This window comes from Physella acuta, unplaced genomic scaffold (genome assembly GCF_028476545.2).
Source record: "Physella acuta isolate Inbredline_101_S28 unplaced genomic scaffold, ASM2847654v3 ptg001075l, whole genome shotgun sequence".
In the NCBI taxonomy this organism is placed as follows: domain Eukaryota; kingdom Metazoa; phylum Mollusca; class Gastropoda; family Physidae; genus Physella; species Physella acuta.
In genome coordinates this window covers 211,443-283,531 of record NW_026732592.1, presented here as the reverse complement: position 1 = coordinate 283,531, position 72,089 = coordinate 211,443, and the positions used below count along the sequence as shown (strand labels likewise).

The following is a 72,089-nucleotide window of genomic DNA, read 5'->3' as shown; positions in this document are numbered from 1 at the left end:
GGATAAGGACATTGTAGGACAATGGAATAAGGATATTGTAAGGCAATTTCATGGTTAAATTCATCAAGGAATGGACTTGCAGTAATTGCGGGATTACTAAATGCAAAAAAAGATGGCTAAGAAGAAAGTAAAAATTTAGTGCCTTAACGACCACTCGAAGTTATAAGATTGATGATGTATTTGTTGGCATATACTAATTCAACGATTTGCACTAACATGACTCTATATTTACCAGTTATAAAAGACAGTACTAAGACAAGTTACCCTGTCGTCAATGTGTACTACATGACCCTATATTTACTAAATATAAAAGACGATACCAAAACAAGTTAACCTGTCGTCAATGTGTACTAACATGACCCAATATTTACCAGCTATAAAAGACAGTACTAAGACAAGTTACCCTCTCGTCAATGTGTACCAGGATGTCTATTATAAAAAAAGTACTAAGACTATGACAAGTTACCCGGTCGTCAATGTGTACTACATGACCCAAGATATACCAACTATAAAAGACAGTACTAAGACAAGTTACCCTGTCTTCAAAGTGCTCTAACATGAACCAAGATTTACCAGCTATAAAAGACGGTACTAAGACAAGTTACCCTGTCGTCAAAGTGCACTAACATGACCCAAGAATTACCAGGTTTAAAAGACAGTACTAAGACAAGTTACCCTGTCGTCAAACTGCGCTAACATGACCCTATGTTTATCGGATATAAAAAAACAGTACTAGGACTATGACAAGTTACCCTGTCGTCAATGTGTACCAGAATGTCTATTATAAAAAACAGTACTAGGACTATGACAAGTTACGCTGTCGTCAATGTGTACCAGAATGTCTAATATAAAAAACAGTACAAGGACTATGACAAGTTACCCTGTCGTCAATGTGTACCAGAATGTCGATCAACTTTCTGGCCGTGTATAATGCGAACATCTTCTCCCCGTTCATGGCGTAGTGGTGGATGCGCTCCATGGGGAAGTTGGTGTACTGGCGGATGATGCTGCTGGCTGTGGTGGGGCTAAGGAACTTCAGGGGCGGACCCGTGGGGAACTGCGAGAAAAACCGGAGAAGGGGTAACAAAGCGACGTTAAGATTTTTAATAATATAATTTTATTCTAATTGTAAATAGAATATAATCAAACGAGATTTTGATTGTCTAATTATTTGATATATACATAGATAAATGTATGTATGTACATAGATAAATGTATATATGTACATAGATAAATGCATATATGTACATAGATAAATGTATATATGTACATAGATACATGTATATATGTACATAGATAAATGTATATATGTACATAGATACATGTATATATGTACATAGATAAATGCATATATGTACATAGATAAATGTATATATGTACATAGATAAATGTATATATGTACATAGATAAATGTATATATGTACATAGATACATGTATATATGTACATAGATACATGTATATATGTACATAGATAAATGTATATATGTACATAGATAAATGTATATATGTACATAGATAAATGTATATATGTACATAGATAAATGTATATATGTACATAGATAAATGTATATATGTACATAGATAAATGTATATATGTACGAGACGACTTGGTCGAATGGTAGTGCAATCGGGTATTAGCTCGATGGTCTCAATGTCCAATATCAGTCCGGACGTTCCTGTGTCCATCCAGCCCTGAAAAGTCAAAGGCTGCTGGGCATAATGCTGACCCAACCATCCCATCATACGCCGAGGTCAAGAAACACATCAACTCTACTTCATCTGTCCTATGGATCTTTTTGTCTGAAATGGGAGCTTTACGTTTTTTTATATATGTATTTGTGGGTTTCTTTTAAAAATGGTTAGATGGTTCATATAAATTTGGCGTGAAACAGAATCTCAGACAAAAATAGAGTCCACTCACCCAATGAGGATCGCCCTTCTCGTCCAGCAGGTAGACGTGACCTCTGGTCTTGGGCGTGGACCACTCGGGCTCCCCCGTGAAGTCTGGGAAACCCTCGGCCTGGTTGAGTGCAATCTTGGCGTTCTCGAACAGTGCCTTCAACACAGGCGGGACCACTGGGGGAGTAGGTGGAGTAGAGTGTAAGATTTACTGGTCAGTGCCCTTGTCTAAGTAGTGTACAGTGTGGTACAATATAGATAAAGATTTCATTGGTCAGTGCGCTTGTCTAAGTACTGTACAGTGTGGTCCAATATAGGTGGAAGATTTCATTGGTCAGTGCGCTTGTCTATGTACTGTACAGTGTGGTCCAATATAGATGGAAGATTTCATTGGTTAGTGCGCTTGTCTATGTACTGTACAGTGTAGTCCAATATAGATGGAAGATTTCATTGGTTAGTGCGCTTTTCTATGTACTGTACAGTGTGGTCTAATATAGATGGGATATTTCATTGGTCAATGCGCTTGCCTGAGTACTGTTCAAGGGGGTGGGGCCAGGGTAAATTGTAGGTTTTTAAGCGTCAGTAGCTTTGAGGCATGGGAGTGTAGATGTTTAATTATAACCTGTACATTTAAATAAGCATCGATAAAGTGACATTGATGTAGATGATACTTACAATTACGTAGCCACACTGTGTCTGAAAGAAAATAATGTAGAGAATAAGGAAGAAGAAAATAAATAGGACTAAACATAAATAGACTGAAAAACATGGTTTTGATTTGGCTCTAAAAGGTATTAAAAAATAACTATTTTATTGACAGTAAGATCTTACCAAATATTCTAAATATTCACCTCATCCTTTGCCTATATTATCACAATATACAACACAATAGTCGATTATATCCGACTAAATACACATCATATATTGTGAGTTTGATTTTACCTTCCCAACCAATCAAACTCCAACCGTCCAAATCACCAATTATTAACTACTAACTCACCAACCTACGATCTTGCAACAAAACAACTCTCCAACCAACAAACCCCAAAACCACTAAACCACCAACCCACCAAACTACCAACCACCCCCCTACCCACTAACTTACCAACTTATCAACCTACCAATTCACCAACCTACCAACCCACCAACCTACCAACCCATCAGCCCACCAACCCACCAACCCATCACTCACCAACCAACCAAACACCCAAGTAACAAATCATTAACCTCTAACCCACCAACCCAACCAACCCACCGACCCCCAACCCTATCAAACTATCAACAAAACAAACTCCCAACCCACCAACCCACCAACTCACCAACCCACCAACCCACCAACCCACCAACCCACCAACCCACCAACCCCCCAACCCACCAAACAACCATCTTACCTTTCTTCTGACTCTCGCTGCTGCTTGAGCTAAAAGGTTTCAAAAATTTGTTGGTAAACCAGGACTTCATGCCTCCACCTTTTCCTTTTCCTTTCTTTGATTTCTTACCTGAGAAAAAACAAACACCCATCTGATCAATTTTCCTTTCTTTCATTTCTTACCTGAGAAAAAGTAACAAACCCCATTCAGTTTATCTCCAGGTATCTCTGGAATAGCCAGTCCAGGCTCAAGCACGACCTCGTAGGGTGTCGGCTCGTAATTATTAAAATAGTTTTGTAAAATTATATATTTAAAGAAAATAATTTATTTTCTACTTTTTATTGCATCCAAATATATAAAATACCAATTGCGCACTTCTCTCTCTCTGTCCACAAAATATTTTCACAGGCTATCATATCAGTATCTTCAGCGATATATGGATAACTTTGTTGAAAATAATATAGTAGATGTTTTAAATGTATAAACAAAATTTTATTTGAAAGAAGAAAAATAAAAAATAAAGTCATATTCAAATGTAGAAAAACGGTTTTAATTATGCTACCGGAAAAGTGTTTTATAGTTGTGACAAGAACGCCGAAATTGATGACGTCACATGTCATATGTTTGAAGTACGGTAAGTACACAAAACCAATGACGTCATCTTCCAATTTTAGAATACTAAAAAAATGAACTAAATTTTGATTTATTCTAAAAAATGCATAACATTAAAAATATATAGACCTATAATTCACGTGTAACGGGTACGGACGGCTTGTTATGACATAAAAGCTTGTTATTAAAACGTTTTTTTATGCAATTTTTGTATTCTAGTGTCATGTGCCTTGGCATAGATAATTTTCTTCTTCTTATTAATTTCAGTGTTGGAAGGATTCCCTCTAACACATTTAAGTATACGTGTTAATTGGTTAAGCGCCATATAGACCATTGACTCAGATTTCAGCCTGCTTTTCTTTTTGGATTTGCTTCCATAGCCTTTGTGCAACCAAGAACAAACTACAAGGCAGCGGTAGTTTGATTTTGGAGTTGTCTCTCCTAGAAGAGTGGCTGTCCCCACCTAACGAGCCTCATCTGCCCGAGGGTTCAAACTCGTGACTTTTTGGTTTAGCAACCATGAGCTTTAACGACTCGAACCCGCCCAACACGCGTAGACATTGTTTATGAAATAAATTGTCTTACTCAACCGCTGTAACAAATGTTTAAAAAAAAGTAAAAAACTCATGTCAACTATTGTCAAAAACTCACGTCCACTATTTTCCCAAATTTAAGTCAACTATTTTCCCAAATTCAAGTCAACCATTTTCCCATTTTCATGTCAACTATTATATGAAATAATGTCAACTGTTGTTAGAAACTAAAGCAACAATTGTCAAAAACCCCTGTCAACTATTGTACTAACAAATGTCAACTGAAGAAACTCATGCAACGATTACCAGACACTCACGTTTTTTCTTTGAACCGCCTATCTCATCACTGCTGTAGGAAGTATCGTAGGTTGAGGTACTTGAAATGTCCGATTCCGTTACGGAATCAATCATACCCTTTTCTGCCTTGCTCGGCGTGTGTTTCGACGGCAATTCCGGCACCTCTTCCGAATCTTCTCCTCCCGTCTCCGTATCTGCATCTCCGGTAGTTTCCGTCGCCTCCGGCGCTGTTGTCTCAGACACAACCGTCTCATCCGTCGTCGTCGTGGGCGTTTCTTTAGAAGACTTCTTCTTCTTTGTCTTCGACTTATTTTTTTCTTTCGATTTCGACGAGTCCTTTTCTTTCTTTTTATGTTTGACTTTTTCTTTAGGTTTGGATCCGCTTTTTTCTTTTTTCTTTTTGGACGCTCCTGCCTCGAATACGCTGGACGTCGCCTGGTCTGTTGAGTTTTCGATTTCCCTAAAGTCTATAAGCATTTGAGAGTCAGGCGGCGAATCCTCATTCGAGCTGGAACTTTCGTCATCAGAACTTTCATCTTCCGTGTCTGACGCTGGCGCATCGTCGTCGTCTTCAATCCCTTTCTTGACGTCATCGCCGTAATGTACTTTCAGGTGTTTGTGAACTTTTTTTTTCTTTGGAGGTACTGCATAGTCATCATTTATTTTCTGCCTTTCTTCAAGTTTTTCATCTGATTTACCTTGTTTTAGTTTAAATAAAAACTGGTTTGGATAAGACTCGTAGCCGTCTACCTTTATATTCTCCGACTCAATTTGTTCTATGCTTTGCCTTTTCACTTTGATTGAAATTTTTTCAAAACTAGATTTAACCCTACCAACATATTCTATTGGTTTCTTTTCCTCATCAATTCTTTCTTCATTGCCTTGTTTTTCTTTTGAAAGAATTGATTTGATTACAACGTCATCTAATTTACGTTCTTCACCTTCATTTTTATATTCTATGCCTTGTGTGCTTAGCCTCCTTGATGGGTATTTTTCTTTAGAAGAACTAGACCTAACCACACCATCGTCTAATTTTCGTTCTTCCCCTTCATTGTTTTTATATTCTATGCCTTGTGTGCTAAGCCTCCTCGATGGGTATTTTTCTTTAGAAGAACTAGACCTAACCACACCATCGTCTAATTTTCGTTCTTCATCTTCATTTTTATATTCTATGCCTTGTTTGCTTAAGCTACTCGATGGGTATTTTTCTTTAGAAGAACTAGACCTAACCACACCATCGTCTAATTTCCGTTCTTCCCCTTCATTATTTTTATGTTCTATGCCTTGTTTGCTTAAGCTACTCGATAGGTATTTTTCTTTAGAAGAACTAGACCTAACCACACCATCGTCTAATTTTCGTTCTTCATCTTCATTTTTATATTCTATGCCTTGTGTGCTTAGCCTCCTCGATGGGTATTTTTCTTTAGAAGAACTAGACCTAACCACACCATCATCTAATTTCCGTTCTTCCCCTTCATTATTTTTATATTCTATGCCTTGTGTGCTTAGCCTCCTCGATAGGTATTTTTCTTTAGAAGAACTAGACCTAACCACACCATCGTCTAATTTTCGTTCTTCATCTTCATTTTTATATTCTATGCCTTGTGTGCTTAGCCTCCTCGATGGGTATTTTTCTTTAGAAGAACTAGGCCTAACCACACCATCATCTGATTTCCGTTCTTCCCCTTCATTATTTTTATGTTCTATGCCTTGTGTGCTAGGCCTTCTCGATGGGTATTTTTCTTTAGAAGAACTAGATCTTACCACACCATCATCTGATTTCCGTTCTTCCCCTTCATTATTTTTATGTTCTATGCCTTGTGTGCTAGGCCTTCTCGATGGGTATTTTTCTTTAGAAGAACTAGATCTTACCACACCATCATCTAATTTCGGTTCCTCCCCTTCATTATTTTTATATTCTATGCCTTGTTTGCTTAAGCTACTCGATGGGTATTTTTCTTTAGAAGAAGTAGACCTAACCACACCATCGTCTAATGTTCGTTCTTCCGATTCATTATTTTTATATTCTATGCCTTGTGTGCTTAAGCTACTTGATGGGTATTTTTCTTTAGAAGAAGTAGACGTAACCATACCATCATCTAATTTCCGTTCTTCCCCTTCAATATTTTTATATTCTATGCCTTGTGTGCTAGGCCTTCTAGATGGGAATTTTTCTTTAGAAGAAGTAGACTTTACCACACCATCGTCTACTTTTCGTTCTTCATCCTCATTTTTATATTCTATGCCTTGTGTGCTAGGCCTTTTAGACGGAAATTTTTCTTTAGCTTCACTAGACATAACCACACCATCATCTAATTTCTGTTCTTTAATGCCATCTACCTTTTGCTCCTTTCCCAAAACATTTTCCTCTTCTTTTCCTGTTGAACTACTCCCATATATGTCGTTTAGATTTATAAGATTAGAACCACCCTCAACCTCATCTACCTTTCTTTTCACTCCTTCATCAATTTCATTTTCTATGACTTCTTTGCTAGTTTTCCTCGATATTTTTCCTGAAGAATCACCCTCAACATCATCTACCTTTCTTTTCTCTCTTTCATCAATTTTCTTCTCGATGATTTCTTTGCTACTTTTCCTTGATGATTTACCTGTTGAATCACCTTCGACTTCATCTACCTTTTTTTTCTCTCTTATTTTTTCACTTTCATCACTTTTCTTTTCTTTGACTTCGTTGCTACTCTTTCTCGATATTTTACCTGTAGATTCGACCCCAATATCATCTACCTTTCTTTTTTCTGTTTCATCATTTTCTTTTTCTATGACTTCTTTGCTAGTCTTCTTCGATGTTTTACCTGTAGATTCAACCTCAAGATCATCTAATTGCTTTTTCTCTTTTTCATCTATTTCATTTTCTTTGACTTCTTTGCTAGTCTTCCTTGATGTTTTACCTTTAGAATCACCATCAATATCGTCTACCTTTCTTTCATCTATTTCATCTTTTTCAACGTCTTTTCTATGTTTCTTCTTGTGTTTTTTCTTTTTATGTGTAGAGGCGACCTCACCATCGTCTACTTTTATCGCCTCACTTTCATCAGTATCACTCTTTTCACCTTTTTTCTTGTGTTTCTTCTTGTGTTTTTTCTTTTTATCTGTAGAGGTGAACTCACCATCATCTACCTTTATTTCATTACTTTCATCAATTTCCTTTTCTTTTACTTCTTTGCTACTCTTTCTCGAAATTGTACTTGTAGATTCGACCTCAATATCATCTACCTTTCTTTTTTCTGTTTCATCATTTTCTTTTTCGATGATCTCTTTGCTAGTCTTCCTTGATGTTTTACCTGTAGATTGACCCTCAAGATCATCTAATTGCTTTTTCTCTTTTTCATCTATTTCATTTTCTATGATTTCTTTGCTAGTCTTCCTTGATGTTGTATCTTTGGCATCCACATCAAAATCATCTACCTTTTTTTTCTCTCTCTCATCTATTTCATCTTTTTCAACGTCTTTTCTATGTTTCTTCTTGTGTTTTTTTTTCTTTTTATCTGTAGAGGCAACCTCAGCATCATCTGTTTGTATCTCCTCACTTTCACCAGTATCACTCTTTTCAGCAGATTTCTTGTGCTTCTTCTTGTGTTTTTTCTTTTTATCTTTAGAACCTGGTTCAACTTCTTCTGACTTTCGTTTCTTACCCGCATTAATTTCCTCTTCTTTTCCTGTTGAACTACTCCCATATATCTCGTTTGTACGACTCGAATCGGTTTCAATATTATCTACCTTACTTTCTTCTTTTTCTTCGACCTCTTTGCTACTCTTCCTCGGTGTTTTATCTGTAGAGTCTACCTCAACATCATCTACCTTTATTTCCTCCCCTTCACTCGTATCAGTTTGTTCAACGTCCTTTTTTTGCTTCTTCGATTTGTGTTTATGCTTTTTCTTCTTACGACTAGACTTTGCCTCACTGTCATCCGTAGCTTCCGCCTCCTCCGTTCCGCTTTCCGCAACACTTTTCTTTTTTTTCTTGTGGTGTTTTTTCTTCTTATGTTTCGACTTAGCCTCATCTTCACTGACCTTTGTTTCCACCTCGTTCCCTATGTCCGCCACTGAGCTTCCGTCTGTAGTGTCCGACATTTTGGAATGCGCTCTCAAAATCTGTGTAGTCTATCGGCCTTATCTGTGAGCGTTTCAGGTTGGCACATTAAAACATGTTCTAATACACTTATAATAGTCGTATTTTGTGTAAAAACCTGTATATATATATATATATATATATATATATATATATATATATATATATATATATATATATATATATATATATATATATATATATATATATATATATATATATACATATAAATATATACATACATACATATATATATACATACATACATATAATATATATATATATATATATATATAATATTTATAATTATATTTATATTTATATATTGATTCTAGGGTTCCCGTCCAGCTTCGCATAGGCTTTTAATGAAGGTGACTGACCTCTAACCTAGTCCTATTCATATCTCGCGCAAACGTTGATGTCAGTTCAATCTAAAAAATTCTATTCTTAATCAGACGACAACATTACATAATGTAGTTACAATTCCAATTAAGGATACATACAAAATAGTATTCTAGGTTTAACAATCACGAAAAATCGACACTATAAAGCTATGAAGTTTGTTTATCTGTGGCAAAATGGTTTGTTTGTTGCAGAATGGTTTGTGAAAAAACATTCAGAAAATAAAATAAAGACTTCACGTTATCACCCATTATGTCATATTTTAAAAATTTTAATTTTTTACTAAAATCTAAACTGATGTCTAGAAATCTATGCATTTACCATTTTCAAAATAAATTTTCATTTTACAACTTAACGTTTTAACTGACTTGAAGAGCAAAGAACAAAAAATTAAACTAAATTAATTATCCCGCATACAATTTTTTAAATTTCTTATCAGAAACATTATACAAATTACATCACTTTACACCAATTACCTTATTTGATCGGGACCTTAAAAAAACTGTACTCATCAGAAAAAAACAACAACTGTTTTTTGTTTTTGCTTTTTACTTTGTATAAGTTTGCGTTTATGTGTATGTTTATGTTTATGTTTGTGTTTATATGTTTGAATTTGCATTATATTTATGTTCTTGCTTGCGTTTATGTTTGCGTTTATTTCTGCGTTTTATTTTGTTTTCATATTTTCGTAATTTTTTCCGTTAACACAAAGTTTTAGTTATATCAAAACTTTTAACGATAGTAGGCATATATGAGATATTGCTATCAACTACTATTCTTTATTTTAAAAACTTAAACATATAGTAGTGTTTGATCAGCCACTTTCAATAAAGATTATTAACCTCTAACCTAGTCCTAACCATAACCATACCTTTGATTAAGTTTTATTTTAAAAACAAAAATTTACCTAGTAAGAAAAGCTCTTCTTCCTGCCAGCAAATATTACAGTGATTGGCAGTGTTTAAAATTTAAAGCGTAATCTCCCTTTGTATGTGTTTCTTCTATTCCGCGTAAACTTCGTTCAATGAATGGTGCTCATCTGTTTTCTAACTTTGGTGTGAAAACTTGTGAAATCTAAGTTATGAATTTTTGAAAAAAATTAATATCTCGACGATTATGTTAGTTTATAACGAAAATTGTAATGATTGCAATGGTATTAACGATAAAATAATAATAGTAAAAGAAAGAAAGAATAACTTAAAAATTAGATAGAATTTAATTGAAGGCGAAACAATTTGGGTGTAGGATAAAAAAGCGACAGGGCAAAAGATGACCAACATTGATAAAGAGCTGACATCGAAAAAACAGCGATACCAAAATCGACTAGACAAAGGGCCAACATACCATAGGCTGACGGTTAAAGAGCAGACACCCAAAAAAACCTTATTTCCTGTCGACATTTTGTCCAAACCTGACTTCTGTCCATTTCTATCTTTTGTCCATGTTGGCCTTTTATCCAGATTCCAAACTATTTTATGATTTGAAGTATACTTCGAATTTTACAGTTAAAATAGTGTCTCAATTAAATTATGTCATAACAGGCAATGACTAAGGTCAAGGCGACACAGTTGAGACTGAAACATCTACTTCAACCCCCCCCCCCATTCAGTGAGCTTTGTAAAGTTGCCATGAGCGGTTTTTCTATAGTAGCACTCCATTATATTGCATATCTTACGTTGTAGGGGAAAAAAATTATGTTTTCAAAATAACTGTGGAAATTTGGAAAATTTTAATTAAATGTTATTGATACAACAGGGCATGTGGTTTTCCCACGCGCTGTTTGAAAATATAAGCATAATGTATTCAGCAGTTTAACCACAATACACTAGTAGTTTTTTTTTAAGTAAACAAAAAAATTAGAGAATCAATAAGAGACAACTTTGTTTATTAATTCAGTTATTTAATTTAATATTGTCGTTACAATTTTCAATGAGTTAAAAATAAATATTATGAAAATACCGAAAGAAAAAATGTGAATTCATTGACATTGGAAAGTAACGGATAAATAATACATCACAACTAATAAAAGAATAACAAAAGTACAATCTGAGTGATCACATTCTTCTGCGCAAAATAACAATGGAAGTCTATATTTCAATGTATTACGTGTGATACAAATACCGAAAATAGGTTGATTGGAATTAGAAGTTTTGGATCTTGTATATGTAAAACATCTTCAATTAATGAAATTAAATGTCAGACAGTAGTATTACTATTGTCAATTGGAATCGGTCCTCACAAGCCGATGATGAAAACTGCAATACCAAATTGAACATGGCAAGGTATACTAACTCTGTGAATTACATGTCTGAGGCAAAAAAAAAATTTAAAATAAGAAAAATAAGTTCAGTTACAATCTCATTTTCAAAACTCAGTATATTGTAGTACAAAAATAACACTAAAATACGATGCTTGTAGCAAATTGAAAGATTACGTGAGATCAAACCAACAGACACGCATTTTTTTTTCTCTCAAGCAATTTAAATCAGTTATCCCCCAAGTGTATGTCCAAGTGCATGACTTGATATTCATGCTGCAAGTAGATCCCACTAACACCAAGTATAATCTTTACACAACATATACCCAGACAGACATCACATATATACACATGTGTGCTTGAAGTCGTACCGTTTTGTCCGATCACGTGACCACTTAGCTGGACACTGTAGCTTAAATTAATGTAATGTAACATAATTAATTAATTAATTAATGTTACATTAGATTAAAAATAAAGAGAAACATTGTTTCTCACTTTAAAACTCACTTTAAAACTAATCCTCAAACACATGTGTACCTCGATAGATATGATACATACCCAGCAATTCACAATTGCAATTTAACTTAATACAAAAAACTCACACACGCATATATATATATATATATATATATATATATATATATATATATATATATATATATATATATATATATATATATATATAGAGAGAGAGAGAGAGAGAGAGAGAGAGAGAGAGAGTTGGTTGGTGAGTGTGTGTTTTTCGTAAACACAATATCTGCCAAGTTTTTCCTTTAGTCTACTAGATATTGAGCCACAGAATCCCTATGGTAAAGGTCTTGCCTCCCCTTAGTATAACTCTAGCTTTCTATCGGAGATAACTCCTCAAGTCTTGAGTGCAAGGATCAACATGTTTCTGTAATTAGCACAGGCTCTCCTGTCAAACAGGTACTCACCTTCTCACGTGCGTGCTGTAACGACCTAAACCGCGGAGTCTTCCGCTCCCTACTATGCTACCTCACACAAAACGTGGTTTATCCATTTAAAAAAAGTTGTCTCCCTTGACTATAAGTTACAACTTTAAATCCTTCACAGTAAACACTTCAGGGAAATTAACTAAAAAATATTACGGTCAAGTATTTAAAAGTTAAATTTATCCAGTAGTATTTTGACAGCGAGAACTATGTAAGAAAGCTTGAAACGACGTAGTTGTTGACCATATAAAGTTTTCAAGAAAGTAATTTTGCTAACAATAGAAAGCATTGACTCAAAAAAAATAATTAATATCTGTTAAGAACAATTGGATTACACTCTGGTATTTCTAAGAGAAAGAAAACTACCATTTTGGTTTTTAAAGCTAACGAAAAATAATGCTCTCAAATTTCTTTTTATGTTGTACGAGTTAAAGTATTGATGATATTGTTCTGCTATGATTATTTTACTTAAGTTTTAAAAATTTTTTGTTGGTGACAAATTCCATTTCTTTAGCCTTGAAATGGTTGTAAAAACACATATTAATATAGTTAAAATTCTGGCACGACTTCGTAAATCACACAGGCCAATTACTAGATATGAAAACTATGCTGGAACCTTATAACATAGCCAACCAATCATAGCTCGTATCCAAGAGCGATTTTGATTTACACCTTGTAGGACACTAAATCTTGCGGGGTGGGAGGGGAGGGGAAAGGAAGGTTGATGATTAGCTCATCATGTAAAAAAATGAGGTAAACTTTTTGGAATGGCCAGCTACACTGGATTTTCTAGAATGTTCATTTTAATTCTGCATGCGCTATCAAAAGTACTACCACTGTGTCCGTCAGAGATTGTTTTGATATTTGATATTTGATATATAGTTTGTGAATTGACAATAAAAGCTGCTGTTGTATCGTAAACAACACAAGTCTTAAAATATGGTTCTTATTTAGCTACTTACAAATGTTTATTAACATTAAAATAATTTAAACTAGACAATTTTTTTTAATATCAATATTTTTTATTAAACGCAAACATATTAAATGATGGAAAATAATATCAAATTGTAATTTTTTTAATTAAAAAAAAAACAATAATGATGTACGAAAATGTATTTTTACTCACACTAGGTTTGGTATTTTTATAGGTGATTGTCTGTAATAGCATTGCTCCTTTTTCGTCGCTAAATTTATTGTATTCCCAATTATTCTTTGCCCATTCGTCCGTTACTCAATTAATTTCATCTCCCAATTATTCTTTTCCCATTCGTCCTTTACTCAATTAATTACATCTCCCAATTTTCCTCTACCATTCGTCCGTCGCTCAATTAATTACATCCCCCAATTATTCTTAGTCTATTTTAAAGTCGCTCAATTAATTACATCTCCCAATTATTCCTCGTCCATTCGTCCGTCGCTCATTGAACACTTGAAGTATTTGGCATTTCACAGTTTTTGGACATAGATTTTGTAATCACGCCCACACCAAAGGTTGAAGCGTGCACTGAATAGTTGACAAAAACAATCTCAAAATTCCAACTCAACAGAAAATGGTAATCAAATATAGATCATAAACTCATTAGCATCGATTCTCAGGTAAACTCTTGAAAGTTCTGATTTCTTACACCGCAACACACCTGGATTATTACCTTAACTACCCAATGATAAGCACCTGTATGCAGGTGTAGCACGTTCCACGATCTAGTGCAACTAACAACATGCACGTGCAGCGATCGCGCATTGCACCTGATATTCACCTGATATTCACCTGATATTCACCTGATATTCACCTGATATTCACCTGATATTCACCTGATATTCACCTGATATTCACCTGATATTCACCTGATATTCACCTGATATTCACCTGATATTCACCTGATATTCACCTGATATTCACCTGATATTCACCTGATATTCACCTGATATTCACCTGATATTCACCTGATATTCACCTGATATTCACCTGATATTCACCTGATATTCACCTGATATTCACCTGATATTCACCTGATATTCACCTGATATTCACCTGATATTCACCTGATATTCACCTGATATTTACCTGATATTCACCTGATATTCACCTGATATTTACCTGATATTCACCTGATATTCACCTGATATTTACCTGATATTCACCTGATATTCACACGATATTCACCCGATATTCACCTGATATTCACCTGATATTCACCTGATATTCACCTGATATTCACCTGATATTCACCTGATATTCACCTGATATTCACCTTATATTCCCCTGATATTCACACGATATTCACCCGATATTCACCTGATATTCACCTGATATTCACCTGATATTCACCTGATATTCACCTGATATTCACCTGATATTCACCTGATATTCACCTTATATTCCCCTGATATTCACACGATATTCACCTGATATTCACCTGATATTCACCTGATATTCACCTGATATTCACCCGATATTCACCTGATATTCACCTGATATTCACCTGATATTCACCTGATATTCACCTTATATTCCCCTGATATTCACCCGATATTCACCCGATATTCACCTGATATTCACCTGATATTCACCTGATATTCACCTGATATTCACCTGATATTCACCTTATATTCCCCTGATATTCACACGATATTCACCTGATATTCACCTGATATTCACCTGATATTCACCTGATATTCACCTGATATTCACCTGATATTCACCTGATATTCACCTGATATTCACCTGATATTTACCTGATATTCACCTGATATTCACACGATATTCACCCGATATTCACCTGATATTCACCTGATATTCACCTGATATTCACCTGATATTCACCTGATATTCACCTGATATTCACCTGATATTCACCTTATATTCCCCTGATATTCACACGATATTCACCCGATATTCACCTGATATTCACCTGATATTCACCTGATATTCACCTGATATTCACCTGATATTCACCTGATATTCACCTGATATTCACCTGATATTCACCTGATATTCACCTGATATTCACCTGATATTCACCTGATATTCACCTGATATTCACCTGATATTCACCTGATATTCACCTGATATTCACCTGATATTCACCTGATATTCACCTGATATTCACCTGATATTCACCTGATATTCACCTGATATTCACCTATAACATCGCTACCAAAGTACGCGTATTCCACATTGAGCAGCTCCTATAAACAACGACCACAGTAAATACAATCAACAGCTACGGGCTGAACAAATTACTTTTAAACCCTGAACAAACACAGAATTATCGTGATGGCTTTGCAGAACGTATTTGGTCAAGCCGGATCTTGCTGTAATACTGACCATACGAAATACAATCAACAGCTACGGGCTGAACAAATAACTTTTTGATCCCGAACAAACACAGAATAATCCTAGAGGCTTTGTAAAACCCCTTAGTCAAGCCGCAACTAGTTATAATACTGACCATAAGAAACACAATCAATAACTACGGGCTGAGAAGTGTAGGCCTACTGTTAGACCAGACCAATCACACTATTAATAAATTAGCGTAGTGGAGTTGTGAGCCCACGTAATTAGGCACACCTAGCTATCATACTGATCACAAGAAAGACATCTAACAGCTAGGAACCAAGAAATTCAATTAAAAACCAACTTAAAATAACCTAGTCAGATTCACCGACTGTACAGGGCATCAACTAGTCAAAATACTGACCAAAAGAAAAACATACACCAGATTCAGGTGTAGTGACACACGGCACTTTTTTTTTTTTAAAAGTTTGCACCCTGTCTTCAAGTAGTTGTTTACGCTATTCATCCAATCCTCCATAAAAAAACTAAAAAAAAAATAATAAATAAGAAAATTCCAATTAAATTCAATCGACTTGTGGTAAAGTAAGCCGGTTCCTAATTAAACATCGGGACCGGTACTTTTGATTAGTCTACCCCACATTTCAAACCCCCCCCCCCCCCCCACGTATCGGTATTAACAGTGAAGAAAATCTATGCCGATCTGATCAGAGTGTTAGATCCTCGTCTTGACTTAACTATATGGCATCTGAGTTCTGCTGCTTTCTGTAACTTGGGAATAACATACAACACCTTTTGACGCTTCCAATATTCAATGATTTATTTTATTTTTTAACAACAGATACATCCACTCTTGAGCAAAAGTCAATCACAAACCAAACATCAACAGAACAATGATGATGTAAAATAAATGTATTTGAATTAAAAAAGCGTGAATGACATTGAATACATTACTTCATCATCGATATAACTTATATTGTCAATGAACCCATAAAAAAACTTAAGAAAGTTTTAGTCGGAGTAAAAATCCATGGCAGTAAAGATTTCTCACTCAATTGTGAGTTTTAAGTCCAAAGAAATGCAATTATTTTCATTTGGATCTATCCCGCCAAGAACGATAAATGCAGTAACACAATGCGAGTTGTCTTGTTTTATCCCGTTAAGGATAGCTGATCATAATATATCTGGACCTCTTTCTGTATGGTGTGACCATCATATCTCTTCGTTTTGTATGTTAATCCCACTTGCGTTTTGTTGTAACGTTTTGTATGTTAATCCCGTTTTGTTGTAACGTTTTGTATGCTAATCCCACATTCGTTTCTGTCCTACTACACTTATTCCGGATCACCTTTTGAATCCATCTCCAAATTATTTACAAAAGGAGAGTCAAAATGAAAACCAAACAAGTATAATGTAAACATGTCGAAAATGAAAACATCAGTAGGGATCGCAATCCCATACAGAAAATAGAGTCAAATTGTGTGACCAAAGTATCATTAAAATCTGCTTTTGATTGATATAATCGATATATTTAATTGATTTTATCAGACCGTACCCAGAACAATGAATCACCTTGTAAGCATCACGACGTTCAAAACGGCAGCTGAATGGCGTAGCGTAGCAGTAGAGCGCTAGACAGATAACCCGAAAGTCTAGAGTTCGAATCCCGGTTTATGTTAATAGAACGTCCCTTCGTCATCCGAGCGGCTAGGCGTACTGATGATTAAATTTTCTCTTCTCAGATACAAGCGAACTCTGGGCTCGGAAAAGAGAAGGAACCATCGCTGTTGAAGTTGTATGAAAGCCAGAACCTTTCTTGTAGGGATGATTTTGCGCTTGCTAAGTTCTTTCAGTCAAAATCTGACAATGTATTAATCTGAATGCTCTTTACACCGCTTTAGTTACATCCTTACAACTTTACTCAACCTTAATCAGATTTAAACAGCTCAAAACATCTTCAAACAGCCGTGTATTCAAACAGATTTTTGACTGATTCAGACGGCTTTAAAACAGTTGTTGAAAACTCCAAACAGCTTTTTTTTTTTAAAAAAAAAAATACATGTCCATGAATTCAAACAGCATCGCCCGTGTCGGAACCATCGTTCATGTCCTGCTTGACCGTGCTGTAGTGCGACATGGTGGTCATGCGCGTGTCATGTGAGTACGTCCCGTTCATGGCGCCGCGACTGAGCAGAATCCGCTTCTTGCAACAGCAGCAGTACAGCCTCAGCACCTTATGGAAGGCGCGCCGGAACTTGGTCGAGACGATGTTGTAGATGATCGGGTTCCCGGCGCTGTTGATGTAGACGAGGAGCCGGCAGAAGTTGATGACGTTGAGGTAGCACTCGGGGGTGAGAACGCTGAGGGCGAAGACCTGGTACAGCCCGAGGATGCGGAAGGGCAGCAGGCAGACGAAGAAGAGGACGATGATGCCCACCAGCATGATGACCAGTTGACGGCGGTTCTGCTGGGACTGGGATTTGGCTGACTCGGTCATCTGTTTGCACTCCATCGTCTCGGAGATGACCTGGGTGGAGGAGAGGGGGTGGTGTTAGGTTGGAGGAGTCACGGTAGAGGAGTCAGGCTAGAGGAGTAAAGCTAGAGGAGTCAAGTTAGAGGAGTCAGGCTAGAGGAGTCAGGCTAGAGGAGTCAGGCTTGAGGAGTCAGGCTAGAGGAGTCAAGTTAGAGGAGTCAGGCTAGAGGAGTCAGACTAGAGGATTAAAGCTAGAGGAGTCAGGCTAGAGGATTGAGGCTAAAAGAGTCGGACTAGAGATAGAGAGGTCACAGTAAAGGAAACGACCTGGAGAAGGGGATAGATAAAAATGGTGTTAGGTTGGAGGAGTCACACTAGAGGATTCAGGCTAGAGGAGTCAGACTAGAAGAATGAAATTATGGAAGCCAGGCAAGGGGAGTCATACTAGAGGAGTCACACAAGATGAGTCATGCTCGATGAGTCGTACTAGATTAGTCAGACTAGAGGTGTCACGCTAGACGAGTCAGGCTAGCGGAGTCACACTAGAGGAGTCAATGTATAGAAGTCATACCACAGGAGTTTGACTAGAGGTCATACTAGAGGAATTACATCATATGAGTCATGCTAGAAGAGTCAGAATAGCGAGGTCATAATGTTAGAGTCAAGCTAGAGGTGTCAGGCTAGAGGAGTCAGGTTAGAGTAGTCAGGCTTACGGGCTTCCATACAGAAGTTTCCAATATGAATGCCTTATAAAACCGAAAATCTTTGTATGCAAACATTGATTATTCCATTAACTTCCTGCCTGCTTAACGTGAACTTAGCCCCAATAGAAGCTACTCACCTTATGAATGATCATGTTGTACAGGAACACGAGCAGCAACATGGGGATGACAAATATTAAGACGAATGAGCACACCAGGTAGATCCGTTCCCAGAGATGGACCATGGGCATGACGCACACTTCCACCAGGTCCGTCTTGTGGACGTGTGGGGTGGTCTCTGTGTGGGCCATAACCTAGTGGGTGGGGTGGGGGATTAGTTGGTGTGATTGGTGTTGGAGATGACATGAGTTATCTAGGCTATTTACTTTTAAATATTTGACATGAGTTATCTAGGCTATTTACTTATACATATTAGCCATGAGTTATCTAGGCTATTTACTTTTAAATATTTGACATGAGTTATCTAGGCTATTTACTTATACACATTAGCCATGAGTTATCTAGGCTATTTACTTTTAAATATTTGACATGAGTTATCTAGGCTATTTACTTATACATATTAGCCATGAGTTATCTAGGCTATTTACTTATACACATTAGCCATGAGTTATCTAGGCTATTTACTTATACATATTAGACATGAGTTATCTAGGCTATTTACTTATACACATTAGCCATGAGTTATCTAGGCTATTTACTTATACATATTAGACATGAGTTATCTAGGCTATTTACTTTTAAATATTTGACATGAGTTATCTAGGCTATTTACTTATACATATTAGCCATGAGTTATCTAGGCTATTTACTTATACACATTAGCCATGAGTTATCTAGGCTATTTACTTATACACATTAGCCATGAGTTATCTAGGCTATTTACTTATACATATTAGACATGAGTTATCTAGGCTATTTACTTATACATATTAGACATGAGTTATCTAGGCTATTTACTTATGAATATTTTAAACAATCATGTAGCCTACTTGAATAGTGTGTATTCAAACAATTCCACGCTATAATATACTAACTTTGAATATCAACTTTGAATATCATTTAGTAAATGTAGCCTACTACAGCAGTAAGTTATGAAAATCGAAATAAACTTGCATTCAAGTTTGAGTAAACAAACTTTAAAATATTTAATTTAACCAATATAATTATTTCCATAACTATATACATACTATTATCATAAACTATGCGCAGCTAAAAAATGGTATCGAATTTTTTGGACTATCATGGGACAGGCCGAAAGAGGAATTACGATACATGAGCAACCTATGATCTCTTCATCTGTCCTTGTACACGACTCTAAGCTTCACTTCCATGGGTGCATCTATTATTTCCCGGGATAAAACGGAGCTATAGGTTGTCCATAAATTATGTCGCCCGAGTTTTAACCGTCATCACTGCATTATTATCTTAGCCTTAACCGGGAATCATGTATTTATTTCAACCCACCCCCCCACCCTCACCATCGCTTCCCACCTCACTATCCTATAATAAAAAAAATTTGTTCAATGAAACTTCCAAGTACGTTTTACATCATTAATTAATTTTGTTTTGAGAGACGTCACATTCTCATAACATCTCACATGAACCCTAAACGTGGTTCTTTACCACCCCTCCCGTTTTGGTGGTGGGTGATATCGAGATTCCAGAAATTTTTATGTTCCTGATCTAAATTTTATTTTGTCTATACATAGACTGAAATTGTACAGACTTTAACATAAGTATCAAAATATTGTCAGCAAAACTATGTCTGACATTTTGAAAGCTTTATAGCCTATCTCATAACCAGAGTTTCTTCCAGGCATCTCTTCGTGGGTGGTAGGGGGGTCTACCGCCTCCCCACGGCCCCGGGCGAGATGTAATTTATATAGAAAACATATACCTTTAACAGTGTCTGCCACCCCCGGAAAATGTAGTCCACCCCCTCCCCCCTCCCGAAAATATCAAGAGCCCTTTCGGAGAAAAAAGTCTGGAAGAAACTCTGCACATAACTGTATAGTCAATAAACGTATGAAACATTTTCCATAACAGGAACTCTTTTTGATACAATAGTTTTATTTCTCCATTTTTACAATCGTTCAGCCTAAGGTCACGACCAACTCATGAATATGGAAAACGTCATCTTAAACTCATGTCTACAAACCGGACGTTTTCCTGGACCTAGGCCAGTAGAACAAAAAAACAGCTAAATACATGTATGTAGAAGACACGCACACAGAGGCGTAGCGACCCTTCCCGGCGCCCGGAGACAAACTTTCAATTTGGCGCCCCCCTCTGGAGAAAATTTTCAATTTGCACCCCCTCAAACTTTCGATTTGCACCCCCCTTCTCAAACCTTCGATTTGCACTCCACACTCAAACTTTCGATTTGCACCCCCTCCTCAAACCTTCGATTTGCACACCCCCCATCAAACTTTCGATTTGCACCCCCACCCCCTCAAACTATTTATAATGCAAAATGCAGCTAAAATGACATTTTAATTTGTTTTTCCAACCCATTTTGGCGCCCACTAAGGTCGGCGCCCGGGGACATATGTACCCCCCGCCCCCCTCGCTACGCCTCTGCACGTACATCAGACAGCAATGAAAATTGAACCAGTTCCAGAGGGCGAGACTTACCAGAAACGGCGAGGCAGCCACCGCGGCGATGACCCAGACGACAGCGATCGTGATCATGGCCTTTGACCTTGACCCGGATGTGTGTGTCTTGAGAGGGTAGTAGACGGCCCAGAACCTCTCGAGGCTGATCATCAGGATGATGAGGATGGACGCCACGGTAACAAAGGACTCGAGGAAATTGACCAGTTTGCCTGTAAGGAGATAAGAGATATCGATTCGTTGAAATATGTTTGTGGATGTAAAGGGTGGTGCTTTTAAAAGCACTTAAAGTGCTCTCTGCACATTAAAAAAATTCCCTCGACTGGTTCTCAAATTGTGGCTGTAGGTATAAACCAGATGAAGCGTTTGAAATTATGTTTGAAACGTTATTTGTTTTAAATACTAACTTAAACCATGTGGTTGCTTAAATAAATAACGTAATTTTAGTAATATATATCAATTGTGTCTTTATGGGAAATTATTTTAAAGATTAGAATGTGAAAAAAAAATGCAAATATTTGTTTTTAAAACAAGACGTTAGTAACAAGAGTATTGTTAATACATATTTGAAACGGCAACCGACCCACAATTCATCTCAGTAGGTAAAGTTATATTGCATATATGTGCGCTATATATGACACTCTTAATAACGATTAGAGTTGCCGCAGTTACTAATTTTGAGTATTATATTTTATTGCTTAAACTAATGTATGGAAAAGGTTTAGGTATTGGATTAATAATCACTACGTTGTTACTGTTTTTCCTATTTCCTATATTTATAATGATTCTGAGAAATTAAAAATAAAATAAAGATTATGCTATCTTTATACAGAACAATTTAGTTCGATTTAGTTACATTTTAACCACGATTAGATTTTTAAACAATACAATAAACTATTAGCCACGGTTTGGGTGTGTATTAATGATTAAAGTAAAGTTACACTATCAAAGCTGACGGACCATGAGGAAGATAAATTAGTTCAACAAATGAAACTAAAGGATAAGTTGGTGAGCAATATACTCTATCGTCTTTACCTCACGTAAGTCAGGTACCCATCAGAGCTGAGTACACTCAGAAACGGATTAAAGCTTAAGATCAGAACTCGAGATTTTCGGGTTAGCATTCATACGCTCAAACGTCCGACCACACGATTCTTTAATCAATCAATTATTATTATTATTACTGAATAAATAATCAGAACAAAAAACGTTTCAAGAATCCGATTTAAAAAAAAATGTAAAAAATTATTATACGCGTTAGATTAAATCACCTTCTTGCTGACAATGTTTACCGTGTCTCATCCCACAAGTTTCCTAATCAAATCCTATTAACAAATTCACTAGCATTAACCCACTCTACATGTAAACTCACTTATTTAGCCTCCTCCCCCCCCCCTCTCCTCTAGCCTGAATGTAATAGTACTACAGTAGCTAAGGAAATCAAGCACTCTTGCTTGCTGAAGTTGACCTCCTACTGTCAGCAAGGAACGGTAACTACAGCTGAAGGCGGATGGGGGTGGGGGTGGAAGGGGGACGGGGGTAGGGCTGGAAGTAGTGCGAGTGATGGACAGGTGTGGGGGGGGGGGGGAATTGGGACACGCGTGAAAAGACCTTAAGTCGATATTAGGTCATGGTGTTGATCTACGATACACACAGGGTGTCTGGTAGTCAGGGGATAGGTCAGTCCAATGACCTTAGATTCTTAGTTAAACATGATAGGTCGTAGCGTGGTGGTAGGTCTGTCTAATGACATAAGATAAACATGGTATGTAGCAGTATAGTGATGGCCCTGTCCAATGACCTAAGATAAACATGGTACGTCGTAGCGTGGTTGTAGGTCAGTCTAATGATCTAAGATAAATATGCCATGTAGTAGTGTGGTGGTAGGTTTGCCTAATGATTTTATGTGTGTGTGTGTGTGTGTTGTGTGTGTGTGTTGAGTGTGTGTGTATCACAGCTTTTCTTAAGGAGTGAGATTTTTCACCTGTATGAACCTGATAACAACAATACACATCGACTGAAAATGAAATTGGTAACGGCTTAAAAAACACGAAAATCAAATCTATTTATTACGATTCCAACCAGGCAAGACCCGCCTGGTTTTATTAAAGAGCCCTCCGAGAGATGGAAGAGTCTCGCGAGACGGCACGAGAGCGGGGGGAAAAATGGAGTGCCGTGTAGACCCCCGCTGCCAGAGACTTAATGCCCGGACCCGGGGATTGTAAAATAATGGAGCCGGTCGATGGGATTGATTTCTGTTCTATTGCCTGGAACTTTTTCATTCGATTTTTTTTTATAGTGAGGAAATCCCGGAGGTAATCCGTCCACTGTCCCCCCCCCCCCCCCCCCTTCCCTCCTTTTTTACTATGACCTAAATGCTTCAGACCTGTTTCCTGCCCAATCGCCGTCCCCTTCCCCCTAAATCTATTACATGTCTTCAAGCTGGACAGCGCTATGCTATAAGCCATGTTTTCCAACAACCTATGGTTCTTCTCTTTAAAAAATAAAAAAATAATTTCAATCTCCCGCAGAATAGCTTTTCCATTGGAATACAAATTAATATGACGGATTGTTTGACAAAATTATATTGACATAAACAAAATAAAACAGCATTAATTGTTTGTGGATTAATTATTTTTCGAGATTGGCATTGATGAAGCATGGTGAGCCTTGGCTTAAAAAATGCACGGGCGTTGTTTTCTCTTGGGATCTGAGAGACATGTTTGGGTTTCTTAATGAGAGGCGATTAAGGTAGGGTCAGTTGTTAAAGGGTTAATGATAACTGGTTGGTGGGTTTTTTAGTTGAGGGTTGGAAGGGATAGGGTTGGCTGGGAAAGTTTTGAGGTTGGTTGGCTTATGATAAAGTTCGCTGGTTGAATTTTGGGTTGGCTTGCTTAAAATTGTGGTTGGCAGTTTTATCTGTTTGAATTTGGTAGGTTTGTGGTTGGCTGGCTCGAATGTGTGGTTGGCAGACTCAGATTTAGGGTTGACAGACACGGGTTAGGGGTTGGCAGACTTAGCTCTAAGGTTGACAGACTGGGGTTTAGGGTTGGCAAGATCATTTTTAGGGTTGGTAGACTCAGCTTTTAGGTTGGCAGACCAAGGTTTGAGATTGCCAGACCCAGGGTTGGGTTGTATTTAAATTCTCCTGATAAGCTCGTCCTGTTGTTCCCATTCCCAACTATAGGTCTCACATTGAGCTCTCTAGGTAGATCAAACGCTGAAACGTCAAATGAGCTGCTAAATTAATTCATGCTTTTAATCGTTTCTGAAAAAAATAAAAACAGTGAAACTGCAGCGTAAAAAATCAGCTGAAATCGGTTAAAAGGGAATTGCCATGCAATGCTCTCTAGGTAGGGCTAGTTACTTGTGAAAACATTTCCTACCAACCAACCACATGAAAGCTAAATACTTTTAAAAGCATGACAATTTTAAAAGTGTATCTTCAAACGGGGCATCGTATACACTTTACCGCCGTGAAAGTCACAGTTTGGCACTTTTTAAATTGCATCAAAGTCGAAATAATTAATTGATTAATTGATTGCAAAATTAACGTGGCGTTAAACAGTGCTTTTAACATCGTTACTTACAAAATAACAGGAAAACACAAGGGGAGGGTGGAGGTGGGCGTGGCAGAGGCGCGGAAGTTTGGAATTTAAAAATGAAACTAATGTCCGTCTTGAAAAATAAAATGCTATCTTTTTGTTTTACTTTGAATTCATTACATCCCGATCTAATATGAACGTTTTTGTTAACAAGTTTAAAAAATACATCAATTCAAATCTGCTACCTTGCTCATTTGTATGTAAACAGTGTAACGATTGTACTATAGGTGGGAAGGGGGTTACATTAGTTTCAAATACATTTTAGCTATTCAACCGTTAACAGCCATTAATCATCACTTAAAATTGAGCAATAACGAATGGTTATTAACCGTCGTGTAAAATATAACAATAACTAAAAGAAAAAAAGTTTTATTAAAACAAAACATACAAAAGTGTTAGGTTTGTAAGCCCTATTTGATAAACTTGGCTAACCAGCGCAGGGCATGTCTTTCAAGAGTTCATAGCTAAGCTCTTTGTGGGAAGTGACACATTCCACATAAGTAATGTATATTTACTTTGATAAAATTACATCTATGTGTGTGTGGTTCCTTTGAGCACTAAGTTTAAATATATATTAAGTTCGAATGTGCATCAATGCTTCAGCAGTAGCTGTAAACTTTTTTTTTTCAAATTTTAATAAACACAAATTCTGAGATATTTTGAGCAATTATCTTAGTAGTTACATAATTCAGCTTGCAGTTGTGTATTCATCAAGACGCCATCACCACCACCACCACCACCATCATCAGAAATGGTATTGTACGCCAACTCAAGATGTCCAACATCCACTGTACCGTGCAACAGTCCATCTCTACCAGTCAACCACCCTAGTGGTGTCCGTCTGAAGTTGTTACCCCCAGGTGCCCCCCCCCCTACAACCTTAATGCTCTCTAACCAATTCCTCCCAACTATTTGAATGGTATGCGATACGACCGTTTATCTCTTCTAGTCTAACGAAAACAAATCGCCGCCGTCGGTGTGACGTCACAACGGCCGGAAAACAATCCGTATCGGTGTGTTAAAATAGCACTAGAAATTGGTCCAAATTGTTGCTTGTAAAGATAGGCTTGTTTGTTGGTTTTTTTTTTTGGGGATTTCGAAACCACAGACTAAACTCAGCATCATTGATTTCGTTGAACATTTATCAGGGAGATTATTCTGTTTTCAAAAGTGAATAGAAAAAAATATTGCTGTCACAAAGATGAAAAAGAAAATCGGTAACACTATTGAAGTTTGAAGTAAACAGATTAAGTGCCTTCGAAATTGCAAACGATTTTTAAAACAATGTTTATGGGCATTCATACACCAGTTCAATTTCAGCCGTTTTTATGCTTGTTATTTTTTTTTAAATTCTCTAAAAAAAAAAGTCATTATCGACTTTTTTTATATACAACAATAGCGATCGCACATTTTTTAAAAGGATAAATTAATTTTAATTTCTATATATCTCTTTTGTGCGCCTAAAGTACTTTAATCATGAAATATCAAAAGCTTAAAAATGTTTCCTCACACAATTTCTTATTTTATTTTTATGTGAGCCTGCCTGAATAATATTCCAATTTGTTAGACTGGGTTCCAGAATTTGAAAAGCTCCGCCCTCCCCTCTCACAAAAGAAAACAAACTGCAGATCTTATAGGAACTATATTTGAGCCGCTATTTCTCTCATTATAGACTCACAACCTTTGACCAGACGCAATTCGTCATCTTCTAATATCTCTGACTTCTAGCGTTAATCTTCTCCTTATTACAGATGGAACCAGAAACTTCTCTTAAGTTTTTCACAAGTTTGTTTACAACAAGGTATACATAAGCTCTGATCTATGATTTACATAGAAATCAGGTTCATCAAAACAATCGCCAAGACAATATGCATTGACTTGATAAGACAATAATCATAATATTTACATACCTGAATCTAGAGAAATAAAACTAGTTTTTTTTAAAATGAAGGATTTTTTCTTAAGCGAATATGAAAAGTAGAAAAAAAGTGAAACAAGCCTACCAAGGTCTGGTATAGATAAGCCCCGCTACTAATGCGAAAATTCCACTTACAAAAAGTTAAGCCCCGCCACTTACGACCTATATCTCCTCTCATGACTAGACATTTGAATATATAAACGTGCGCCTTAAAAAAAACAACTCCTTGTCTGTCTCTATGTTTAAGGTTAGGGTTGAAAGCACGAAAATACAGACCCTTTTCATGCAAATTATAAATGCCGTTCCAATTTCACAAGTCTTGTATCCTCTTTTAATATTCTGTTGTGGATGGCGGGGTTTAATTTTTAGAGTTTCGACACATGTTACTTGCACACAAGAATTCAGATCAATTATCTAGGTCTATATTCTGTATGTTGTGTTACATTTACTGCTAGAGTTGACTGGCTTAGTACATCTATTACAGTACATTGTAATGGGGCGAAGTGGCCTAGCGATAGAGAGCTGGACAGCTAAGCTGTAAGTCTCGAGTTCCTGGTTCAAGTCGGTAGACCGTCCCTGAGTCTACCCAGCTATGATGGGTACCTAACTCACGTTATGGTAAGTAAAGGCGGCTGGGCATAGTGCTGACCACACTATCCCTTCATATGCCGAGTTCACAGAAATAAGTGAACTCTAATTCACTTGCCCTATAGACCGTCAGGTTTGAAAGGGAACTTTACTACTTTGTGTGAACGGCATGTTTATGGCGAAACTGTAACTAAATAATTTCACCTTGACTTTAATTAAAAAGAAACAGTAGACCGTTGTTCATTTTATCCTCTATTTTTAGTAGTTTGAATTAAATTCCCTAGTCCGTGCCGATGGTCAGGGTATGTGTGTGTGAGAGTGTGGATGTGAGTGTGGGAGTGTGTGTATGTGTGTGTGGAATGTGGATGTGTGTGTGTGTGGATGTGATAGTGTGGGGAGGGTTGGGCCACAATGTGCGTGAGAAGAAAATGAGCCGACGACAGCCCCGGCTAAAGGAACCCGTATATTTCCTACGGTACCTAATTAAATGACGACAACTGCTCTCCCGGGCGATGGATGGGCCGCTCCCCCCGGGGACGTTTAACGAAACCTCCATCATTTTTATATGAATACTCTCATCAGCGCCGACGTAGCCACGCCGCTTACAAAATAACCTATTTACAGCGGGGTGAAATAAAAATTGCGGCACTGTTCGAATCATTGGACCCCCCCCCCACCTTCCCCTCTCCCCTACTCCCCATCCCCTGATACCAATGTGTAATGTGCCTGGTACTGAGTTAAGCTGCAGTCTATCTAAAAGTGCATCCGATGTTTTGCTCAGCTAGTAATTGCTGGGCAGGGGTGTTGAAACATGGGCTGCGGCGTGTTGCATCGTGGGGTGGGATGGGTGGAGGCTTGGTGCGGGACAGTGGGCAGGGGTGTTGAAATATGGGCTGTGGCGTGTTGTTTAATGGGGTGGGATGGGTGGAGGCTTGGTGCGGGACAGTGGGCTGGGGTGTAGAAACATGGGCTGGGGTGTAGAAACATGGGCTGGGGTGTGGAAATATGGGCTGGGGTGTAGAAATATGGGCTGGGGTGTAGAAATATGGGCTGGGTGTAGAAACACGGGCTGGGGGTAGAAACATGGGCTGTGGCGGGTTGCACCCTGTGATTGGATGGGTGCTGGACAGTGGGCTGGGTCGGTTTCAGCTATTTCTTGTGCTGGTGATTGTGGTGAACTTACAACCTTCTCGGGGGGGGGGGGGGGGTGGGAAGAAAGGGCTTTTAAAGTTTTCTGGGAAAGAGGCCGACACTAGTATATTTTTTTCTATACAAACTATCTATTGTTGTGTTTTGTTCGAAGGATGGGACGGTTAAGGTGCTTCAATGAGATGCATGAAAGTTTGCTGTGACTCAGATTTATCCAGTCTTTCTTTCTGATATTCTTTTTTCGTATGTGTGGGGGGGGGGGGGGGGGGGTGTCTCATGATATTTTCGGGGGAGGGGCAGACTTAATTTTCCGCGGTTCGGAAACTGGGTGAAGTGTATTTTGTATATATACATTTTATTTTATCAGGGGGTGTGGTGGGAGTGGACCGAAAATATGACTGAAAGAAACTCTGAATTTATCAGGAACAGGGTATTGGAGTAATCTGCATGATTCAATGCATGGAGACTTTAGTTTGGCGCCAAGTCATACATTCTAGTGATTCAATACTGCAAGACTGGACCCTGACTCGGCGTCACGTTTGTAACGCTATTACTCTAAGCAGAACTACTTGAAGAGGGGTATTGCCGTTCTTGCTGTTTAGAGATAAATCTGAAGAAGTGTATAGATTGAGTGTTTGCTTCGATCTTAAGGGTATTTAGATATGAACATTTATAATTCAATTTCTGTACTTATCCGTTTTAAAAGTATTAAAGATGTCGGTCTAATAACATAGGCCATCCATTTCAAATGATATTTTAACCGTAGTGTTTCAATATACACACACACATATTTTATATATATATATATATATATATATATATATATATATATATATATATATATATATATATATATCTTATATCTTGTCTGAACTATATGTATAGATTTGTCACATGTCTTTCGATTGACAAGTCTATTCAAGCGAAAGTGCAAGAAAATTAAGATATTTCTTTTTATTGACGGGTTTAGGATTTTTTATAGATGCATGAGTATTTTTATGTCGGTCAATAGGAATGATACATTTCAGCCTCTTTTCGTAAAAAAATGAAGAAACAATTCCTAGCTGAAGATCTACACTCGCATTCATGTTTTTAGGTTGACAAAAGTTAACTTTGGTTTGTTTGGGGGAGAGATATTCACATAATTCTAGGAACTTTGATTTATTAAACCAAACCTAATTGAATGATACTAGGCATGCTGCCCAGCTTCGCTTAGGCTTTCGAAAACATTGAGAATTTGAATGCTTAATTAATTCGACCGAAGGTCGGTCTACGACCTCAAGAGTTATGAAGAGGTTCCTCCGTGGACATTTTTTTTCGATTTATAGCTCATATAAGGTACCGGTCAGTCGAGGTCAGTTTTGACCCCCACATCGTAGACTTTTCGGCCAACCGGCCCCCGTGTTCTGTCGCACCAAGGCAAGATCATGCCAAATTTGAAGCGCCTGCGGCGCCGGGAAGTGCCCTATCGGACACCCGACAATCTAGATCTAGATCTAGATTCCTAATAGAATTTTTTTTTTTAAGTTTAGCCCGAGCATAATAATCCCAAATTAGCCAGTTCCAAACAAAGATTTTGTATAAAATAAATAAGTCTTGAAATAGTTTAGTCCTAATATAGAAATTTATTTTTGGAATTGATTTTAGAGAAGTTAGAGTCTAAATCTAGATCTTAGCGTCTACGTCTAGATCTAGTTATTGCCTAGATTTAGATTTAGATTTAGTCTAGATCTAGAATCCAAATACATAAAATAAATTTTATGAGTTTAGGCCGGAAAAATTGTATTGTATACATTTCATAGTGTACGTAGATCTAAATCAAATTTGAATGAAATAGTTCATTTCTTTTCATTCTAAACACGGCAGATGACGTCATTAGTTAATGTATAAGCAATAGTGACGTCACAGTTTTATGCGTTCTTTTTCACATATATTAATGCTTTTCCGGTTGCATAAATAATACTGTTTCTCTACATTCGAATACGCCTTTAATTTTTATTTTTCTTCTTTAACTAAAATTGTGGTTATACATTTAAAACATCTAACATATTATTTTCAACAAAAGTCCGTATAAAGTTCTGCATATATCGCTGCCGTTTCTGACGTGATGTCCGGCGAAAATATTTTGCGGACAGACAGAGAGAGAGAGAGAGAGAGAGAAGAGCGCACATGGCCTTTTATAAATTAGGATGTTTGACACACGTATAAAATACAAATAAAATAACTTCAAATTGAAATAAAAAAAAACAATTCAATTTAAGAAAAAAAAATTGATTCCTTTTTAAACTGAAAATGGAGCCATTGTTTAGAGAACTTTGCTGTACATTTTTTACCTTTAAATCCCCAACAAGCGGGACTAAAAGCTTTAGGTTGTCTGTGTCTGAAATGTTAAACCCCTTCGATTAACTGACCCACGGGTTTTTTGTTGGTCTATAAATAGAAAGACGGTTTCAACATCGGCATGAAATCCATCCTCTGCTGGCGGTGGCGTACTAAGAACTCACGTGTACTCTAGAATTATTTTTAAAAAGTGAGCCAGGCATTTGCCGGAATGAATGTTTGGCCAAATGCGACAAATGACCATAGACACATTTATATGCGACAAATTCCAGAATTGACGTTTGTCTCAATGGAGAAAATCTCCGTTCTGGCGAATTGAATTTGGGCAAGTGACTTACTTTCGGTCATCGTCATACGCTCCTTTTAAAAGCCTCATTTAAAAAAAAGGCCATTGTGTATAATTAAGACGTAGCGTAGTATTTTAAGTTTTTCATTGAACATAATTTAAAAAAAAAAACCTGTGTTTTATAAACCATATACAATTCATTTAAATATTGCTGAACCAAACAGGTAAATTTAACTTGAGCTACCGAAATATCAGAACAAAATATCAACAGGAATGTTTTTAACAAAGCCATAACGTAGCACTGACTAAGTTCTAAAATGTATCAAAGATCTCTTGTTTTGTTTTTCTCTTGAAATTTAAAACACCAGATACTACGTGAATTATACTCTCTATAAGGTAAAGTTAGAGAACGACTTGAGGCTTGTGAATTTACATTTTTATATTTTACGTCTTAGTCTACCGCTAGTCAAAAACCAAGCGACTAGAATTAAACATTTTTCACCGCGGACGTCTTGTGCCGGTCAACGACCCCAGATCAGCCAGAATAAGCGACAACTTCCGGCACTAAGCACGAGCCTGGTGCAGCATTGATTTCGCAGACGTGGGTGAGTCGCTGGTCTCTTGCATGGAAGTGACCAGTGGTCAAGTAATGGTGTATTTGAGCCACCAGATCGCCTCGGCTAAGAGCGAGGGATTCAATTATTTCCTCTCGCACAAGTGGCTGTTTTAGTCGAGCTCAGCTTGATCGAATTTCGGGCATTCTTAAAGTCACTGTAAAACATCAAATTTCGGGGATTCTTAGTCACTGTAAAACATCAAATGTCGGTGACTCATAAAAGTCACCGAAAAAAACATCTACTTTCGTTGTCTCTTTCAGTCAATGAAAACATTAAATTTCAGTGACTTCAAACGTCAAATTCGGTACCCATTAAGTCTGTGTCAAAACCTCACATTTCGGTTACCCTTTTGAGTTACTGGTGTGAAGTTCTGAATAAATCAATTCGTACAAAAAAATTCGAAAAAATAATTAAAAAACATTTTGCTGGTATATTAAAAAAAAAGTTTCTTCAAACACGTTTATGTGTTTGGTTTGCGTATTTTTAAAAAAATTGAACTTCCATATTTGTATTGATCTCCGCCAATCAATACGAAAGAGGAAGGTAAAGGTTACTCGTGGAAAAACCAGGACCGACCAGATGTCAACGGCCGCAGGCGAGTGTCCGTTAGTTCATCTGTGTGAGAACATCATGTTTCCAGAGTCAGACCAGACTAATTTCTGTCCTTCAAATTCGTCAGTAGTTAACTCACACTATTATCTGTCCGGCAGTTCATTAGTTTCATTAATTTCTCTCTGAGATTTTATTTGAAGTTAAACCACACTAATTTCTCTCTGAGATTTTATTTGAAGTTAAACCACACTAATTTCTCTCTGAGATTTTATTTGAAGTTAAACCACACTAATTTCTCTCTGAGATTTTATCTGTAGTGAAACCACTAATTTCTCTCTGAGATTTTTTTGAAGTTAAACCACACTAATTTCTCTCTGAGATTTTATTTGAAGTTAAACCACACTAATTTCTCTCTGAGATTTTGTCTGTAGTGAAACCAGGCTAATTTCTCTCTGAGATTTTATTTGAAGCTAAACCACACTAATTTCTCTCTGAGATTTTATCTGTAGTGAAACCAGGCTAATTTCTGTCGGACAGTGTGGCTGGCATGTTGATATCAACAACAACTAAACAATTCTACGCAGCATGACGTGACGTACACATGACGTCATCTACACTATCCGTGTCATCGATAGACGGAATTCGGGAATACCGGAAGTGACGACAGCTGTGACGTAAACAACGTCAACTTCATTACTGACGCATGTTAAGAAAATATAATTAACGTGTACAATCTTAGTCAATTCCTACAAGCCGCTTAAATAAACGATTGCATCTGATTCACCCCTCCTCCCCCACCCCTCACGTCTGACTTTATCAACTAGAATACGAAAAAAAAACCCGTTGACATTTCTTAAAGCAGGTTGTCGAGACAATTTTTTTTCTAATGTGACATTTTAGTGCCTGATCTTTGTCGCGGGCGAGATAAAGGGGAAGTAAATCTAGAAGCAGGGGAAGACGCGAGTGGTTCGCCCTTGATTGGAATGGTGGAAAAGGATGGATTAGTTGTCTGCGACATTTTAACACAACACTTTCTGTTTCGTCAATAGCTTCTGTTTTCCTAGTAGACTTAATTAAATTGGAGCATTTAATTAGTTATTACTAAGCGTTCTTGCACTATTAACTATTACAGTTTAGGTAATAAAAGTTAGCAATTTTTAAGTTTAAATTTAAAAAAAAAATACTGTTCGTATTTATATTATTATTATTCGCTGTAGGAAATAAAATTAAGGCAATAGAAAATTATTTTAATACTTTAATTTTTGTCGAAGAGAACTTTTAATGATCATATAAAATGTCTTTCATTTCTTGTTTAAACATATGGAATCAGGTTAGCAGAGAAGACGTCCCTATATAAATCTGCCCCATTGCCCTTTTATATTCTGCTGTATACGTCTATAATAGAATGCCATTATTACAGATTTGGCTTTAAATCTAAGTGATTCACATTTAAGCTTAAAAAAAATAGAAAAAATTAACAGTTCTAAAAACATCCCTGAATAAAATCTTACAATGTATGTAGGCCTACACGTTTATAAAAAGTTTGATTTGGGTTCGTCTAAATAAGTTTACAATTATTAAAGGCTACAGGTGCGGGTGTGGCGCTTTTTTTTTTTTAATTTTATTTTTTTTTTCAAACAATTGTTTGTATTTTCTTCTATGTTTATTTAATTCTCTTGCGTCAAGTTTGAATGTTTTACCGTCTGAAAATAGCATCCTATCTGGGTTTTTTTTTTTTTTGCAGGGTACGGTAAAAGGTTATTTTTTTTAAATAAGGAGAGCTATTTTTAACAATTTTTAAAAATAATTTTCTGATTTGATGCATCTCCTTGCCCACGCAATATGTGATTTAAATTAAAAAATTTTTTCTTCTTTTTTTTTTTGCAGTAGTTTCCCTTTGTTTCTTACGCGGCCACTGTAATATTTTCAACAGACTGACGTCAATCGTGTTATTAAAAGAGAATCTGGTAGACAAATGGTAACCTCATTTCTAGAGTTGGTGTTGTTTGTTTCATAGTAATAAGCGGATGACAAAATAATAGGCATAGACGGCACATGAAAGTAGCGGAGAAACTGATTACTATAAAAGACATTAATGTACAAAAATATCAAACAACAAAAGTAGACTAGCACCGAGTTTACACTTGCGACATGTAAAGTATACATGTCTAGAAAAAAAACAACTCACAACAGATTCTGTGGGGCATATGTTCTCATATAAAATTTAAAAAAACAAACATATAGTATATATAATAATATGTAGACATGTACAAGATACCTGTAAACGTATATAGTATACCTGTAGACATGTATAGTATACATGTCGCCAGTATAAACATTATGTTACCTGAAAGAAAAATTAGCATGTCATAGCATTTGTTGACATGAGTAATGAGCTTTATCTATTTAAAAATATATTATAGCAACTTAAAATGTACCAGCATTCATCTATTCTTAGACGATTCTCATCCAAACAATTATCCATATGTATACCCTCTAACCAACAGGGTTAAAATATATTTACTTTAGAGTTTAGATATACACATTTACTAGCATCACTGAGTGCGTTTTTAAATAAAAGCAGCAACGAAACAATAATGCAACGAAATCGAAGGGAGATAAAGTTACAAAATATTAAGTCATCAACATAAAATCACCAGGAAGAAAAAAAATAAGGGCAAGTATTCAAATATAGAATGTGTGTGAGAGTGTGAGGGGTGAGTGAAGTGGGGTGGGGGAGATATGACAAGGTGGATGATGGGGGGAAATGTGAAATACATCGCCCCGTTAAACTGCAGGAGCCCCGAGGAGATTCAATTTTCACACCGAGGGGGTGAAGGGGTAGGGGAGGTAACAAGTACAACAGCAAAAGTAGGGGAGGTAATAACGATGGTGAGTCGATCAAGCTCGCGTGCACTTTTTTTTACATGATCGAAACTGTGTACTGGTAGACACATTCATGCTGATAATAACACATATGTATGTGGATTTTCAAACATTATGTGTACACGCACATTTACAAGTATTTTGTAATAGCACATTATCAAGTATATTGTACATGAACATTCTCATACATATGTGTACATGAGTTCTCGATTCGGAACTTAAACTATATATTTATTAAAATTCTTCAGTAAAAAAACATTGCAAGAGTTACACAAGTTTTAATATGCTTATGATACAGAATGGAATGAAATTCATGTAAACCAGCTTTGTTTTCGACTTTTCTTCCATAAGTTATACTCTTCCATCACTTTTGTTGGCAAACATGTTACAAACCAGCCTCTTTTCAATTTTTGAACCAACAAGCTTTAAATTCATTTTTATCTTTTGTATTCATTTACATATTCCGCTATTTATTTACTATACTCTGTACACCAATGTAACTTTCTTGTAAATATCCACCCAAACGGCGTGGAATGTTACTGTATTTGTTTTAAATTAGAAAAAAAAAGTATTACAAAAAAAAAATGACATAAGTATTTTGTACATGTAGGCCTACATTCAAACATATATGTTTTAACTCGCTACATAACCTCACAGTCGCAATCTATCTCAACATTTATGTATAGACCTACACAAATCACACAAAATTGTTTTTTTTTTAGTGTAAAACCGATCTAGCATTATCTGGGCATGGGTGTTTGCTTTTTTTCTTTGTTTTAAATTAACAACCATAAATCAAACCAAACCGCCAATTAAGTCCCTTCCGAAATATAACAGACTAATAAATCAGTGGTGGAAGTTAATAATTCTTGGCCTCTGGTATCTCCCCCTTCCCCCCACCCCTGCCTACCCTCACATACCCAGCTGCGACCTTTTGAAATCTGTATCTGTTGAAAATCATGGTTTGTTGTTTACAAAAAAAAAAAAAAAAAAAAAAAAAAAAAAAAAAAAAAAAATTTAAATTTAAAAAGCATTAAAAAAAAAAAAAGAAATAAAAAAAACGAGCCGACCCGCGGCATATCATACGCCGCTATTTAGTTGTTGTTTTTTCTACTTTTCAGTTATTCATAATTTGTGAATTCGACACTACCAACGCTGCCACTGAAAGTATTTCTTTAAAACAATATAAGTAGCTCGTTAAGGACTATAACCCCCCACTCCTCCCCCCCTCCGTTAAAGTAGACTCCACTTAGTTACCCCCCCCCCCCCTTACGTTTAAAATTGTTTCAAACTAAATTATCTGCCCCTAATAGCCGTCACTAAACCCGGCTCTGTTTGTAAACATTTAGAGTGAACCACAGCTCACCAGACATTGTAGGGGTGGGGGTGGTAGGGAGCGCGTTTAAAGCTTGTTTTCTAGCGTCTCCCATAAGAGAATTATATATATAGATAGATGTTTAGGAATAAGATTTCTAACAAAATATAGGCCTAGATCTAGATCTACCATTTTTCTAAAAAAAAAATAATTAAAAGCAAGTTTTCAAGAATTCATACTTAACCTAATTTTTTAATGCGTTAAAATCTTATCCCCAGCGGTGAGTGATATATCAAGTAATCTATGTATTAAAACATATATTTAAAAAAAAAATTAAAAATTATTTTTACTGCGGTCAACGTTTTATCAATCCGTCTGGGTCGCCATATTTAATTGAACCCAGATTTTCCCCAACACTTTCCTTGGACGTGTCTTCACGATTTAAAGCCGTAAAACTGTCCTGATATAGTCAAGACGATCAGATCAAGACACATCATCGCGTCTATAATTTTGATTTTATGGGCGTAAGAAATCTATCAAATCTTTTAGATTAATTTCGTATTGATTTTTTTAAAATTCATGTTATTAAAGTTTTAAATATCAACGTGTTTAACATCGTTTCATGTTGACATGAACTGGATTAAGTGTTTAAATAAATAAATAGATTTGGGTGAGGGTTGTTAATGATGGACACGGGTGCTACATTAGAGGCGTGTTGTTTAGTGGTAGGGTCATGTTGTCGATGCTGGGTTGAGCGGTACTTGTAGACTTGTGGCAATCAGGGCCGACTTATCCATTAGACACCGCAGTGGCATAGCGACCCCTCCGGGCGCCCGGGGACACACTTTCAATTTGGCGCCCCTCCCACATATATTTTTTATATTTATAATTCAAAATAGCAGCTAAAATGAGCTTATTTTGGCACTCGTAGTGTAGGCGCCTGGGGGACATATGTACCCCCCCCCCCCCCGCCCACCTGTCGCTACGCTTCTAAGACACAGAAGGCAATGCGATAAGGTCCTACGGAAGTTAGACAAGGAATTTGTGAAAAAAAGCCATGGTGTTTTCTGCTAAATATATTTTTTTCTTCTGTTTAAATGGAACTGTTACCATGGTTATTGAGGTATAAACATTACGTGATCTGGAATACGAGGAGGGGCGCTGTTTCTTGTTGGGTCTAAGAATACAAAAAAAAAAGTGCCTAGGGTCTACGTAGACCTTAACAAGGCTCCGGGACTAATACTGGGTGTTTGTTGTAAGGCTACTGCTAGGCTAGAATCGGTAGGCGAAAGTAAAGCTAATGTTGGATCAATTATGTTGCAAATGATAAGGTTGGGTTGGCAGTCTAATGCTAGATTAGTGTTGTTAAGCCAAAGCCAGATTTTTTTTTTTTGCCGTTTCTAGACTGGATGGGTGGACACATTTAGCGTAGGGTAAGATGGTCAAAATATAAAGTTAAGTTGATTTATGTTATCGTTAATAGACCGAGATTTTTTTTTTTATTTTTTTTTTTACAAGGGTTGGTTGACCAAAGTTCGGCCGGTTAATATAGCCAAATTTAGACTAGATTAGATTTGATTAATCTAAGTTGTTGTTTTTTTTTTAACCAGCTATACAAGCACCCAGCCCAGACGACCGTCTCGCCTGCCATTAGTGAATGATTTAGCGCGCTTTTAACTTCAGGTCAAAACTGGACATGTTCGCCTCCGCTGTGTAACCCCAGACTACATGATCTAATACTCAATGGCCGGCTCGCGAAATAACAGTTCTAGCCGTAATTGAGCTTAGCCGGGAATATCCGGCTTTAACGACGTTATATGGCCTATAAAAAAATATTAAAATTACTATTTCAAGAAACTGGTAATATGATACGATTGGGTAATGGGGGATTGAAGCTATTAAAGAGGTTTATTCCTCTTTAGTGTACCCGATACTGTGTTTAAACGTAAACATCAGTTGCCACTTAGAAAGAGGATGCGAAGATAACATATTTTTCTGTTGGATAAATTACAAACTGAATGATAAAACCAGATTCTTGAGATGGTTTTATCCTAAGCATTTAATGAAATATTACAAACTAATTGATGAAATCGGCTTCTGGGGATGGTTATACCTCAACCAATTCATGAAATACAACGAAGTTAACACAGTTTATAATTGACCTATGGTCACATCATATTTACCACGCTTGTCATAAGTTATATCAGGTATAAGCAAATCTAAAAAGAAAAGCAGGCTGAAATCGGAGTCAATGGCCTCAATGTCGCATAACCAGTTGACACGCATACTTAATTGTTTCTGGAGGGGACCCCTTCCAACACTAGAATTAAGAACGAAGAAGAAGAAGATTAGGTATAACCACATTAAAAATCTACACGGTTTTAAAACTAGTTATGCTAATTGTAATTATGTTTTAAACGAGTTAATCGTATGATGAACACATGATATATATATATATATATATATATAAATATATATATATATATATATATATATATATATATATATATGTGTGTGTGTGTGTATGTATGTGTGTACGTGTTTGTGTGTGTGTGTGTGTGTGTGTGTGTGTGTGTGTAGGCGGGCATTCCTGTTAGTTAAAACAATAAAAGCACAAAAAAAGAAATATAGATCAAACAAAAAAAAAGTGCGCGAGGTAACTCCAATTATCAGTAACTTTGTTTTTTTCCCCACTATTCGAAAGCACGGAGACGCCCATAAAATAGCCAGATAGCTCGTAATCGGATCTTCTCTGGTCCAAATTTGTTCTAGTTCAGTGGTCGGAAACCTGAGGCCCACGAAGTCGCATTCGGCTCAGACTGAACATTTCCGACCCTGTTCTTTTTTTTGTACTTATGTTAACTTGTAAAATATTTTTTTATGCATTATAATTATGTGTAGTATGTATGGTAATTACGTAATGAATTGATTCAGTGGGTGGAACAATAATCATTGCCTTATTCTGTTAAATAGAATTATATATATATATATATATATATATATATATATATATATATATATATATATATATATATATATATATATATATATATATATATATATATATATATATATATATATATATATATATATATATATATATATATATATATATATATTAATTCCAAACATCTCCAGACCTAACAAATTAATCCAAAACAACTACCCTTGTGCCAATAGATAATATGAACTTTGAGCCCCCTCCCCCTCCACCCTCCTCTAATTTCCCCCCCCCCCCCCCAACTAAAATCATTAACATACCATCACTTATCATTTTTAAGAGGTCGCAAAAATGATAATCGTCACCTAATTCAGAAGGACGGAAAAAAACATTAAAATAATTTCCTCTTCCATATTTTTGTCATTAAAAACAACCCGAATCCATTAGCTTTGAAATTGCATTTTTTTTAAAAATGTTCCGGCAAAACGGAAATGCACAATTTAGCAGATATTTGGTTAATGATTTTTTTTTTTTTTTTGGGGAAGTACGTGGCGATTAACTTCTGCTCTTTGAGCGTCTTCGCTGGTGTAGGCCCAGCCGCAGATCAGCATTAAGCCCTTAGGAAAGTTTTGGACAAAATGGCGGCGACAAAGAAAAATCAATTAAAACCCGATCAAGGCTGAGACTTTTGTGTTGGAGATCTTCAGAGCTGAAAATCATTTTCAGCGCTGGACAGTGGATGGCGGTCTGGGGGACGGTCTGGTGGGTAGTGATCCCCGGGGGACGGTCTGGTGGGTAGTGATCCCCGGGGGACGGTCTGGTGGGTAGTGATCCCCGGGGGATTAGTTACTCGTCGGGACTGGGTGAGAGAGAGAATATCATGCCTTGACACTACAGTCCTCATCTATATGAGTGCTATGTGGTTGCTATAGAAACATCAGGAGGCTAACATGACAAGAGTTTCCACTGATCGGTAATGGTGTGAATATATCTGGATTTAAAATACAAATCAAGAATGATTAAGAAATTATTTAACTTAGTAGCACTGCAGTGAAATTGTAATGTTAAGATTGTGAGAATAGATGCAAATCGTACTGGGATAGCCATGAGCATTGATGTTAGTGACCGTATTAGTTTGAAATCGTCTAGAATGTTACTATGGTTACTGTAATGGTGTGTTATTGACAATCATGAAAATTGCTGTCATGAGATCAAAATATAGAGCATAAATTATGTAAAAATAATTTAAGTAAAGAAAGTCGAAGTAGCAGAACTTATATTTTAAAAACAATATTTAAAAAATAAATCGGTTTTATTATTTTTTTAAAAATTCTTTTGCTTTTCATCTCCAAAATCAATGTCTCTGAATAAAAATAAAAATAATAAATGAACTTCTATTTGAGGTAGCTACGCCTTTTAATAACAAAAATAGTCAAGTATAACATTGGGTTTTAAAAGTACAAACACTGTTCATATATTCATTCGCCTATATTAAAAAAGTACCCAGGGAATCAACATCATTTAATACATTTTCCTACACTAAAGAAGTACTTTTAGGGCTAACAGATAAGCGAGACTATTGTGGCAGAAATCGCCGTAACATCGGCGTCACCAATCTAAGAGAGTGCTTTGCTGTAAAGCTATTTGATTTTTATTGATTCCACCGCATATTATTGAGCAACACAATGGTGTAAGGCGCAGGGGTCTGCAAACTACGGCCCGCGGGCCGAATGCGGCCCGCGAGATCCTCTCATCCGGCCCCCGGAAATCTTTTTGTCCACGGAAGCAAAATGTTGGAAGTTGCTGAGGAAAAATTCAAAACAAATTGTAAATGTAGCATTGGGTGCAAATACCATTGAAGCAAATGTGGCTAGTTGCCCAGCAAATGAACTCCTTAAAGACGTTCATATAAGGGCGGGTGGGTTTCATAAACATTTGCCCAAGGAAGACTTTTCTAATATTAAAACTGTTGCATCAAAGTACCTTAAAAGTTCGGAACAACATACGAACATTTTCAAGAATTAAGTAAGTAAAGAACGATTTGAACCTCAAGTCCCCGACTGTGTTTCTTTCAGACTTTTTCATATATAAATGAAATATTTCGTTGAAGCGGGGGAGGGGGACTCCGCCACCCCGAAGAGATGCCTGGAAGAAACTCTGACCCCCGAACTTATATTTGATAGTTAATTCGGCCCTCGGGCTGAAAAGTTTGGAGACCCCTGGTGTAGGGTTTTCTTAGGGAGTGATGAGCTGAGAGTGATTCTAGACAGACGAACGCACGTACAAGGCATATATGTAGAGGCACATACAAGACAGCTTAATATAATTAACAAATTATTGTCTCTACCGATAAACACGAAATTTTCTTTCCTTATCCCATTAAAGAATCATTTGCTAGCTCCGGCTATTCTCTCAGTGACGTCAGCGCCCTTGGGAGTTGTCAAAACGTGGCTAAATTTGAGAATAAGATCAACGTTAAGTTTTGGGAAATCCCAGAAGATATTTTAAGCGCATCGGGAATACCTGACAGGACACATTTTAAATATAAGATAAATAAAAAACAATAATTTTCTCTTTTCGTTGCAGCTGTTATTGGTGTGACATTAAGGAAATAAAAACCACAAAGAAATGAATCAAATTATTATGCATTTAGCGTGAGTATTGATTAAGATGAATTTGCTTCGTTTTGGATGGAATTTGTATAATTTTAACAGATGTTTTGCAATATGCTTTGTCTCACCTTAATATGTGTGGATACTTGTAAATGTTACCACAGTTGACAATAGATAACACAATATTTTTTATTCACCGATATGTGAAATAGCAAGTGAATCAGCTAATTATTTACCGGAAAAAAAATGTCATTAGAGTGAAGTAAAATTTAAAAGACTTGAAATATTAGTTGAGACTTTCAATTCAGCTTGTTAGCGTTATGATAAGATTAAATAAAAGTAAGTGTACTTCTTTTTGGAAATCGTTGTTGTATTTACACTCCCCCCCTCAACTCCGTTATATCTCTCTAAAGATATAAATTAGAATCTCCCTAAAAGCAATATCTTCTTATTGCTTTATCACTTTTTCCCCCCTCTATAAAACCTGCATTAACTTCCCTTTTTAATTTCTCTTCACTTAACTCCCCTTTTTTTACCCCTATTCTTGTTTATGTTGAGATGCAACTTTGCAGCGTTTTCTGACAATATTTGGCATTGACGCCATTTCTTTGACCCCTGGGGTATCAGGGGTCAGCACTATGTATTCACTCACGTCTTACGGAAAATATACGAGCCAGGAGCATAATTCGCCAAGAGCGTCATTCGCCAGGAGGGTAATTCTCCCACTGGCGAACGTTTTACAGGAGAATTTTAGCATGCCTAGAGCCAATTAATTTCTGCTCTCTAAAAGATTACCTCAAGCAGCACAAGACAACAAAAAATGGACAAAATTATCTCAGACTCGGGTGGGGGGGGGGGGATTTGGGTTGGTGGGGACCAGTGGCGTAGGCAGGGGGGGGTCAGGGGGGGGGGGTCACACCCCCCCCCAATAGATCCCTCGGTATATATATAAAGTATGAGGGGGGTGCAAATCGAAAGTTTGAGGGGGGGGGGTACAAATCGAAAGTTTGAAGGGGGGGGGGTGCAAATCAAAAGTCTGAGGGGGAGGTGCAAATCGAAAGTTTTTCCCCGGGTAAAAATTGGAACCCCTCCCTTGAGACAAGCTTGGCTACGCCACTGGTGGGGGACTGATCGGTGGGTGGGTTGATGAGAACCAGTGGGTTCTCTTACAAAACTGAGAGATTGTTCGTGATCATTTTAAAAAATAAATAAAATACTAGTGTTTTATTTTTTTCAACAAAAAAAAGAAGAGCAACCGGACTTTTTTTTCTTATTACAAATAAAGTATAACTTCAATTGTTCACACAACAAAGTAATAACAAAATACTGTAACGTCTCTGTTGTTAGAGGTTGGTATTCATACAAACATCAAAGGAAAGTTAATCGGTTTTATATTAGCTGACGGTAGCATTTAATTTGTCATTGGGCAGTTCGTTTTTCCCCGTTGTGCATTTTGTACAGCTGAGCTCAATACAAATGGTTTGTGTGGGGATAGTTTTTATAGAGTTCTGTTAAGTTTAGGAATCGTGTTTGTAGAAAGCAGATTTTGGAGTGGACGGCTAGATGTTAGTTACATTTTTTTCTCTATCTAGGGGATTCGGTATACTTTTCGCAGTTTGTGGTTTTGGTGTGATTTCGCGGTTTGTGGATTTTGGTGTAGTTTTCGCACTTTGTGGTTTTTGGTGGGGTTTTCGCAGTTTGTGGTTTTTAGTGTTGTTTTCGCAGTTTGTTGTTTTTAGTGTTGTTTTCGCAGTTTGTGGTTTAGGTGTGATTTTTGCAGTTTAGATTTTGTGTGGTTTTTGCAGTTAGATTTTGGTGTGGGTATGTGGGGATGTGGGGATAAGAACTGACGGTAACCGGGTGACCTAACGGTTTCATTTCTATCCATGTCACATCTTTTGAAGTGAAATTTTTGTGCTTAGGTTTAATTAATTTAATTACGTTTAATTGCAGGAGTAACATTTATTATTCACAAGGTGGGTAAATTAGGGGGCGGGGGACATTAGGCACCGGGTGACATCATTTAGAAGGTGACACCAAAATTGAAAAATTAAAAAATTAATAAAAATCACATAAAACGACATTTCATCCTGCTAAATTGATAAAATGCTAAGCTAAGTAGATTCACATTAAAGGCTAATACACAGGCGGGAAGGGCGTGGTTACTCTAAGTAACCGAACCTGATGACACCAAACCTAATGGTCCATTAGCAGAACATGGCATCAATGCATCAATCAAAGAAATCGATGTAAAAAAAACAAACGCAAAATAAATATTTGAGATAAAAATACCACATTTTTTTCAAAACAAAAGTAATACAATTTAAATTGGAAGTTTTCAAATAATGAGAAGGCATTTCTAGTGCAAGTGATACACCTGAATGATTGTATTTCTACATGATTTACAGCAGTTTGAAAGAAAGATTAACGGTTTAGACGGTTGAGTGGTTCTCAGCTAGCATTATCACGTGCGTCTGTGAGTATGTGAATGAGTGTGTGTGGGCGAGTGAGGGAGACGGGTACAATACTAGTACAATCCTAGTCGAATTTATGTAAGATCTTGGTAAAAGCGTTCAAAACTTGTAAGTAAATAATGTCTAGAAAACAATATAATCCGAATTAGAAAGCAATATTCTAAATTCAATAAAAACAAAATATTTTTAAATAAACTTGTATGAGTCTCAAACATTAATGTTGGAACCTTTGTGCAAGTAATAATAAAAAAAAAACGATCCGGTAGAAAAAAATATATATCCTAATATATTTTTAAAAGTTTCAGCCTCGTTTAGCTCTGAACTCGAGGTTGTAAACTGTATCATCCTGTATTGCAGATAGTGCGGAAAGTGTGACGTCTCCTACAAATTGGCCACTTCATGAAATATTCATCTCGTTTTCGTCAGGAAAAAAAATAACATAATTTAAACTTAAACAGAGGAAGTAGAGCATCGTAAAACTCATAGAATGCATATTGAATTACCGTCATAAAAGCTTAATATAAGTTGACATAAATAGAATTCTCGTGATGTAAACATGGGATTTAAAACATAACAACGCATTCGCGACTTGTAATACAAAGCTATTTCCTAATGAAGTGGCCGCAATAGATCCCCCCTTTAAATTTGATGATGGGTAAGTCAGAATGACCCAGACAAGTGTTAAGAGCTGTAGAGGCTTCTGGTCAACTTGGCATACGAGACTTGCCATGCAGGGCAGTCTCACGAACCGATTTTTACCAGAATCTCAATTGACAGATAAAAAAAAAATCCTACATGGAGAATGATAGCGCACGAATATTTTTTTACCTCAAAGTTGGATTGACAAATATGACAGGCTAATCTTTTCAACGAATCGCATTAAATACCAATTATGTGAAAACATCACGTTTATTAAGATTTACTGATAAGCTTTCATTAATTCTTTAAAAAAAAAGAGAAGACTAATAATAATGTGTATATTCTTTCGCTTAAACAAATTTCCGAATTTAAAAGTTAATGTATTGCATTAAAAACAAAATTGATCATCCCTTCATTTTTAATCGGATCTCTTTTGGATCATGAAATCAACCTTCTTCTGACTTCCTCATAGAAAAGGGAGATAATCTCCGATTGAATGACAAAACGGGGAGACAATTCTTTAAATTACATTTGAATTATTATTTTTTTAATGTCACAGTCCATATTCCTTTTAAAAGTCGGATACCGTTACCATTCGTACCGTGCATCATATCAATAGTAGCCTAACTTTTGTTTGCATGTAGTTGGGGGAAAGGTTAAAATAATTTCTATAAAATTTTAACGCGAGATTTGCTAATCAATGACATTGCTCTATCTTCATCAACTAAAGGGAACCACTGACTTTATACTATATTGCTAAAATAACAAAAATAATACAATAACACTGACAGCGAACATAAACTGAAATAACAACAGCATCGTGTTATTTATAGAGATAAAAGCGGTTATTGCGACACACTTTTGAGTAATTGTTATACTAAATCTATAATAATAAATATAAATACATTATTTATGATCTCGTGAATGTGTATGCTTTAAATAATGCAAGTATCAATTAGCAGCGAGATACAAAATACGAAAGCCATTTTTACTGTTATGTTTTTATTATCTACAGCTTCCAAAACATCCCAAAAAAAAGCAACACAAAAAAAAACAGAATTATATTGTATCTTGTTTGCAACATGTATCTGTGGAAGAGGTATCAATATTTGAATGTACGGAAAAAAAACATTCATTGTTGTTATAGCATTAAAGCAGGCATTCGCATGATTGCGTAACGTTACATGATAAAACGGCAGACGTGTTGATTATTGGGGAAGAAGTGGGGTGTGGTGGCTTGCGACAGTCTTAAAAGACGATGTTTCCAGATATAAACAAAAAACCGCGACAAAAAACAATAGAGGATGAAACAAATTTATATTATCAAGCCGTGTCTAAGATATTGTCTGTGGAATATAGCTGAGCACGATCTGACAATTTAAAACTTCCAAAAAGAACTTCATACAAAATATATCTTCTATATAATGTCAAAAAGAAAGAGAGAAGTTAGCAAACGTTGGGAATATCTAAAAAATTGTTTTGTAGTTGTGTGACATTTTATAAAATTGTGCAACAGCTGCATGAAATCCGAGTTAAAATCTATTACGCGAGAAAAATAACATGTTTTGTAATTTTTTGCAAGAAAAATAACATGTTTTGTAATTTTTTGCAAGAAAAATAACATATTTTGTAATGCAGGCCAGTACAAAAGTCTACCATATCTTGAATGCAAGGTGTAAGACAATTAGCTCCAAGAGGAAAACATCACACGTGTTATAAAATATTTTGTCATGTGAAACACTAGTACTTGTATAAAGGAGAACAGAGTGCTGCACGAATAAGCAGAAGAACGCAAATTTGGATAGTAGACGTTTTCCAATTTTTAATTAGATAGAAATGAATTATTAAAAGTAAACGCATTTTTTTCTGCAAAAAGAATCGCTATACTTTTGTAATAAAATAATTTTAAAAAATGCTTTTATTAAAATTATTCAACAGAGTAATTCATTTGGAATATCGCCTGAATTGGAACTTTTTTTTCTGGTTTGAGCTTCATGCGGTTAAAAAAAAATGAGCAAAAAAAAATAATTGAAAAACAAAAACAAAAACACACAAAAAAAAACAACTTTTTTTTTACTTTGTCAGTTGAGCTCGACAGTTTCAGCGCCAATGTGAGAAATACTAGAATTTTTTTTCTGTTGGTTTCTGTTTATAAACATTTTAACAGCAAGCTACTCGTCTACGTGATGATGACGAAAATATAAACATAAAATTTGTACTCAAAGTTAAACCGCTAAGGACCAACCACCCCCACCTAAAACAGAGACGTCAGATATATCGCTACACTATAAAGGCACTTAAATTGTAAGACTTGATTAAAATGTCGATAGTATCTGAGTGCCTGTTCTGACTGTTCATTATCCTTGTGTCAGTTCACATATTCGTTACAAACACACATACGTTAGCATTTAAACTTATAAAACGACAAGCCATATGACATGTTATTTAGCTATTATTAGAAATGATAAAACAATATAGGGTACTCGTAAAACGCGTTCCATTATCCATCATATAATAGCGTATATCATTCCAATTCTTATGAGAGCGATCGAAGTGGATTATTTATTGCATTACAGGCCAATACAGCTACATTTATTATATGCACAATGCTGTATGCATAATATCGTTACTTAACAATTATTCCTTGGCACATCATAAATGATACATTAGTGACCTTGATAGAAAGCCTTACGGAGGTAAGTAAAAATATGTTTAGAAAGTATTCCGTAAAAGTAAAGTATAATTTCAACCTCAGAGGTTTACGAGTTCGAATCTCGATCAGGACACGGGTATACAGAACGTCCTTACGTCCATCCAGGTCTCATGTACACCTGTTCACTTCGGGAAAGTAAATGCGGCTGGGCATAGTGGTGACCACACCATCCCTTCCTATGCTGAGGTCAATAAATGAACCCTTCTTCATCAGGAATTTAACCTTTGGATCTATAGTTCTAAAAGGGGATCTTTAGTTTTCTTTAATCCTTTTAAGGTTAAAATAAGGACAAGTCCAAAGGGATTGCACTCATATCCCCGGGGTTAAGGAATTCATAACGTAAATCTCGCACAAAGGAGGCGGGCCTTTCCATCTCGGTCGGTCATGCCGAGAAAACTCCATTTTGCTCATCACGTGATAACGATCGTATAGCCTCTCTCCCAAATGTTTATGGCTCCCTGAGTTGTACGTCGTCTCTTATCACGTGTAATCACAGGAAACAATCTCTAAGTGATTGATTCGGAAAGTTTAGTGTAATACAGTTCAACTTTTTTGAATTTTTCACATTCTTTTTCTACCTGGCAATAAAAATGTATAGGGATGGCAAGGTAAAGCGGTGAGCACTAGACTACTAACCCGAAAGTCTTAAGTTCGAATCCGGGTTTAGTCAGTAGATCGTCACCCAGGTTTTGATGGATACCTAACTCACCTTAGGGAAAGGCAGATGGGCATAGTGCTGACCACACTATCCCTTCATATGCCGAGGGCACAGAGACAATTGAACTCGACTTGAACTGGACCGTCAAGTTCGAAAAGTGAACATTAATTAATGAAAATGTTTGTTTATGTGACGTAGAACTACGGTGTGTTCAGCATTATGCTTGAAGGTATTTATTGACACATATTTGAATCGTATGACTATATGAGCAAGATGGGGTAAGGAAACTCACAGACATATTACGATGCCTAGATGTTTTAAAGTACCATTATATATATATATATATATATATATATATATATATATATATATATATATATATATATATATATAATTATATATATATATATATATATATATATATATATATATATATATATATATATATATATATATATATATATACAGAGAGGGAGAGGGGGGGAGAGAGAGAGAGGGTCTAAATGGAATCTGTAACGGTCCCTGTCTAAAGCTTCTAGACTTAACTGACCACAGGTGACATAAAGTTGCCCCCCCCCCCTCCACCCCCACATCTCCAGAAACCAAACCACGTCTGGGTAATGATGATAGACGACGCTAATGTCCCAATCAGATTCGGGCTAACTCGACGGAAATGGCCGTTTGCTTTGATGAGAATTATGTTTTTTGATACATTGACGGCAGACCGTTTTTTGATGCTTATTTTTTTAAAAGTAATTATTGATGCTAAGAGTCTTAGCCCTAACCAGTAGCGTGACAGGGCGAATGCGGTAGTTGAAACAGCGTTTTGTGGGGTTACACCGAATTTTAAAAATCGTAAAACATATTACAAAAACAATGTTTTATCCAGTAAAAATAATGAAATAGCAGAGGTAAAGGTTGGCACCAAGCTATAATGTAAAATGCAATATTGTTGTTTATATCGTGTGTATGTGTGTTTGGGGGGGGGAGGAGGGAAATGGGGTGGTGCTTAACAATCTCAGTTACCGCACCCAGTTTTACAAGGTCCTAGAGACGCCATAGGCTCTAATCATAACACGGAATTTAATTAATGTTTTATACCATATAATTAAACAAAAACAATCAGTGATTACCTTAATGTAATTGAAACAAAAAAAAACGTAAAGACCTGTCTACAGAATTTTAAAACACAATTTAAATAGCATTAACAGCTGTTGTGGAGAGACAGTTTGAACGATTGCATAACTTAAGAAAGACGTTTCATGTCTAATTACGCGAAACAAATAGAATCAAGGTTTTCCCATAAAAACAGAGGCGTCCATAACTCAACCATAATTTTTTACTGGCCAGTTTTCTCATGAATCGTTTAAAGATGGGAGATAACTCATACAGAGCATATGCACTACAACCCTGTCAATATCCCCTGATACATTACTGCACGAATCCGCGGCCCAAGAAAACCAAGGTTTACCCATAATCCGTGTCTGAATTAATAAACGAGCCTTAACGGCGCCATTAGATAAACACGATTCTCTTGAGAGGGAAATCCCGATGATTGTAAATAATAGGGAATTACCGAAACATCCCCTGGAAAATATTGTTGGATTTTTTTTATTATCATGGTGCTATGACCTTGTGGTCAGCGAGGCGGAAGTTGTGCTTGACCGATGCATGAATAAATAAGGTATCCCATTGATGCTGGACATTTACTCTGTGATTCCCCAGACATTTTGTCTGTAAGATTATGCTAGCAATTGATGGTAATAGTCAAGAGGTTTATACAGGGGATTGAGATGTTGTGTATTTTTAGGTCAGGGATATTGGTTGGTTTATTTTCTAGGTAGCGGAGGATTCTTTAAATATATGTATAACAAAAATCATATAGAATCATGAATATCATTCATTTATTGTGTAACTTTGATTTTTTTTCGTAACCTAAAATTAATAATCGCCGTCTTTTTACGACGAAAACTGTATCAACACGAAGCAACACAGCAACAGCTACATGAATCTTTTAAACGTTTGTGTTTACAGCACGTTTATGCTTTTGTCATATTGTTGTGTACCTTAGTTACTGCTGTACAACAATCAGAAACATAACTGTAACAACTCTTCCAAGCATTATTGATCTGGATATTACCGAAAATATATTATTTAAGTGATGTATTGAAAACACACGCACGCGCACACATACATACACATACATCTCTCTCTATATATATATATATACATATATGTTTATGTATATGAGTGATTCAATGGTGCATATAGGTTTATATGGATATTTTGAGTCACTTAATCGCAATCGATCTAAATGTGATTGGCCAAATCTATTAATAGAGTTGCAAGCCTGATGGACTGCTGCTGACCGTAACAGTGAATTACGACTATTGAGTTGTGTGGATTACTGTCATGACTTATCAGATCAGTCCCGCGGACCAATTTCATCGTCTGCTGATTCTGTTCTGGCTCTGTAGGATGGATGGGGGTGGGGTGGTGGTCTGAGGGACTTGAGAATGATAGGGATAAAATTAAAAGAATAAAATATTGATGGATTTAGCGAAGGAAACCGCAAGACGAGTTATCCATGCGTGAGATACAGATCTGCAGGGGGAGAGAATGTATTTGGAAAATAAATTTAAATAAAGCCCAGCAATAAGAGACGTTCTCACGTCATCGCTCTGTCATCTAGTTTTTCTTATTGCTTCATAGCAGGTAAAGTGGGGCTACGGTGTCGGTTGCTTATTCTGTTTTCCGTGAGGCTAGGGTGTCGACTTGTTATTACATATCTGTTATGAGTTGTGATTTTTAAAATCGGACAATAAGGATATATGCCCATAATTCAATAAACGATAGTGTTTTTTTTGGTGTTGCTATATGGCATTCACACATAAAACGGATGGGGGTGGGTGTCGTGTATAAATAATGTCAAGACGTAAGAAAGACATGAAATCTGAGTTCACCCACGGTTTACCCCATGGGACAGTGAACTTGAAAGCTGGTTAAAGCTACCTAAATTACATTTTTCCTACATTTTTCTCTAAATAAAATCATCGTATGAGAGAGTAAAGATGAGGGTAAGAACATTTTCGGATTGAGTCCAGTGAACAGAGTTTAATAACTTAAACTGGATATTAATGTAAAACGCAATATTTTAATTTGATATTGTTAATTTAAAGGAGAGAAATACTTATATGAAAACGTTAAGAGTCAAGCTGGTCGACTAAGGGTCACTGGTTTAATTGAAACACTGCCAGCACTTAGTCTACATGTGATGACATTTAGTTTGATATCTGTCTTCAATAAACTGCTTCCTTTGTTTAGAAAAAACAGAAAAACACGGTACTATATTTCTTCTTCTTCGTTCTTAGTTTTAGTGTTGGACGGGTTTCCCTCCAACACAATTAAGTATACGTGTCAACTGGTTTTGCGCCTTTAGGCCGTTGTGTCCGATTGATTTCAGTCTGGTTTTCGTTTTGGGTAGCCTTTGTCCAACCAAGAACAACCAAGAACTATAAGGCAGCAGTTGTTTGATTTTGGAATTGTCTCTCCTAGAAGAGTTGCTATCCTCAGGTTTCAAGCCTTATCTGCCCGAGGGTTCGAACTCGAGACTTTTCGATTTAGCAACTATTAGCTTTACCGACTCGACTACGCCGACCCCACAACTAGAACAAATTGTGTGATTTGTTTTGATAGTTCTATTCTATAGGTCTAGACTAAATTGTTTGATTTGTTTTGATGCCTAGAAAAAACATGGTACTATATTTTATAACTGGAACAAATGGGTCTATCTTATCTGTCTAGACCGAAAACTATGATCTGTTTTGATGATGTTGTGACATATTTTTAGGAGCTGCGTGTTTAAGTTAGACGTGTCTGAAATAAATGTCAGCAATTACGTTATCAGTCGAGCGATTGTTGAGCCAGTAAACAGAAAACTCTATCTCTTCAACGCCTAAAGTCATCGCTCCTGTAACTACTGGTTTTAAAGTCTTGAAAATAAATCTCCAGATCTTAATAATTTTATATTATAACTTTGATTTTCAGTCGTTTTCGTTCGTGTGTGGTTCTCAAGTTAAACGTTGTTCACAGCAGCGTTCGGATAGAAAAAAACGTATTCATATCTACATTGCAAGTAATAAAAGGCAGTTTCTCTTAAGACCCGAAGGTCCATATCAAAGTAGTAGTTGAATTCTTGTCTCATATTAATAGATGTATTCACCACTTTCTTCTAGCGAGGCAATGTGTATGAAAAATGTCAATGGACATTGCTCCATATCATAGTACAACGCTGTTGAGTTACCGATAGAGCTAACATAATCTTTGACTAACGTTTAGATAATGATCATTTCCTCTAAAAAATATATATATATTATACTCAACCCTAATCCTCCATGTCTCATAGAGTCGAAAAATTTATATCTATAATTATGCTTCCGAGTTCTTAATATAATTATGATGATACAGTGCGTAATATTCTTATAAGAATTTGCGGAGGCTATGATAATATCTTGTAGAGCTACTCAGATATAAAGTTCAGGTTACATAGTATAAGATCTATATTGGCACTGAGGGAGTCCAAAAGAAAGAAAGAATATGAGTGGAGAAAGAGATTTAGAGGAGTGATTTAACGTTCCAAAAAGCCGGATTTTCTAGCCCGGATCATGAATCATGATAAAATGGCTGATCAGCATTTGCTGAAGCTTCGTGAAATAAAAAGGCGTTTTGAAGATAATGATGATGATAATAATGATGATTATACTCGAACATATCAGGCTCTATTGAGACAGTAGCATGATCCATACTCACACATCACACATACTCACACAACACACATACTCACACATCACACATACTCACACATCACACATACTCACACATCACACATACTCACACATCACACATACACATCACACATAAGCACACATCACACATACACATCACACATACTCACACATCACACATACTCACACATCACACATACTTACACATCACACATACTCACACATCACACATACACATCACACATACTCACACATGACGTTGCCGATGAGCCAGATCTCCTCGTAGAAGAACTCCAACAGCGAGGACGGCTGGCAGATGATGAGCACCAACAGATCAGCCACGGAGAGGTTCATGAGGCACAGGTTGGTGGCGGTCTTCATCTCACGGACACACAGCACCACTATGATGACCAGCAGGTTGCCCAGAACACCGACCAGGAACACGAGGATGTTGGCGAATATCACCCAGACCTGTCATAGGATAGATTATGTTGGTGTACGTACAGACATACAATTATCGTTATATATATATATATATATATATATATATATATATATATATATATATATATATATATATATATACATTTTTATACATAAGTAGTCTATTTATATTTTTATGATTTATGTATATATATATATATATATATATATATATATAAATAAAAAATATATATGTATATATATATATATATATATATATATATATATATATATATATATATATATATATATGCATGCTCATACTAATTCACATTTTTTACCTTACCACTATGCACTCAATATTAGATTTCATGCCCCCTTTCTCCATACTGTATTCTCGAATATAAACCAGACCATGTCCACGCTTCCCATTCCAGCCTATTACACATACATTCTGAGACATACCAAACCCAATGTTACAAGCCCTCACTCAGCAATCTCACATCACACGTCCCACACAACCACACCCACACCAATCTTCCTCCGCCATCTTACACATATAACTCCACACCACGCTACCTAATATTGACAACCTCACCCAAATTTACATACGCACACCAAACGCCATATCCACACCCCACACTCTGAGATTACTCACCCTAGTACACACACACCCACACACAACCCCACGTTCCCCAATCCTATAATAGATAGAAATTTACGGGTCGGACGTTCCTCAATGTAAATTATTGCCTTACACGTGTCGGCACGCTCTTACGTGACATCACTACTCACGTTTAGTTGGGCGGGCGATATTCACGCTATTTAGGGCTACATTTGTAGCAATGACAAGCTACATTGGTAGCACTGTCAAGCTACATTTGTAGCAATGTCAGGCTACATTTGTAGCAATGTCAGGCTACATTTGTTGTAATTTCAGGCTATATTTGTAGCAATGTCAGGCTACATTTGTAGCAATGTCAAGCTACATTTGTAGCAATGTCAAGCTACATTTGTAGCAATGTCAGGCTACATTTGTAGCAATTCAGGCTATAGTTTTAGCAATATCAGGCTATATATCGCAGCGTTATTGTAAGATACATTCGCAAAAGCCTGTAAGCTTTTTGAAACTAATCAGACAGTAATATGACGCTTCATTTTGTACCACTATTTTAAGCCACATTTAGTTCCAGAGATTTGGGACTATAGTAAACCTTGCTTTTTTGGTGAGCATTTTTGAGCGCTACAATTTGAGTCGCTATTTTAGGCTATACTTCAAGCCGCTATTTAAGGCCATATTTTTAGGACACATTTTAAGCTGCTATTTTAGGCTAAATTTAAGGCTGTAACGGGTACTCAGTATATCTAGCCAGTTTCAGCTCCCTTTTTTTCGGTCAGTGTATACCATTCGTTGCTGCATTTTTGCCTGCTAAATCAGGTTACTTTTGCCACCCCCAGCCATTTTTGCCTGCTAAATCAGGCTACTTTTGCCACCCCCCAGCCATTTTTGCCTGCTAAATCAGGCTACTTTTGCCACCCCCCAGCCATTTTTGCCTGCTAAATCAGGCTATTTTTGCCACCCCCAGCCATTTTTGCCTGCTAAATCAGGCTACTTTTGCCACCCCCAGCCATTTTTGCCTTCTAAATCAGGCTATTTTTGCCACCCCCAGCCATTTTTGCCTTCTAAATCAGGCTACTTTTGCCACCCCCAGCCATTTTTGCCTGCTAAATCAGGCTATTTTTGCCACCCCCCCCAGCCATTTTTGCCTGCCAAATCAGGCTACTTTTGCCACCCCCAGCTATTTTTGCCTGCCAAATCAGGCTACTTTTGCCACCCCCAGCCATTTTTGCCTGCCAAATCAGGCTACTTTTGCCACCCCCAGCCATTTTTGCCTGCCAAATCAGGCTACTTTTGCCACCCCCAGCCATTTTTGCCTGCCAAATCAGGCTACTTTTGACCCCCCCCCCCTCTGCCATTTTCGTCACATCGGTTTACGTAGATAAGAGCAAATTACTCTTTCACCCTGAATTGGTTTCAATTCCACAGCCAGATAAGCACTTCCGTTTCTCTTGGTTTTGTTGCCAGATAAGCACTTCCGTTTCTGGATTTCATTTCCTGTCCGATGTCTTCCTATTCAACCTTTGACCTCTATTGGATTTGTTTCCTGGGGTTCGCGCGAATGGCATATATGTAAAATTTAAAGCAATTTCCACGCTGTTGCATTGTGGGACATACATTGCACTTCCGGCAAGAGAAAATAAGTACAATTTTTTGAATGAAATGACACATATAGTGCAGATTAGCTAATTAAAAAGTAATTAGTATACAATCTTAATTAGTTAATTGACAAGTAATTATTATACAATCTTTAGATGGTGAGAGATATTCAAGTTTTATGTCGGTGAGTACTCCAAAAAATAAAAATAAAAACTGCTGTCTTGTAGTTTGTTCTTGGGTTGACAAACGCGATGGAAGCGAATCCAAAAAGAAAAGCAGGCTAAAGTAGAAGTCAATGGACCATGCGGCCCATATTATGCTGGCACGTACAACTTAATGGTGTTGGATGAAATCCTCTTCGATACGAAGAAGAGATAGATGTTGAGATGTATGACATTTGAAATGTTTCACGTATTGTAAAAAAAACAACAAGTTTACATTTTGAATTGAATGCTTTGTTTCTGTAAGACTTATGACTATATCCGTTCAACTCATAAGTTGTCAATCACTCTCAATGCTCAATGCTCTGTTTTTATTAGGACCATAGAGGGTTCTACGTTGGCTTCAGTTAAACGATGAGGAGGCGTGGCCTTGCGGTAGAGCGCTGGACTACTAACCAGGAAGTCTCGAGTTTAAATCCGGGTTCGAGCCAGTAGAATCTACTGGAGTCCACCCAGCTCGAAGGGAAAGTAATAAAGGCTGTATTCCAGATGTAATAATATTGTAATTGTTCAGTATTTATTTGGACGACTACATTTTGTTTAAACAACGATTTCTATTTATTTATTTTTATACCCTATGCATATCGGTTGTGTTCATTTTTTAAAAGTTTCCACGCTTTGCTAAACGGGAAATTATGTTCGCCTCAACACATTAATACCCTACACTTTAACGAGAAATCCCGGATTTCATGTTTGCCTCCACACATTAATACCCTACACTTTAAAATACAAAAGGGGGGCGGGGACGGTGGTCCAATCTGTGAGATGGTGGGTGAAGTGAAGAAAAAAAGGGGCACACAACCCATACAAATCTGACCCCGAGACAGAGGGTCCCTGTACGTGTCTGGAACTGCCATTTAATACCCAGACGATCTAAGTATATTGAATGACCCCCCCCCCCCCTGACCCCCACCGCCTATAACATAGATCCCTATTTCCTTCACAAGAGCAGTGTGTTTTTAAACTGTGAGGCGTGTACGCGTGTATGCGAAGGATTCAACAATCCGAATCTAAACACGAAAAGTGAAATATTTTTTTTAATATATTTTTTTTGTTTCTTTTGTAACAGTCATATTTGCTTAGTTCTTTTTTGCACATTCACTTTTAAGTTACGGCCCCAATGGCATAAAACAGGAGGAAAATTTATAGCCTCGCCTGCTTTTGGTTCACTGTAGGGGGATGCAGGCGCAGTCTCTTCTTTAACCTCTACAATGCTAACATGATCAGGAAGTGGACCACGTGGTCCGATTGCGCCACTTGGGTCCCATGGCAACATAATTTTTAACTTTGATACCCAAAGAAACCATGTCTGAGCAGCACGTACCGACAGCCGTGTCAATATAATCATTCAGTTTCTCACCACTGTGGGTCCATCAGTAAACTTCATAGATTAGGCTCTTTTACAGTTTCCCAGATACAACTACTTCACAGCTACAGACTCCATGATAAACTTTGGGTCCATCAGTAAACCTCATGGAGTTGGTTCTCTGATAGTTTCCCAGATACAACTACTTTACAGCTACAGACTCCATGATAAACTGTGGGTCCTTCAGTAAACTTTCATAGTTTAGGGTCTTTTACAGTTTCCCAGATACAACTACTTCACAGCTACAGATTACATGATAAACTGTGGGTCCTTCAGTAAACTTTCATAGTTTAGGGTCTTTTACAGTTTCCCAGATACAACTACTTCACAGCTACAGATTCCATGATAAACTGTGGGTCCATCATTAAACTTCATAGATTTGGCTCTCTGACAGTTTCCCAGATACAACTACTTCACAGCTCCAGACTCCATGATAAATCGCAGTACACCTTAACACAACCTTCTTAAAGCTAAACCACCAATCAATTTATATCTGAGGGATTCACACTGAGCTATTGCGCAAAGACCACGGGTAGCAACGTTCTCTGTATACAACTCTATTGTGCCCTCTGGAAATCCAAATCTCTTCTGCACAACAGATGTCAGCTCTCTGATTCTACACCCATTTACATTGTGTGTACGAGTTGCAAGAATGATAATTTCAGTACACGAACCTCTACACACTTTCTCAAGGTCACGAGTAAAAAATTCGTACAAATCAGCTTTAAAAATTCCATATGAACCAAACTTTTAATGTTTCGATATTTGGGAAGCCATGATTAATGACTTTAGTAAAACGTAGAACTAGAGAAAAATTAAATGGACATGAGCTAGTGCTTGAAGCTGCTCTTCAGCATATGTATATATTAAACAAATAAAGATTAATATTGTTTTGAGTTACTTTTAGTAAGAAGATTTTTTTTAAAAATAATATAAGTATGCATTATTTCTTTTAATACAAATATATCATGTAATTATATTATTATATTTGTTTCTATTTAGTAAGAAATAGTTTTGTTATAAGAAATCTTTTTCTTTCCGTTTAGTAAAACTTGATTTCGAAATATTAATAATGCATTATTTCCCTTTAGTGAGAAAAATCATACGATTGTCTTGTCGTGTGTCCAGACAAATGAAATGACATGAGCTTGTGCGTTATACCAATTCGTCCAGGAAGGACAAATCCAATTAAGGACATTGTCCTTCTGACTAGGACTGATGTTAATTCTTGTTGAAGGCAAAGGTCAAGGAGACTGCAGTAGGCGGCTTGTGTGGATTTTCATGATGCGATTAGACGATGGCAGAGTTTGGTTTTTATCTCAAAGGCAAACAGTATTTCTTTAAGATATTTTTCTCCCCCGATGTTGGGGGGAGGGAGGGGGGGGGGCAACTTGAAAATATCGGGGGGTGGGGAGTACGGACACAGGTAAGAGTATATATTGTCTATATAATTATATTTTTCTTTTTTTGCTAAAGAGGGTGAGGTAGGGGACATGCTGGAGGGGGGGGGGGATACTTATAAAAACTAAAAAAAAAAAACACTTTAAAAACATTAAAAGCCAAGATTAAATTCATCATCGGACCTACTGGGTAAATGTAGAGTAACCAATTGCTGTAACTATACCCATCCGATTTTATATTCCTTCACTGTCAGGTACCCATTAGAGCTGAATCGACTCCGGATAGACCTAACGAAAGTTCGGGAACCAAAGTCTAGGTAGGTAATCATGCGCAAAAGATACACCCAGATTTAGTGTTAAAGAGTGTTTTTTAAAAGTTAAGAAGTCTACACGAATCAACATTACGAATTAATAGACAATACTACACACTTAACAGTTGTTTATAAAGGCTGTTGTTAAATCATTACAATTCTGGACACAATCCATTGAAATTTTAATAATGATTTGAAGAAGTTGGTTAAAATATTTCACCATTGTCCCGATATGTACAGTGCAAAGTAGTAGATCTAACCCACAGAATCTTGTAACTACGTCACTTAGGTGGACTCAGGGCATGCAATTGACTTAATTTTAAGCAGTTTACTAAAATAGTATGTAAGCGTTTACAGATATATTTTTTTCAAGTTACAATAATGTTTTTTATATGATATAATAAAAAAGACCTTGGAATACATTTGAACCAATAGCTCTAGATAAATATTTATCCGATCTGTTAAACAACCCATCTTATAACTATCGACTTATTTCAAGCATTTCACTAAAATATTATGTAAACGTTTACAAATTATTTGTTTCGATTTACGATGTATTCTTTAATATGATATGAGAAAAAAAGACCTAGGAATAGATTTGAATAACTAGCTCTAGATAAATATTTATCCGGTCCGTTAACCCGCCCCTCATAACACTATCATTCGGGTAATGAACACTAATCGAAGCCGGGTCGTGAAGTTTATCATCGATACTCATCGATAACTCGATGAGCGTACAGCGAACACTAATTATGTTACGGGCGACCGCGCTTCGTTTGGGCTCATCAATTGATCGGGAGGGTGAGGGAGTGAAAGTGAAAGAGAATAACGGAGTGTGTGTGAGTGCGTGTGTGTGTATGTGTGTGTGTGCACGGGTGTGCGTAAGTATGTATGTGTGTGTGTGTGTGTGTGTGTGCTAAAGTTAAAGTGAGTGTATCAGACAATATTTATTAGAAAGTCGATTTTGGAATTAAAATGCGACATAGTCAAAGTTAGAGTTTGTGTGTGTGTGTTCGTTTATGTGTGTGCGTGTATGCGTGTTGGCGTGTGTGAGTGTGTGTGTGTCTGTGCGTGTGTGTGTGTGTGTGTGACACTATATACATATGTTCAAAACACGATTCAATTTAATCGCGACCTATTCTAATCGAGAGTGGCAGTGTGTGTGTAAATGTGTGTGAGTGTGTGTGTGTGTGTGTGTGTGCTTGTGTGTATGCGTGCATCTGTAAAAGTGAAAGTGAGTGCTTCAGACAATTCAGGAATATAAAATGCGACATAGTCTAAGTGAGATTGCAAGTATGTATGTGTGAGTGAGTGTGAGTGTGTGTGTAATTGTCTGTGTGTGTACATGTGTGTGTACTTGTGTGTGTATGTGTGGGCATGTGTATGTGTGTGTGCACGTGTGTGTCTAAATCTAGGTCCAATTCTTTTTTTGAGTGACACCAATCGAGAGAGTAAATAAAAATAGGCTGGACAAACCCCTTTTAAAAGCCGAATACCTAATGAGATTAACTCTAGTAATTAAAATACTACATCCGTATTTTTTAAAGATTATTAAAAGAAAATGAAATGAAAAACAATCTGACGTTTCGTTAAACTTAAATCGTTGAATATTATCGCATCTAACGATGTAATTACATTTTTATAAAAGGCTACTTATATAATCACCCAAAGCATTTTTTCCCCAATTGCTTGAAATTATTTTTCTAGCCATGTATGCCCTTAGGAATCCTCAATACATCGTTTTTCTTTAATGCTGTACAAATGATTGATGAACAATTTTAAAGGAAAAACAAAATTGTCTTCACAGCTGTTGTACGCGTCAGGTCCATTTAAATGTAGGCCTATTCGCTAATATTCCTTTTCTTTTGCTTTTCGTTAAGCGTACTTTATTATTGGTATATATATATATATATATATATATATATATATATATATATATATATATATATATATATATATATATATATATATATATATATATATATATATATATACTGTTCGTAATTTGTTTTTCCTTATGAATTGAATGCAAAATACTCTTGTGAACTGAACATACCGATCGCATGACTATAGTCGTAAAGTGATTAATATAATTTACTCTCATATATAAGCACACTATGTATAAATCAGAAAAAAGAAATGACTCACCGTGATGTACATGGGGACGATGATGTCCGTAGCGTTGGTCATGTTGCTGTCGCTATTGTCGATGTTGGCGTTGATCATGTCTCTGAAAGCCATGTCGAAGCTGGAGCTGTTGCCTAGTCCAACGCCCGGCTCGTACTGAAGTCCCACCGACAGGGGCTCGATGGCGCCGAGTTCCCCCATGTTTCCCCCTCCCTCCCACACCTCCCACACCCACGAGTCGCCCCACGGAGCTGGTGCCAAGCGAGGTGTGGCGTCACTAGGGCGAGAGACGAGCGGCCTGGTGGGTGGTGGGGCTGACACGACGAACGGCTGGGGTTTTAATTAAGATGAGGGGTATTGATATTTACAAGGAGTTGTGGGGGTTGGGTTGACGTTTAAGAAAGTGATAGTTGTCACTTTAGATCCAAAAATAAGTAGGTTTAATCACTGTTATATTATATCCATGAAAAGGTGGGTGTTGTCACTTTTACTTTAAATCCAAAAATTTATAGTGTCACATTTGATTTGGAATAGGTAGGTGGTTTAGCTCTTTAGATCTTGAAGGCGAGGTTGTAGTCAATCTACAACAATTGGTGTTAACACTGTCACAGTAGGTGGTGAAAGCAAGGACGTCGTTCTTGCCACATTAGGTTTAAAAACATTTGGCGTCACATTAGGTGGTGAAGGCTAGGGCGATGTTGTTGTCAAATCAGATCTAAAAAGTGGGTGTTATCACGCTGAAAATAGATCCAATCAGAAATGATGTGATTGCTGTCGAAGAAGACGAGATGGGTTGACGGACGTCACTATTACATTAGTGCCCAGAAAATATAGGAAGCGCTACACTTACTTCGATCCATCTACCATTTATATAAACTATTGCGAAATATTTTGCTTTAAAGATATCACAGGCAAAATTGTTTTAAAACAAACTGGTTATATCCAATAGTAACTCCTACAACAAGATTACTGTTAGCGAATGTGTTGTGATGTTGTAGTCAGATTGGGTTGTTGATGCTGTTGATACAGTTTGCAGAATTAACCCATGATAATCACTGTAGTAATGCTGATGCTAAGCCTCATGCCCATGGTCTTTAAAATTCCGATTTGTGACGGTAATTACATTTAATCAGCTGAAAACAAAATTAAAAAATAAATTAAATATAAAGCATTTTATGTTATACGTTTACAGCTAGGGAAAAGAAATTTACACATTAAATTAAACTTCACTAGTATGCGCATTTCATATGTTTAATCAAAGCATTAAAAATATTATACATATTTTATCTACATATATAAAATATGAAAACATGAATAATATAATTAAATACAAAACAAAAAATAAATTACTCTATGTGTTATCAAGTATTGGAACGAATTAGCTCAAATTTCAATTTGTGTTTCCTTGTTTAAAAAACAAAATACATAAAAGTGGAAGCGTTCGTAACCTTAGGTCTATCGGAGACCACATAATCAATAACACCGTACTACCAACACTGTGGCATTCTATGTTGTGCTACAACCGCGTTAGTGTCTTTTTTACTACGTATCATAATAAAATATACATATAGATGGGGGTTGTTCAGAGAGTTTTAGTGCTCGGATTATTTCCCTTGCTAGTATTATTTCCCCATGCTGAAATTATTTCCCCTGTTCGGCGTGTGATAGAAATATAGACAGCGAAATTTCTGAATGCTGGTCTAAACTTGAACAGTATATATATTTTAGTGTGATGAATACGGACATATGCACCGTTTTTAACTTAAATTAGTGGGAAGGTGGGTTTAAGTGGCATCGCAGTACGATCATAGTGAGGTAATAGTCTGATAATGGACACCAGCGAGAAAAGTCTCAAAGGTATTTGAGAGGTGTATAAATTCATTAAAAAATCATGCACATCGTATTTACAATTAATATGGTTATAAAATCCTGCCTGTCTGGTTTTTTTCGGACTTTACTAAAGATTGGATGTATTTGATGTTTATAATATTTTCGGTAACTAAATAAAAATTAAAAAAAAAGCAAAAACAATTTGGTTTCCACGTGTAATGGCGACATAAACATGGCATCCTGCTATTGGATAGGCTGCCATAGATTTTATTGTACACATTGTAAGCTAAAAATAGAAAACTAGGTAATGGGGTTTTAAATTTGCATTGTCATTTAAAAACTTGATCTGCAAAGTTTTGTAAACAAATAGTTATCGATCACTAAGTTACTGTACAGCCAATCAATATTTGTCTTACGAAAGTGAAACATCCGGTTATAACTTAGGCTTGATGAAAATAAATAGAAATGTAGCCTTAAACTCAACAAACTATTTTCAAGTTCTCTGGATTTGCAACTTTTATAGCATTTATTCTAAGAATATAAAATTTCTAAATTAATTTTAGGCTTAAGTTTTTATTTTTTATTTTTTTTTACGGTCTAAATCTAAAAAAACACGTTTTTATTCCATGACAACAACATTATGGAAGGAATCTCGTCAACTCGCTCGCCTCCATTCGCATTAAGACAGTATCTTTACTTTTGAGATTATTTAATGAAACATTATGCTATGTTACTTCGCTTATTTTAAGTTAGTATTTTAGCCATTGTTAACACAATAACTGAATTTGTTTTTCATTTATTATCTGTTATTAGTGTTTATCAATAAAACATTTTACAAAAAAAAAAATAAAAAAAATAAAACGGTTCTTTCATGAGTCCACATGTTCCTTGACTGAATAATCGAGTCAATTTCTGTGTACTTTACCGTTATGGTGAACAGCAAGTGGGATGGGGGGAGGGGGGGGGGTTCGTTTATTCCTGGACCGGTCCACTCTGGCACGCCATTTTGGTGGACAAATTCAGATTTGTAGAAATTAGGACGCCTGGAACTAGGTCAGGAAGAGCCGTTGACTTCTGGGTAATTCTAGCGGATGTGGGAGTTTAAAGATGGTTCTGTGGTGCTAATGGTGTGTGGGGAAGAGTGGGAGGTGTGTGGGGGTGAGGTGGGGGGGGGGTGAGGAAAGTATCAGCAGGAATAGAGTGATGGCAATTATTTTGTTTTATAAATACTGCACTTTGCAGTTCACTTTAGGGCAACGTAATTTTGCTCTTGGGTTTTTTTAGAAATACGACATTCCGTTTCCGAGAGTGTAGAATTAGAGAATTTTGTGTTATGTAAACAATACGTGGTTTTACAGTACCATACCTTATCTAAAACATATCTTACTCTTGTTGTAGTTACAGGAGAAAAACATATCACCATCAACTGCATATAACCTTCTTTCTTTGGTATAATAAAATTTTTTCAGTTGCGATATTTCCTTATTATAGAACTTCTTGACCCACTGTCTCCTTTAACTGAATATCTTAACCCCTCATTGAACCGTACTGCCCACTCCCTCTCGGTATCTTATAACCCCTTTTTGTATAATTGAACAACCACCTACTCATGTCACCGTCCCACCCCCTCGCTCGAATAACTGAACAAATAACCCATGATTCTACCTTACTAATCCCTCTCTCATATAACTGAACCCAACCCGTCATTTATCTTCTTCTTCGTTCTTAATTTTAGTGTTGGAAGGGATGCCCTCCAACACAATTAAGTATACGTGTCAACTGGTTGTTCGCCATTGAGGCCGTTGACTCCGATTTCAGCCTGCTTTTCTTTTTTGGATTTGCTTCTATAGCCTTTGTCCAACCAATAACAAACCACAAAGCAGCAGTTGTTTATAACTGAACCCAACCAGTCATGTTAAGTTACCACCCTTTCCCTCGTATGACTGAACGACCCAACCCTCCATGTTACCATACTCCCCCTCACTCTTACAATTGAACAACAAAACCCCTCATTCAACCTTACAAACCCCTCCCTCACATAACTGAACCCAAACCCTCATGTTAAGTTACCACCCCTTCCCTCGTATAACTAACAATCCAACCCTCCATGTTACCATAATACCCACTACCTCACACCACTACCCCTTTGACCCATTCCCTCCAATAACATAATGACACTCTGTCCACTGCACTCAAACGACCCACTCCCACCAATAAAATAATGCCCTAAAAGTGTTACACTCTCCCTCTATCTCCCCCCCCCCTCTCATCTTTCTCTCTCTCTCTCTCTCTCTCTGATGACTAAATGCCCCACATCTAGTGTCTTAAACCCACGATCCATATCTTCCTTTAAAGCAGTGACCTCTTTCTTTCAGCCGAATGACCTCCTTGCTTCCATAAACCAAATGTCAATCACTAAACCAATGTAGCCAACAAAACCCTCAACAAGCCTTATGTATATTTGCTCTCGGAAATTCTCAACATTTTATGGATGGTCGCGACCGGTACAAAAATCACACTCAAGAAATTCCAATATCTCAAATGTCGCAGAATGCAAGGCTTCAGTAGATTAGTACCAAATTAGTTCCACCCCACCTCCCCAACCCCCACTCCACAAACACACCAACATGCCACTGTATCAAGAGTAATTATGTGTAACTTCTTTATTACATCAATATCATTTACCGACAAACACTCTTATAGATATAAGTGCGAGTGGACTAAACTGACCACTAGTGAATTTTCCTAATGGATATTTTATTTCAGGTGAAATAAAGGTGAAATATGGATATCAGACGGATCCGGAAAAAAAGAATCCATTCCAAGAAAATGTCCTTTCATCTCGAATATTTTGTTACATTTTTAATCTAATGAGGTTTAACAAAGTATGATATTTCTTGTTTCTTTGGTGGTGGTGGCTATTTCAAGGAGCCTAAAGTTTGACATTATTTTAATTAATCCGCCCTCACACTTTCTTTCTGTCTACCCTCTTTACCCCTCTACTCTTACCATCTCTGACTCATCTCCCTCTTAGCCCTCCCTCAAATTCTCTCTAGGTCACACCCACTCATGTACGCCTTTCTCTCTCTCTCTCTCTCTCTCTCTCTCTCTCTCTTTCTCTCTCCATCTCTATACGTTATCACCTCATGCCATAGAAAATTTAGGAAATTTCTTCCATTCAAGGAAGTACCGATATTTATGAAGTATCGTTATCAAGGAAGTGTGAATATCAAAGAGGTATCGACGTATAAAGGAAATAGCGATATAAAGGAAGTACCAATATCAAGGACGTACTGATAATAAGGAAGTACCAATTTCGTTGAAGTATCTACACCAGAAAGTACCGATATCAGGGAAGTAGGCCCCTACCAATATTAAGGACGTACCCATTTCGTTGAAGTATCGAAACCAGAAAGTACCTATATCGAAGAAGTATCAATATCAAGGAAGTACCGATATAGAGGAAAATACGCTGTGAAAAAAGGGGTGGTGGAGGAAGGCGGACGGCAATTCCGACGAATGTGATGTCCAGTCCACAAAAATCCAATCGCATGACGTCACCACAGGCTTCGTGTCAACTTGACCCGCCTAGGGATCTTTTGAGTCTTCATCGAAACTTGAATGGGTTTTCGGGTCATTTTTACATACAGGCAGTGTAGCTGTATGTAGACTCTGTAATAGTGTATCCAAACATATATGCGCATTGAGACATTACTGGTGCAATTATAGATCTAGGCTTCTTTAGTTACCAGTAGTGTGGCTATAGATCTAGTACATTTAGTCTACTTTCAGCACTGATAAAATTACGTTTACATTTTTTTCCTTGTTCAAACCGCGATCTAACTTGTCGAACAGATCATGTACATAATTCAAATTTAAATGTTGATTCAAGAGGTCGTTAACTTAATTCCTCAGACATTTAATTACACTTGTAAAAAGATTCCTAAAAATCCGATCAATGGGTTTTAATTTTTTGGCAATTAATTTCATATTACAACTAGCGTTAATTCGGTCTAATGAGTGATAGTTCACTTTTATTTCATCAGGGGAATGAACTCCGTTGTTTTTTAACACGTTTTTATTAACTCAGCTTCGCGTGGATGTGTTTGTTGTTAAAATTGACATCGAAAATTAGCCCACTTCTGATTGCTCTATAGATCTGAAATTTGGCATGCAGGTTACTTTCGCCTAACAATTTCAGATGCAATCATAAAAACTAGCAATTAGAGACCGTAATTAGCTTAATTTAATTACGCCCAAAGGACCATAAAATTGAGGACATGATTTCTAAAGATACCGACAAGACTGGAGGCTTGTTGACACAGTTACTTCGGCCCCAATCGATGTGAGCGCGCTGGCCGTGATCGTATAGTGGTTAGTACTTCGCGTTGTGGCCGCGACAACCCAGGTTCGAATCCTGGTCGCTCAAGATTTTTTTAGTCCGTGTATTTATAAACACTTAGTCAATTCATACTTAATCAAGTCATTAGATAAAGTAGAAAATAAACTATATAAAAAACTTTTTTAAAAACCACGTTTTTCATGTGTAGCAACGGACTAAAAAGGAGAAAATAAAATACTTAAAAAAAACTTTTTAAAAAACCACGTTTTTCTTGTGGACTAAAAAGTAGAAAATAACTATTTACATACATTTGATGACAAAAAACGTGGGTCGGGCAGATGGGTCGGGAAATTTGATGGTGAACGTACCCACGTTTTTTGTCATCAAATGTATGTAAATAGTTATTTTCTACTTTTTAGTCCACAAGAAAAACGTGGTTTTTTAAAAAGTTTTTTTTAAGTATTTTATTTTAAGCGTGACTTTACTTGATTGATAACTATTTAAAGTTGTGGATAAATTTATTTTAAGCAGTCTCTTAACTTAACTTTGTAAGAAAGTTAAGAAAAGAAAGAAAAAAATAACAATGTAATAAATTAAATTTTAAATGAAACACATTGACACTACATCTATCTACAGTCTGTAGAGCACATTTAATATCCAAGTGTCCGAGGAAAATCTAAAAAAATAAATAAAATAAAAACTTCAATATAGGGGATTGTATATTATGTTGCTACTGCGAAGAGCATTTTTATAGTAGTGCTGTGTATAATACTTTAGCATAACCAATGTTTCTATAGTGCAATATATGCTCCTAAAGTGCACGCTACCATAGTGCATAATATGCTCCTATGATGCGGTTGAAGTAACTATGGGAAAGAATATAAGATGCTAAAACGGATTTTGTTCAAAATATAAGTCTTTTTCTTCACGTAAATAAACCTATTTAATATTGTGAAACTGTTAACGTAATTGTAATGTTTTAATAAGTTATCCTTTTAGACATAACAGTCAATTGGGTAGATGCAGGGGCGTAGCGAGGGGGGGGGGCGGGGGGTGCGGATCGCACCGGGTGACACCATTTAGGGGGGTGACACCAAGGCAAAAAATAGAAAAATATATAGAAAAAAACTCGAGGGGGGGGGGGGTGCAAATCGAAAGTTTGAGGGGGGGTGCAAATCGAAAACTCAAGGGGGGGTGCAAATCGAAAGTTTGAGGGGGGGTGCAAATCGAAAACTCGAGGGGGGGGGTGCAAATCGAAAATTTGAAAGTTTGTCCCTGGGAAGGGTCTCTATGCCTCTGAGGGGGTGACACCATTAAGTGCCGCACCGGGTGACACCCGACCTCGCTACGCCACTGGGTAGATGAAGTAGTTAATCTGTTTCTGTGACCATTGCATATGAAGGGATAGCGTTGTCAGTAGTATTTTCAGCCACTTTTACTTTCCCTAATGTTAATCAGATATCCATCAAGTATTATTGCCATTGATCTCCCAAAGATCTGAACTCCAAACATACAGGTAAGCAATAGAGCGCTCTACTCTCCAGCCACATCATCCCGTGTGTCTTATTAACAATCCATAAAATCAATATAATACTTCTACCTATTGAGTTCACCGAAGCCAGTTTTGTTGTAAGTATCGAGACGACAAACATGCGTTTACCATCTCAAAAACCTTGCTTCTCGAACTAGTTGAAACACTTACCTACAAACAAGTTTAACAAGTGTATGACGTTTCGCTAATTAACCGTTTCAATCTAATTAGACGACTAATGTAAACATAAATATTTTTTCTAATTTCTGTCGATTGGCCACGCCACTCCTCCACGCCGCACTAATTAAAGTATTCAACTAACACGCTCACCTGTAAATTAAAAACTTAATTAACTGATCCCGCCACGTTACCCAATTTTCCGCATCGCTGATCAGGTGTTTTGTTTTTTCAACATCATGACATCAAACGTTCGAGAGTATTTCAAAAAACAAACTCTTGCTGCACCGGCTTGTTAAGATGGCAAATGATTTGTTGATACTAGCGCCTTATACACAGTCAGATCCCCCCTCCCCTCTTCCTTTTTACAAGCTTTTATATAATTTACTTGACGACCTCCTTTTTTCATTCCATGGTCAACTTTCAAATTGTATTTGCGTCAAATGAAACGTTCAGTAACATTTACAATGCTCCATCCTTCACTCCCCCACCCACCTGTTCAACCCTTCCCCATCCACCGACTCGTTCAACCCTTTCCCCATCCACCGACCTGTTCAAAGCTTCCCACTCAACCCACCTGTTCAATCCTTCGTCATCCACCCACCTGTACAAACCTTTAACCTACACCCAACCTACTCACCTTCAACTCTGCCCACCTGTTTGGACCGTCCCCATACACTCAGTGGCGAAGCAAGGGGGAGGGTTGGGGGGTGCGGACCGCACCGGGTGACACCATTTAGGGGGTGACACCAAGGCAAAAAATAGCAAAATATATATAGAAAAATGATAATTCCACTTAATTAAGTGATTAATTCGAGTGTTAAAAAGTCTTTTAAGAGCAAAATATGACAAATCCCGACAAGGGTGGAGTGGGGGTGCAAATTGAAAGTTTGAGGAGAAGGATGCAAATCGAAAATTGAAAGTTTGTCCCCGGGCGCCGGGAAGGGTCGCTACGCCTCTGGGGGGTAACACCATTAAGTGCCGCACCGGGTTACACCCGCCCTCGCTACGCCACTGCATACACTCAACCTACACAAACCTTCCCCATCAACCCACCTATTCTAACCTTCTCACTCCCACCCCTCTCCATATAACCCAACCTACCATTCTCCCCCAACCCCAAACACGTTCAATCCTCCCAATCCCCTCGCCCCCGTCGACCCTCCCTCGAGTTGTAACTTATTAAACTAATTAACCAGCACGTGAGGCTCACGAAGATGAGCAGTGCAGGCGGCAGACGTTTGCCCCTCAGGCACGTGCGAATTTCACCCTCCACTACATTTTTTATGACGACACAGCTCTCAATTCCAGACCTGGTCTTGTCAATGTTCACGGGGCCTGTACTTTACTGTGTCGTTTTTTTTTTTACAAAGACCCACGTCAACTATTTAAATAATTAAGCATCGGCTAGATTCTCATCATATAACAGTTTTTTTTAGATTAAGCTTAAAGACGTATCACATTAATAGTGCTACAATAGTGCTAAATCGTAATACTCTTGACTTGTTTAAACCCCTGATAAAATAATGTACGAAAATAAACTTTCAAAAGTTCGGCTGACAGTGACCACCAGTCTTTCTTCCAGACTTTTTTCTCTGGAATGGGGGGGGGGGGGGGTGGGGAGACTAGATATTTTCGGGGGGGGGGGAGACTGTTAAAATTATATTTTCTATGTAAGTTCCATTTCGTTCAGGAAGGGGGCGGTAGACTTTTTTAACACACATCAAGACATTCTCTAGGATGTCGTGGCCTAGCAGTAAACCGCTAGGCTGCTAACCCGATTGTCTCGAGTTCGAATCCGGGTTTAAATCAGTGGAACTCGCGTAAAGAAAAGTAAAAAAAGGCTGGGCAAAGTGCTGGGCAAAGTGCTGACCACATTATCCCTTCATTACCGAGGTCAAGAAACAAGAACTCTATTTCATCTGCCCAATGGATCGCTAGGTCTAAAGAGGAATCTTAAGACATCATCTACTTTAAAAGTTTTCCTGTTATTTATTCCCTCAGAAAATATTGATTTAGTGGGTTTGTTAGTTGAATCTCACATCTAAGAGCTTGAAGCACTGCTCATTTTCCAACCATCAAATGGTGTATTTAAGGCTTATTATTTCTGTAGGCTTAATGAAGGACATTCATTATGGCTTTGTAGAGTGATCTACTACTAGCATTCACTAGCTGTATGTAGTATTAGTCAGCTACATCTGGCTTAAGCTAGTCACATCTAGTACAGTGATTCTTAACCAACTGTAGGTACCCAACCCCACCAGTTTTACATAAGCATTCACCGAACCCTTCTTAATAATACTATCGTCCGCACTAACTAAATCGGATCGTGAATTATGAATCGGGTGTGTGTCTTGACCTCCGCCTAATCCCTGAGACTGACTCACCGAACACTGGGGTTCGATTGAACACAGGTTTAGAACCACTGATCTAAATAAAAATAAGCTGGTGGAAATTCCTGTAGTGTCATACCGTTGCATATAGGGATTAGTTTTTTCCATGTATGAACCGGTCGCTGTACTTAGCTTGCATACACCTTGTGCAGCAAT

At 36.9% G+C, this 72,089-nt stretch overlaps 2 protein-coding genes across 2 annotated transcripts in view; both read right to left on the bottom strand.

The window, feature by feature from the left end:
- Positions 1–10,195, bottom strand: part of LOC131955533 (titin homolog) — a 16,941-nt gene extending 6,746 nt beyond the window's left edge. The window contains exons 1-6 of the mRNA XM_059319691.1: positions 10,112–10,195; positions 4,733–8,847; positions 3,292–3,399; positions 2,576–2,596; positions 1,923–2,077; positions 881–1,057 (exon numbers count right to left, since the gene is read on the bottom strand). Coding sequence (XP_059175674.1) covers positions 881–1,057; positions 1,923–2,077; positions 2,576–2,596; positions 3,292–3,399; positions 4,733–8,804 — 4,533 coding nt within the window. The 5' untranslated portion in view covers positions 8,805–8,847; positions 10,112–10,195. The remainder of the gene's footprint in view (positions 1–880; positions 1,058–1,922; positions 2,078–2,575; positions 2,597–3,291; positions 3,400–4,732; positions 8,848–10,111) is intronic.
- Positions 10,196–17,780: 7,585 nt separating this feature from the next.
- On the bottom strand, positions 17,781–61,838 carry LOC131955534 (QRFP-like peptide receptor). Its single transcript, XM_059319692.1, has 5 exons — positions 61,682–61,838; positions 53,846–54,065; positions 21,539–21,729; positions 19,024–19,197; positions 17,781–18,236 (listed from the first exon to the last, which is right to left on the bottom strand). The coding sequence occupies exons 1-5, from the start codon at positions 61,772–61,774 to the stop codon at positions 17,781–17,783; spliced, it is 1,134 nt and encodes a 377-aa protein (XP_059175675.1). The 5' UTR covers positions 61,775–61,838.
- Between the last annotated feature and the right edge of the window lie 10,251 nt (positions 61,839–72,089).

Coding starts and splice junctions, on each gene's coding strand:
- LOC131955534 (XM_059319692.1), bottom strand. CDS start 61,774: ATGGCTTTCAGAGACATGATCAACGCCAACATCGACAATAGCGACAGC. Junction 54,066..61,681: donor TCGTCCCCATGTACATCACG/GTGAGTCATTTC, acceptor ATCCTATGACAG/GTCTGGGTGATATTCGCCAA. Junction 21,730..53,845: donor GCTCATCGGCAACGTCATGT/GTGAGTATGTGT, acceptor ATCTCCTTACAG/GCAAACTGGTCAATTTCCTC.